Genomic DNA, 56,212 nt, shown 5'->3' on the forward strand with positions numbered 1-56,212 from the left:
TAACAATAACTTTGGCACCGTAACTTTTAACTTACCTTCTCCACCTTTGCATTAGTTTCAGTCTTAATTTGTGCTTTTCTAAATACTTTTTGTATTTATTTGTGCTTTTCTAAATGGTGCTTAATTAGCATCAGAGAGTAACAGAAGTTTCCCAGCCATCAAAGCAAACATTCACAGCTGCAGGTTTTGAGGAAATCATATTAACCTCAAAAATAAAGTCTGCTCCACTTTAACTCATATTTTATAAGAACACAGATCTATTAATAGGCATGAAAATGAAAAAAGTCACAGGAAAAGGACATCCTTGTATTCAGATTAAGAAGGCTTTTTTGGGTTAAGAGTCTTATTCAGAGTGTGAGGAAGATAAAGCCATCACCCTGTTGGTTACTCTGGGATTTGGATCTATGCTACGCTGCGTGTCCAAGTGCTGATACATGGCCAGAGCCACAAAGAGCCTCATTAGAATTTGCCAAGTGCTGAGGTTTTTATCAGGAAGCATGCAAAAATCTATCAAGTTTATCTGCCTTACCCAAGAGCCTGTGCATTTTGTACAAAGTGGTTATTCCCTGCAGTAGGGATGTTTTGAACAGCTCAGATTTCAAACATTCAGAAAGCAGTGCCCATTGATTGCTATGCTTCAGGCTACTTACACTACCACATTGGTGATGTATCTTCTTCAATTTTCCTCTCTTCCTCCAGGATAAGAATCTGAAAGGAGGTATTAGAAAAGATAATACTACAGAAATTATCATTAACACTTCCTATACAGAAGAGACCAAAAAATAATTCAAGTGAAAATACAAGCATGATGTAACAGTCTCACATAGTTTGTCAATCTCAAAAGTTGGATAAACTTTTGGCAACTCATATTATTTTCCTTGACACAATCCTCTTTTTCACTTGATTTACAAAACGTTTATATATGTGAAAATAAATATCATACAGTAATAGTGGTATGAAAATCAGTGTAAAGCAAGAGCTGAAGTACAGCATTGTACCACGAGGGTGAGACTGCTGGAGCTACTGGACTGAATTAATTCATATTTCCAGAGGACCACAGCTTGATAGGAATGTCAGTCCTTCTTTGGAATAAGCAATGACCTGAAATGCTCTTTACCCTTTTAAAACTTTGCTAGGAACCCAAGAACAAATGAACCCTAATCTCATTAGGTTGCATTAAAGACCTTCTCAAATGATGAGAGACAGAAACTGCAGAAGCTTAGATTGACCAGCATGTGCTATCATAAGAGCCAACTGCTCACATTTACAGAACGGCAGCTGCAGCAAAGCTGGCACAGGCAACTTCCAAGCAGATTAGAACAATAGCATGGGCTGGAATGCAGCTCAACCCCCAAATGGAAAGTGAGAACATATATAAAGTCCCCAGATAAATGGCAGGGACCTATTTACTTGGAATGCAACGTTTAGATGTTGCCTGCCTATACTGGGATGGGTTTTATTGTTTTCTGTTTCAATTAAAATATAAGGATTATGTACAAAGAATGCTGCCTCTACTGTCCCAGCAGAGCTCCTGTAGATCCCTGTTTAGGCCTCTAATAACTCAGCAGAAATTTCAAGTACTCAATTGATTCCTATGTTATTTTCTGTGACGCTTGGCCTTCCACAGGGACATTAGCCCATCCTCTAGTTGTCTGAGGTCATGTTTTATAATGGTAACATTCCCAGTATAGACACTAATGTCATTCTATCTCTGCTCCCCATGGCAGTTTACTAACATTAGGACTGGTTTAACAGATGAGATAACTCCTGTTCCCATGTTAAATTCAGTTTCTGAACACTCTTATTAGTGCTCTGGTAGAGGCCACAGTATCAAATATGAAAATAATTTTTAAAGACCTGATCAGCTACCATTTTAAAGCATTGCTTGCACAGGAGAAGGTCAGATTGCTCTTTTCTCCAGGTCAGAATGTGGGCATGTTTACAGAAGCCCTTAACTGTCACAGTAAGAGCACTACCCGAACTAAACTCCCTGCACATACTGAGGGTGAAGAAAAATCCACCAGAGATTTTTCTCCAAACTCTCTCTTCATTTATCATAAATTAAACACCGAAGTAGAGAGAATAATTGGGTAAACTGAGCAAAACTCATCCTAAATATGCAAGGCAACCTTAAAAATTTGACAAAACGTGGCTCAGTCATTATATCCTGGTAACAAGCTACAATAGTTGGTGCATTGCAAAATCACAAAGGTTAAAATAGAGCACTTATGTGTAAGAACCAAATACCTCACTGAACAGTAAGAAAGCAGGAATAGCAGAGCTCTGCTCTCCCCTTCCCAGCAGCATTAAGATCACAGGCTACATGACCAAGGAGAACATTAACATAAATTTCACGTCAGGACAGCATTACTGTCCACATACATATCAAGTAAAGGCTGATGTGACACCCAAAAAGAAGGGCAGCACACTGGTTAGCATTGGTTCCGAAACTCACAAGCTTTCCAACACTAACAAACAGCAGCAGAGTGTTTCCCCACCCACCCCTACGAGAAGATTGACTGTCCATATATAACCCTTCTTGTCTCTAGAAGGAAAAGACACGCAGTCTCCACATTGCTGGAAGAAAGAACCAAGACTTTTCAGAATCTTCTCCTAGACTTTTAAAATAAAGTTTATCATGCCATTTCTGCAGCCCTTGGGAAATCATGGTTTGAAGGATTGCAATCCTGCTGGCTTTATCCAGAGCATCGGTCTAGGCAGACACATGTAAGTGTTCTCACTGCCAGGCCTCACCAGTGAGTTAACCTCAGCCAGCCAATGTCATCTCCTTTCTTGATGCCTCTTTGATCTTGTATTTCTTGGCTCTCATCGGTGATGGAAAACAAGGGGTTCTTATTCAGGACATTCAGACTTGTTCCTTCACAAAGCACTTCCTGGTGGCACAGGGTTTCCATCCTGCAGATTTTCTGGCAGCATGCAGCACTGGCCTATCCCTTCAGAACAGCCCCCACCACTGTGTCAGCTGCCCCAGGCCCAGATGTAGGAACTATCTCTAGCAAGCACCTTACCAATATTACCTCCTGTCACCCTGAAAGCTCAGCTTCTGAGCTTGCTGACATGGTTTTCTAAAGACTTTCCCAGGACAGTAACTGTAAACATAGATATGTGTGCATTCTTTCTGTTACACGTCTTCTGATGGGCATTTCTTATGGCCAGTGCAGTGAGAAAGTGTTATCCTGACCATCCAATCCCTGGCCATGGTAAGAAGCCTATAAATCCTGGGAAGGAAAATAAACTCTGCTCTTTCTGCACCATACCTCAACCTGTGTCCGCGTGATCTATTGATCTTCAGCAGTAACAACCTCCCCCAGCAGTTCTTATCTCACCTCTCCTCCTCCTCAACACCATTTACAGTTCCATAGTGGGAAGGCATAGCAAGTCACTACCAGTATGTGTTTCTGCTCTAGGCTGAGTAAAAATAAGCTTTATTCCTATACTGGGATTTCAGTTCATTGAAGCCATAATTCAACCACTGCACTGCACCATCAGAGATGGTGCCAGTAGAGTAACTTCCAAATTCGCTGCTGATCTTTTCCTCCCTTTAGAGAGCAGCTGCAAATCTGGGCAAACAGTCAAGTTTTCTTCTTTTTCTGTTCAAGGATGAACAGTTTATAACGAAAGAGAAAAAGCAGAAAGAATATCTGGTATCTGCTTTTATCATCTATGGCAACACTTAAACCACCAGGTATGCTGCGTGTCCATAGTTTGCCACAATAGAACTTTCTAAACCACGTTAAATGCTATGTACCCCACTTCTTGTCAAATAGGGTGGCAGCTGACACACAGGTGAATTGATAAATGAAAAGATTGGCTTTTCACCTAAATGTTCTACAGAAGTATTATCCAGGATGCAAGAACTTTGGATGCTCATGAAGGCTGCTTAAGTACTTTAAGCATTTCTGTATCAGGATATGTAAGCAGCTAAATACTTTGATGAAGTCTGTCTCCTCATTCAAAACTGGAAATACATTATCATGAATATTTACCATGTCACGTCAGGACACAAAACCTCATCAGCTCACACACACATCTATTAGGCCAACCAGTCAGCTCGTTCTGAAGTTAGAAGCGGCATCCTTAGCTGGTCATGCTGGTCTCATGAATTTTTCAGCCCTGTGTCTCCTCTGAAACAGGCAAGCACTATTACAGGAGATCAAATCCTCCCCATACACAAAATTCAGGGGTCAAAATCCAGCAGAGCTGAATGTTACTCAGCTCTAAAGCAAAGCTTTATGAGAAATTGCTGAACCACAGTGCCTACAGAGGGGGTGTGGGGGTGGAAATATCTTGCCTCTTCCATGCAGGGACACTCAGGACACTGGATGCTATCACCTCTCCCTGCCCTTTGTAACAGCCAGGACCTGAAAGGCAGCACCTAACATGCCGAGAGGACTTAAGCTGTGCCAGGGGAGTGTGAGGCTGGACACTAGGAGGAATTTCTTCACAGAAAGTGTGATTAGGCATTGGAATGGGCTGCCCAGGGAGGTGGTGGAGTCACTGTCCCTGCAGGTGTTTAAGGAAAGACTGGATGTGGCACTCAGTGGTCTGATGGCCATAGTTCGGTCACAGCTTGGACTCGGTGATCTCAGAAGTCTTTTCCAGCCGGATTGATTCTGTGATAGATGTACTGCTGGCAACCAAAATCAGGATCTGTGTATCCACCATACCTCCATACGGAATACAGAAGGTTAAGGCTTCTTCTAGGAGGGATGGGGTCCTGCACAGAAAAGCTATAGCTAGACAGATAGGAGGCAATAGGGCATTTATGTTATGGTGGATTGCCGAGACAAAAGCCCTCAGCAGAGAGCAAGTGATGTGTAGTATTAACATATTTAGCCCGCCAGCACAGGAGGGAAATACCTATAACAACGTGACAATGAGCTTTAGAGAGGTTTCCCAGTGTATTAAAGTAGGGGCATTGCCAAGGAGAGCGGCGCTTCTCCCGCTCTCCCGCACATTCCAGGCTGCCGGAGCCTCCGCCTTCCCCGGCCCCCGCCGCCTCCTCCGCTCGGCCCCGCCCCTCCCTCCTGGCCCCGCCCCGCGCGGGGCTGGCGGCGTCCGCGGTCGCCATGGGAACGGTGCGCGTCACCGCGCCCGGCGCCGCCGATTGGCGGGAATTGTTCGAGAAGCCGGCCGAGGGCGGAAGCGGAAGCCGCACGTGGAGCCGGTGAGTGGCTGCCGCAGTTTCTGGAAACTTCGCCTCATTGTCATATTTAAAGCGGCGGAGGCGCCGCTGGGTCCCCTCCCCGTCCGCCCGCCCGCGCACGCTACGGGGACCGGCGGCCTCAGCAGCACCGGGAGCGAGCCGGGCAGAGCGGGGGCCTCCCTCTGGCGCCGGGGCCATGGCTGTGGTGGGCTTTGATTTGGGCTTCCAGAGCTGCTACATCGCAGTGGCGCGGGCCGGCGGCATCGAGACCGTCGCCAACGAGTTCAGCGACCGCTGCACGCCGTGAGTGAGGGGCGCGGGGGCGGGCGGGGGCCGGTCTGCGTCCGGCGGAGCGCCCGCCGTGGAGAAGGTGCTGGAAGTTTCGAGGTGGGGGATTCCCGCTGCGTGGGGCCAGCGCGTTCCCCGGCACTCGCCGCCTCCGTACGGGCTCCCGAGGGCTGCCGGGGGACAGGTATAGGGTGGCGGGGCCGGGCGGCAGCCCAGTGTGTGTCCCTGCGACCCACTGTGTGCCCTTCTACTCCCCTTCCCACCCCAACCCGCTATGTGCCGCTATCCCGTCACCCGCTGTGCCCCTATTCTGCCCCCCAGGTCCCCACCCGCTCCGTGGCACCCTGCCGGTCCCCACCCCCATGTCCCGGTCCCGACCCATTGTGTGTCCCTGTGCCCCGGAGCCGGGGCGCGTCCCGCGGGCACTGCCCGGGGCACGGAGCTCTGCGCGGGTCGTGGTGCGGCGGGCTGGCAGCGCCGGGAGAATCCCGTGGGGGCAGCCCGGGTTAAGTGGGACACGGGGGGAACACACTGCCGCTCATGCTGCGTAGGATGGGCTCTGCCAGCTGCTCCAGGGCAGCTGTCCTGTAGTCAGAGGTCAGGTATAGAAAGGCTCTGGCTCGAAGCAGGAGTTGAGTTGAGAAGTTAGAAGCAGCCATGCACAGACGGGTGGGGTGTAGTCCGGCTGTGAGCTCTGAATCGCGATCATCCCGTTTTGCCGTGTGGATAAGCCATTGTGAAAAGTCCTGGATTCGAGCCAGGGCTTTAAGGTGGATAAAAGACTTCCTGGAGTTTTTTTATTGCGAACTGGCCAGAATGGCACTTTGATGGAAAGACTTGGATGTTTTATCTGCGTTAGTAGAAAATGAATCCGTGACAGTTCTCAGTCGTGTTTGTTGTCCAGGACCGAGTTAATCGGCCGGTTGTTCTTTCCAGGTCGGTGGTTTCATTTGGATCCAAAAGCAGAGCTATTGGTGTTGCGGCTAAAAACCAGGTGGGTCATTTCCTGCTGCAAACTGTTGAAGTAGCTGTGGGTGTAAAGAGAGTTGGCTGGCTGCAGTTGGAGCCAGACAGCTTCAGTTTCTTGTTGAGCCTTTTATTTTAGAAATGCTGCACTGTGCTGCCATGCTTTCTTCAGAGAAATGTGGGATGTTTTTGCTAGAATGCTGCTGCTCCCTCTTTCATTAATATAATGCTTTCCAATTGAATATGTTCCTATTCTGACAAGTTAAGGTCACTGGTTTATTTTCCTAATGATTCCATACAGGATTTTCCTTGTACTCAAGTGAAAACATTTTAAATGCTGTATACAGATTCTTAAAATTAGATGTAAGGGGAGAGGATTGGCTCAGATTCTTGAAGCTATTTAGGGTCCCTTGCTACTTTTGGATTTGCTGTGAATTAAATGCCTCTGTTTTTGAAGGTGCAAGTCCTTATTTTGGGGTTGTTTGTTTTTTTTAGATGGAGGTGCTCTGAAAGATTGAATGTTTTCTTTGTTAAAGTAGCATTTTTCAGTTTAGAAGGAGACCTCAATTCCAACAAGTCTCAGAATAATGAAATGTAATGGTTAAATATATCCTTAGGTATTGTATGTTGTTACATAACTGCTGCCGGGAGATCAAGCATGCAGCCTCCGCTGGCCTGTGCATCTCTCTCATGTAGTAGAAGGACTGCAGTGGGTTTCCATGGAGAGAGCACTGAAGGAGACTTTATTCCACTGTAATAACACTCCTCTTAATTTTGAGTAGCCAAGGCAATACAAATACTTTAAATGTTAACAAGCACATGCACATTCAGTTACAGGTTAACATTTGGAGTAATGAAGTAAATACACTTTTTTTTTTTTCTCTTAAATTTAGTTTTAGCATTGCTGAGTTGACTGCTGATATTGTTACAAGCTGGAAACTAGTCTGATTCGTTTGTGAGCAAAAATGAGTTATTACTCAAAATGGGAAATTATCTGAATCCTGTGTACACTTGAGCACGTTTCAGTTGCGTTAGATTGTTCCAGTAGATGCTGTGGAAAACATGAAGTAAGCTGGGAGTGATGCAGATTCTCTCTTAGATTGCATTTACAACTGTGTATTTGCAGTGATGAACACCTGTGACTTTAGTTATCCTCAGACTAACCTGTATGATGCTGCTATATTGGGTGTTTCATGCTTGGCTCTCCTAGCAGTTGAAACTAAATATTTTTGCCAGGAAAAAGGAATGCGATACTTAAAATGATAAAAGATGATATATCGTTTATTTCTCTAGCTTAAAGTGGTCCAGTTTGTCTGATGACCTGAGATGTGAATTGTGTTTCTTTTATAAATATGGAAGTTTCCTGACATGGACTACTGAGAGTTACATTTTTGGTGTCCTGGGGTGTAGTAGCTACTTAAATCCAGGAGTACAACAATTATTTTCATTTGAAAAAAACAAACAAAAAAATCCCACAAAATAAAAAAAAAAAAAAGACATTTTGACTGGTGACCTCTACACTGTGATTTTGTGGGAGAGCTCAAATTATTCAAAGGTGCTCTCTAACATTTGAGAAACATTTGCTGCTGGAGCAAATTTTCAGAGAATTTCTGTTACCTTAGGTAAGTGTGGTAGCACTGGGGATGAGAAACAGTACATCAGTTAACAGACCATAATTCTCAACTTTCTTAATTGTGACTAAGCAGGAAGATATTAAAACATGCTACAGACCTAATGGCATACAATTACTCTAAAAATATCTGAAGATTGTTCTCTTAGAAAAGGCTTTGAGGTTAATTCTAAATTAGGCTATAAAAGCTGCCAGAGTGTTTGCGCTTCTCTGCCCACTACATGGTAATAATTCCTGCTGCTACGTTCTTCAGCCATACAGCTGTGAAATACATAGCATTCAAGTACTCTGAAGTTGTGACTATACAAATAAATGAAACCATGCTGGGAAATGATCTTGGACACATGAACCTAACTACTCAATCACATTAAAGTACTGGCATAGTTCCTGGCGTGATTTTTGGCCTGTGCTAATTTGTGCTAGTACCATTACTTGCTGAGCACTGTTTGGTGACTAGGATAAACCAAGGATGACTCTCAGCAGGGAGTCCAAGTGTGACATCTTTCTACAGACACAGCTGTCTGAAAGTTACTGTTTGTTAGTGGGAGTATGGCCTCCTTTTTTGTCAGGGAGCTTTTCTGTAGGAGAGCTCTCCTGGTTGAGTAGTTTTCTAATACAAGATAAGCTCAAATTCTTCGATTTCATGGTGGAAAATTTTACATGCAACAAAGAATTGATGCTTTTCTTTGATGGTAGTGAATGCTAGAAATACTTCTTGGTATGCTCAGCATTTGAGTTACCATGCTGTCTCTTGGTGCCTGCCTAAATCTCTATCCTGTAGATAATAACACACTTTTATTTCTCTCAAGTAAAATAGTATTAATTCTACTCAGAGATACTTGCATTATCTCTTACGCTGCTCTAGTTGTCTGTTTTCTGTTGTGCTTTGCAAGTCTGATAACGACTGTTTCTCTATTCACTTCCTTATACTGGGGAGCATGCATTGTAGTTTAGTATATACTTCAAGCTGATGTTAGCAAAAAAAGTTCCAAGTTATCTGTGCAGTGTATTCTTCTTTGGTCTAGTGCAAGAATTTGAGTTGCTGCTAGATGAATGTGAACAAGGAAGTGATGTGATTTCAGAGTAGCTCAGGGAGGAAAAAAGTAAGTATTGAAATGTATGTGGATGCTCAAACTTTGCATTTAGTAACCTGGAAAGCCCTTGTTTGCTCTGGTTTGGAGGGCCAGCTTACAAACAGAAACCACCTTCATATGTAGTTGCAGTCTTTAAACATTTGAATTATGTCTAAGTTCTGTCACCCGGTTGCAAGGTGAGTGGCTCAGTTAGCCAACACAGTCAGCAGCAGGGTGCCCCAGTGCAGTGCACAGGGGAGTTTCCCGAGCTGGGGGAATGGCACGGGGAGACAAGAGCTGCCAGAAGCCTGCAGCTCGAGTGCCAGTGGCTGATGAGACCTGGGTGGGGCCAGGAGCAGCAACAGCAGTTTCCCCCAAATATAACATAAGCCCTTAGGGGAGCACTGGTGACCAGGGTGTGGCACAGCAATGTGCAGGGGGGATACCGAGGTAGTGCCAGCCCAGGCAGGGAGCAGTGCTATCCCCTGGCAGAAAGCCACGGCCTCGCTCAGCTCCACACCCAGCACGGCTGGCACAGCTGCCCCGACAGCTCTGGCAGGAGCACGCTGCCACCCAGGTGCCACCTGCAGGGTGAGCCCTGCTCTCAGTGCCACTTCTGGGTGGCACCTGTGAGCACAGCTCTGGGAGGGTGCCCAGGTATTCTTCCACATAGTGACAGAACTCTGGCAGGACGTGAGTAGGCTGAGGACTATCAGGGGAGTGTGAGAGATTATATAGTGGAATTGCACTCTGCCTTCAGGACATGCCTGTGAGGCAGACAGGACACACAGAGGATTCCTTTCTCTCCTCTCCACCTGCTGGAAAACATTGACTTGAAGGGATAGGGAGCTATCTGTCACCAAGGTTAAATAGTCTATATCAAAACTGCTTCCCTGAAGAGGAAAAGACAGGTCATTGCCATAGGAAACTCCTTTTGGAAGGGAGCAGAAGGCCCAGTATGCTGGCTGGAACCACTTCTTAGGGAAGTCTGCTGTCTCTCTGGGGTCTAAGCTCCTACCCTGGTAGGGCCATCAGATCCATTATTGGTTTCTCAGAGTGAGGCAGCGAGGAGGTTGCACCTGGAAGTCCATGGGCAATCAGGAGAGAGAAATTGTGTTCTGTATCCTTCCAATTGCAGGAAGTGAAGGAGGAAAAGGGAAGAGCCAGCAGACCAATATCTGACCCTGATGCCACTGGCAGAATTTGGGGGCTTTGATCATGGGTCAGTTTACCTGACAGCAAGGACTGCTAGCAACAGGCAGGGTACACCTGTCTCAGAGGGGGAAAAGGATCTTTGCACAGGAACTGGCAGGGATCATTGAGAGCTTTAAACTGGATTTGGAGGAGGAAAAACATACAACCAAGTTTGCTAGAGATGAGCCTGGAGGGGTACCACAGCAGTGTTGGAGAGGGTGTTCTAGTGAGGTCCTTCACTCAGCTGCCCTGGTGGAGATGAATGGTCACATAGGCATTGGGGCTTCTCCTTTGCAAAAAAGTGGCAGGATCAATAGCCCAGCTGACGTGCATGTACATCAATGCCTGCAGCACAGGCAATAAAGGGGAGGAGCTGGACACCACTGTGCAGCAGTAAAATTCTGACACAGTTGCCATTGTAGAGATGTAGGGGGATGACTGGCACAACTGGGGTCCTACTCCTAACTGGTTAAAACTTGGCTGGATAGCCAGGCCCAGAGCATGATGGTGAATGGAATTAAATCCCACTGGCAGCTTATCACCAGTGGTGTTCCCCAAGGCTCAGTATTGGGGGCCAGCCCTATTTGATATTTCAATCAATGATCTGGAAGAGGGGATCAGGTACACCCTCAGTCAGTTTGGAGCTTAGGCCAGCTTGGACAGGAGTGTTGATCTGCTGGAGGGCAGGATGGCTCTACAGAAGGATCTGGACAGGCTGGATTGAAGGGTTGATGCCAATTGTGTGAGGTTCAATGAGTCCTGCCCTTGAGTCACAACAACCTCATATAACACTACAGGCTGAGGGCAGAGTGGCTGGGAATCTGCCTGGTGGAAAAACACTTGGGTGCCATTCAACAGTGGCTGAACATGATCTAGAGTGTCCCCAGGTGGCCAAAAGGCCAATCCTGGCCTTTATCAGCAATAGTGTGGCCAGCAGGAGCAGGGCAGGAATTGTCCCCCTTTACTCGGCACTGGTGAGGACCTCAAGTCCTGTTTGGTTTTGTGCCCCTCACTACAGGAAAGACACTGAGATGCTGGAGTGTGTCCAGAGAAGGGTGAAGGAGCTGGGAAAGGGTCTGGAGCGCAAGTCTGATGAGGAGCAGCTGAGGGAGCTGGGGGTGTTTAGACTGGAGAAGAATGTCAGGTGTGCCCTCATCACTATGTACAATAACCTAAAAGGAGCACAAGTTGCACCAGGGGAAGTTTAGATTGGCTATTAGGAACAATTTTTTTTCACCAGAATGTTTGTAAAGGTTTGTACATGGCATCCTGGGGAAGTGGTGGAGTCACTGTCCTTGGAGATATTTAAAAAGTGTGTGGATGTGGCTTTTGGGGACATTGGTGGACTTGGCTGTGTTAGGTAAATAACTGGGCTTGATCTGAAAGGCCTTTTCCAACTTAAATGATTCAATGATTGTAAATTAGTTGACTAAAAGAAGTGAGCTCTGTTGATCATGTTATTGTTCACCCAGTTGTGATGAGGTTTCGGAGATAGTTTCATAATCCTTAATAAGTAACAGTCTGGAAGTCTGTGTCTAACTTATTAATGAGCTGATAAAAAGTACCAGACAGTAATTACCAGTGTTAAATAAAACAGCTGTGACAAGGGAGAGAACGGTTGTCTAAAAACCAGACCTGTGCTTGGTGGCATACAGAGCACCACTGAACATTGCAGGCTGATTAAGAGTGGATTTCTAACTATCCTGTATTTCTTTACAGCAAATTACTCATGCCCACAACACTGTATCTAACTTCAAGAGATTCCATGGCCGTGCATTTAATGATCCTTTTGTTCAGAAGGAAAAAGAAAAGCTGAGCTATGATCTGGTTCCCATGAAGAATGGTGGAGTAGGAGTAAAGGTAAATCTGCAGTGTATCTTTCTGGGTTGTATAGCTAAATCTGAAGTCTTATATTTCAGCACCTAGTCATGAAAATAGGAGTTTCTTATAATTACCCTAAAGGTAGGTTGTTTTAATCTTTCTGCTAAGGAAGATCTCTTCTATGAATAGAAAGATTCATCTTTAAATAGTGGATGTTAACCTTCAAATTAAGGTTCATTTACAAATAATTGCTGAAATGCAAGTTTCCCTGTTGGCAAAGTGCACATCTAGCTTGAACACACTGGCAGAAAAATTGCTAAGATAATTACAAGGTCGTATGGTTTTACTTCAAAGTATGACTTTCTGTCACTTTTGTGTGGAATGCATTGCAGCAGTCTTACTAGGTGGTTTACAATTGCTGTAGAAAGTAGTTGGAACTCTTTAGAATAATTGCCATGAGTGGCAAGTGTGTCTGTAGTGGACTGCCTGGAGTCAGTTACTTGCAAAAAGGTCTTCAAACACAGCTCCTACCACACTGCAGGTGTGGTTCTTCCTTGCATTTCAAGGACTTCACTGATGTAATGTCAGCTTTTCTTAGAATAGGTGCAGTTAATAACATTGAGTCCATTTACAGAAATATGTACAATTACTGATAATGAAACCTTACTGGCATAACAGACAGCGCTGCCCTTAGCTTGAACTGGTCCCTCAAAACTTCAGTGTAGCTCAGTCCTGAACAGTGAATATATCACAGAATTACATACATTATGAGGAATCCTGGAAAAGTAGCTAAGCTTTACAAAAGAGATGCTTTTTCTTTTGCTGTTTGTGACTTGTGAGGTTAAGAGATAAATTCAGACAGAAATTACTGGTTTCCTTTAATCAGTGTGTGTAGGAGTCTTGTACTATATGAGAGTCTAGTGTTGGGAGAACACTACTACTTGGAGAACTCTCCTATTTTTCTTAGGTTGCTTGGAGAAAAAAATAGTATTTATTTCTCTTTAACTGTGGTTAAAAAGTTTTAATAATTGATTCAGTAACACTCAGTAAGACTGGGAGGTTCAGGGAACAATTTTTCTATTAAAACTGAAATGCCTGATTTTTCCCCAAATTGTACTGGCTGAATAAAAGAAGTGCTACTTTCAAGCATCAGTTGTAACATGTTGCTTTGCTTTATCATGGTCATGTATTCTATTGCATGATAAAAGTGGTGATTCAAGAATAACTTTTGCTAAGAGAACAATGAGTAAACTTTTTGCTGAGCCTTAAGTTTTTAGTTGTTTTATAGGTGAACTGCTGTTGTACAGTTCATCCTTTCCTTTCCTCATGTGTTTGAGCAGAAAAATAAAAATGCCAAGAGAAAGCAGGCAGCAAATAGTTCTGCACATTTTTTATATTTGGCATCAGTTTGAAATGGCAATTTTGCTTAATGATGTGCCACATTTTAAACTTATGTCACTTTTGGCCATTTTCTTCATCTATGGGATAGATACACTTCTTGATGTTTTAAGACGGTGAGAATGGAATTATTGCTTCTATAAACTCAAGTGGGAAATTAAATTGTAAACTGAAGTACTGCAATGGAATAATGAAGCATGTCATGAGTTGTACAGTATTAGCCAGCAGTGTATCAAAAAACATTAAATGTATGTAATTTTCCTCCAGCTAAACTAATGGAGTTATTTTACCTACTCTATCCAGGTCATGTACATGGATGAGGAGCACATCTTCAGTGTGGAACAGATTTCAGCTATGCTATTGACTAAATTAAAGGAGACTGCAGAGAGTAACCTGAAAAAGCCAGTAACAGACTGTGTTATTTCTGTAAGTAATTGTAGTGCGCAGGAACATTGTCTTTTAACTTCAGCTATCAAGGGCATTTTGTTTCTATTCAGGCAGAATAAGAAAAAGAGCTCTGCTAAGCACTTACAAAGGGATTAATCCTAACTAGCTTTAGCACTTTTGACTTAAAGAAATCCCAGGGCTGCTGCCATATTCCAGACACTGACTGTCTTCATGAACTCATTTGTTCTCTTGGAAATGTCTGAACCTTTGGACCCAAAATGTTTCTGTATCCAGGTATATACCCTTCTGGAGCAGCTTGTTTTCATGACTAAGCATATTAATTACTCATGAAAGTAAATCCTTACATTTGTGTTTTTTTCTGGAATTTAAAACAATTTGATAACAACTTTGATAAACAATTTCCTTTGTTGATTAAAATTTGCCCTCTGGCAGCTGAAAATTCTAGTTTCTGTCCTGTTTTATCTTTATCCTTTCAGCAAATTTTGTTTTGTTTTTTTCAATGTTAAGACTGCACAGAAAATAACCTCAGATCAAGAACAGTCATTCCATTACAAAGCCCCGAGTATAAAATAACACCTGCCTCTCTGTTCTCAATGACTCTGAACAAGTCTGTCTCATGTTGCATCTAGGAATATTTAGCTCTGTTATTATTAGAAATGTTGATTCTCCAGTTGAAACCTGGAAAGCTAGTTCTTCATTTGTCCCTGGTTGGGGGGTGACATCAGAAGGCACTGTCCAATGCCAGTGCTAGAGATCTCTAGAAGATTTTCAACAACATATTCCTTCAGAATTTCTTAGCACTTCTTGCCCAAAGTAAAACTATTTTTCTGCCAAAATAGATTCTCTTCATTTGTTATCCCTTATTTCTTTGCATCTCTGACATCTGTAGTATTGCTGTATGTTTTTAGTTCACTCTTTCCTGTTTTGGACAGGAGTATACCTGCTAGTTGTGATGAAAGTATTCCATGTCACTGTCTTCATAATATCCAGTTTCATATTTTGGGCCAGCATAATGTTATTAGCATTTGTATACAAATAACTCATTTGTTTCTTGCTAGTGCGTACTCATGTAAGCTAGCTAATGCTGGTTTAATTCCATCTCTGAATAGAATATTTAACATGTCAATTAAGTATGGTAGCTGCATTTTAGAGGCTTACGGTATGTGTCTTCCTCAAAGAGGAGGAAAAGATACAATTTTTTAATTAATACTTTAAAATAAATAGTGTAATGTCTCATTTTCTGGAAATAACTTTGTATTCTCGCCTACTTTCTTCAGGTTCCATCATTTTTCACAGATGCTGAAAGGAGGTCCCTTCTAGATGCAGCTCAGATTGTTGGTCTAAATTGTCTTAGATTAATGAATGACATGACAGCAGGTAAGTAGGATTAAATAACAGTTCCTGCAAGTGGCAGATGGGACAGAGCGTGCATTTAATTACTGTAAGAAAAATGACTGACTTGAAAAGGCAAATATGAGACATAAATATTTAACTTGCTGTTCTTTTTTCGTTTAAGGCCTTCTGTGTGAAGGGGTAGATGAGATCAAGCTCCATTGATCTCCCTGAGCACTTATTTAGGAGTCACTGTGTGTGCCTGCTATACTTGTTCATTTAGTGTACTGCCCAGATGCACAGTTGCAGGATTTAGACACTTTTAAAGGAAGTTCCTTGATTAAACATCAACACCTCATAACTTCCAAGGCCTTTTTTTTTTTTTCAGTATAGTCAGGGTTTTAAACAGATGCACGGCACTGCTGACTGTTTACACAGCTCTCAGACAAAACTTCCCAGCTTGGGAGATACTCACTATAAATGGAAAACTGTGTTTGGGCTTTGTTGTTAAGATGTTCTATGTTTTTGGTTACTTTGTAAGTAAAAAAAAAAAAACAAAAAACAAAACCCAAAACACCCAAAAAATGGTTAGGGACTATTTACATGACTAAAGCAGTATGTTATACTTTTCTTTACACAGATTAATGGAATAAAGCTTCCATGAAGATAGTGTATCTTGGACAGGTGTATGTCTGGATTTGTCTTGATGCTTTTGATTGTATAGCATAATATTCACAGGGGTGTGATGGCATGCCACTGGAAACTAGGGATTGTGTGGATAATATCTGACACTTCTTTTGCAGTGGCTCTGAATTACGGAATTTATAAACAAGACCTTCCAGCTCCTGAAGAGAAGCCACGGATAGTTGTGTTTGTTGATATGGGACATTCTGCATTTCAAGTATCAGCCTGTGCATTCAACAAGAGTAAACTGAAGGTAATAAGATTAAATGAAGATAAAAGGGTTTATAAGCAATTAGAATTAAATAGCCTGCCAATCTTCCTTTTTTTTTTTTTTTTTTAAATTCTGAAATAATTTAATGCATGGAAAGTGGCAACTAGTCAAAAGGTGAAGGTTTTCATCAGTGTCCTTCATTTTGTTAGAATTGCTTCAAACAGGTTGTGAATTTCTTGCAATATACAAATATAAGATATATAATACAAGTGCTATAATTTATTTTGTTTTATCTAAATGTGTGTGTAAGGATTAAAATTTTGAATACTTCAGATTGTCACTTTGTTACTTTTTTTTTTACATTTCCTCTGTGAAAGTAAAGATCAATTTTTGGCTGATGTAGTTGTGCATTGGAAGATAGGCTGACCTGTCCCCAACATTTTTTTTTTGAAGCAAGGACTTGCTGATACTGGAAGACTGCTATTCTCTTTGATTTTATTAGTGTAAAACTAAATAATTGTGTTTTTTAAACCAGGTACTTGGCACAGCATTTGACCCTTTCCTTGGTGGGAGAAACTTTGATGGAAAGCTGGTAGATTACTTTTGTGCAGAAATAAAATCAAAGTATAAACTGGATCCAAAAACCAAAGTTCGGGCTCTTCTTCGTCTGTATCAGGAATGTGAGAAACTGAAGAAACTCATGAGTTCAAATAGCACAGACATTCCCCTAAATATTGAGTGTTTCATGAATGATACTGATGTATCTGGAAAAATGAACAGGTGAGTTCTGTACAAGACAGTCATTTGCTTTGGTGGCCAATTTTTTTAAACAAGTGTTTCTTTCTACATTTGAAAGAAACTTAACACACTAAAATTAAGTCTAAGTCCCAAATAGCTGTGGCATTTTTGTAAAGCCAGAAGAGCTAAGGCTGGGAAATGTGATATTCAGCTATTTGAGTAATGTTTCAGTGCAATAAAGCATGCATGAGAAGATTGGATTCTTTTTGTAGAATGCATTCTTAAAACCATGGATTGATGCATGCAAACCAGAGAGTTGGCTGCATATTTAGACCTTCTGCATTGCATATTTTAGGTAACCTAAATCCCATACTGCTGTTAAGACAGCAACAATTTAAGCTTTGTTTCTTCTCTTCTCAGTGTAGTGTGTATATTGGTAGAGAAAAGGAGGGCAGAAACAGTGCTTATGGGTGCTGACTTGATTATGGTCCAAGTGCAAATGAAGTGTGTCTCTCTGTCTCTTGCACATGGTCACAGGCATGGCTTCATTTATTAGTTTATTAGTTCTGTAGCTACTGCTAAGAGTGGTGGGTTCTTTTTCTTTCAGTATTTAGGCAACAGTTTTTCATTTTAAAGGAAGTGTCAGTGTTTTTTTGATTTCTTATCTGTAACCTCTGCTCTGAGGCAAATACATAGCAGCTGCCCAAACAAAACCTTTATCTTATTTAACTACATTGGTAGTGGCTTAGGAAAATTTATAAGCAGCTGTTTGTGTACTGCCTTGTCTACGGTTGCCACTTTGGCCTACTCACAGGAGTTTAAGTCTCTGCAGTGTAGTTAACTAACCTAGTCAGCATCAGTTTGGAAACAAATACCAGGCAAGGTTCCTGTGGGGCATTCTTTAGTTAATTCTGTTTTTTTTCCTTAGGTCACAATTTGAGGAATTGTGTGCTGATCTGCTGCAAAGGATAGAGATGCCTCTGCTTTCATTAATGGAACAAACACAACTGAAAGTGGAAGACGTAAATGCTGTAGAGATTGTGGGAGGAGCAACCCGTATTCCTGCTGTCAAAGAGAGGATTGCTAAATTCTTTGGCAAGGATGTCAGTACAACACTGAATGCAGATGAAGCCATAGCTAGGGGCTGTGCTCTGCAGGTATAGTACTGGCAATACTTGATGAAATTAAAAGATGTATTTCTTAGTAGCATTTCTGTAAAGATCTATTCAGGCAGTTATGAAAAATTGTAGAAGTAATCTATTTGAAGTTCTCAAGGAAATATACCTGTTTGCTAGGTTTTTTCATGGGACTGTGCTATTTAAATAGTCCAGAGTACTCCTCTCTGGTGCAGTACTCTATTGAAGTACCTTATTGCAGGGTGTATTCTGTAAGCAGCCCACTCTCTTCTTCAGAAGAACACAATCTAGAGATCTTAAATGGAAAAAAAAAACTTAAGTTGTTGTCAAGCTGAAAGATATTTTTATTCAACAAGGTATGAGGAGTATGTATGGAGAGCCCAAACTACTGCAAGTTTGACTTTCCTGGTATCCAACTTGCCATCAATGTGAAACGAGCTTTATTCTGTCTCCCTCCCATTTTTACTGTTTCCAACTATATCTTACAAACAAACCACTCACTCTGTGTTCTTCCTTTTCCCCTTTAACTTGTCTTATTTCACCCTCTTCTCTTTGACAGTTTCTTTACTCCATCTCACTAACAGCTTCCCATTGCCAGCATTCAGTTGTGTTCCAGGAAAGAAGCAGGACCCTTTAGATAATCACTTCTTTTAGGGCTAAGCAGTGCAGCATTACCATTTTTTATACTCTTGCTATTTTCTTGAAGTGTTATACTCACAAGCTACAAAAGGCCTGTTAACACAGCACATAAACACTTGTGTGTGAGATTATCTCTCATAGTGCATTGAAATTGGGTATTGAAATAGTTCTGCCTAATAAAATCAATACCACTCTCACTTTTTTTGCTGTCTTGGCTAGTGGAGTGGAAGAGTAAACCAGCTTTAATGCAAGTGTTTTTGTTGTTTTTTTGTTTTTTTAGTGTGCCATTCTTTCTCCAGCGTTTAAAGTGAGAGAATTTTCTGTGACAGATGCTACACCTTTTCCAATATCTCTGCTGTGGAATACAGAAGCAGAGGACACTGAAGGGTAGGTAGCTCAGACTACCATTCTATTAAGCTTTTGACCTTCATAATTCAGGGATAATGTTCTTGCTTGCATTTAAATTAGAATCTTGGCATTCTCATATAGAAAACTCACAGGCCATGTTCCAGAGGTGGTTGAGAGGGTAGATTGTAAAGACATAGCTTGAAATTTTAACTGTAATTCCTCATTGGTAAAAATATAAGGATTGAAAAAAAGTGAGCGAAAGAGCTGCCAAGTATTTTCTTGTCTTGCACTACTTTTATTTGGTTGTCAGGATTAGGAATATAAAGCTAATGAGATCGGTGCCTGGGTTCTGATTCTACTTTGCCTTCTGGCTTTTTTTTTTACTCAAGGTGCTCCCTACACCTGTTTGAGATTCTTGATTTATTAGTAATGTTATGTACTATGGGAATATTGTGAGCTTATATGGATGCTATTTATCTGACAGAAGCAAGAATTTAACACCTAGCAAAAGTTTAAACATTTGTAAGAGTAAGTCTCTTACGACTGACATCTGTTACTAACTGTGCTGTGCCTGTGGGAAATGCAATTGCTTTCTAAGATGTAAAGAGCTCCAAGTTCAACTTGTGGAAAAATCATAATTCTAGAGGGATCTGTTCATACCTTTTTTGTTCTTTGTAGTTCAGCCTTTTTTATTTCCTGTCTGTTTTCTGTGGAGGTGCAGGGCCTAATTGTTCTGTCACTTGTGAGAGCAGCCTGTGGGTTCATGTTCTAGGTTAAAGCTCTCACTTTCTCTCATCTAGGTTTTTAGTGGAGATCTTCCACAGTTAGGAGACAAAACTTAGTTGGAAATTAGAATCAGGTTGGCATAATGGCGGACATGCTGTAGAACACAAAGTAAAGCTGGTTGTTTTTCTGTCATGTTGAGGAAAGAATAATAATCCAGTGTCAGGGTTCTCAACTGAGCCGTGGAACATAAATGAGCAAGGAATTAACAGGGCTATAATTATCCCTTTGACACTAAGGAAGGGTGCAAATTATTATTCAAAATATACTATTCCAAGCTCAAATAGTGGAATATGGCAAGTTCTCATTACAGTAGAGAACAGTAAATCCTTTTCCCATGCAGTACAGTAGTGAAATATCTTTATTGGAATTGTTCAGAAGGGCAAATGTGTCAAAACATGATGTTCCTCTAAAGAGTTCTGACCCTATATCAAAACCTTTCAGCTCAAATACACTGCTAAAAGTGATATTTTTCCCTTAATTACAGAGTTCATGAGGTCTTCAGCAGAAATCATGCAGCACCCTTCTCTAAGGTACTTACATTCTATAGGAAAGGTCCATTTGAGCTAGAAGCTTTTTATTCTGATCCTAATGGAGTCCCATATCCTGAATCAAGAATTGGTAAGTAATTGTCCTGGAAATGGTGTTGTCTCCAATAGAATGATTTGACATCAAATAGTAACTGTTTTGCAGTATGGTTATGATGTTTAGATTCAGGTTTTTGTCTCTGAAGGACTCAGAATTTTCCCATTCCTGGGGCTACTGGATTGGTATTTTTTTATTTTTCTTGCTTATAATATTACTTAGGCTAAACAAAGAAATGAGGGGAAGCAAATGAATGCCTACAACTAAAATGTGGTTATCACTACAAAAGATAGCTTTGTAACGTTTTAAATCTTCTTTTCTGCTTATCACTGAAGCAAGCTAGGAACAATTGAAAAATATGTCCTGTATATTAAAAAAAAGCATGTCTTGAATAACTACTTGTTGTTTTTTACCTATACCTTCTGGAATTGACATAATGTTGAATAACTTCTAATCAAAGCAGTCTGAAATAGTGGCAGCTACAAGACTGCAGTATTGATTTGTCTGTGTAACATTTCTAAGCAGCTCTTTCATACTTTCTGACAAATTGCAGCACTTGACAGTGTTGATGCTTATAAAGAGCTTACAACATGGCTAGTTAGAAGAAGATTGTGATGGTAAAGACATGCCAATTAAGTAATTGTTCTTGAGTTCTAAACATGCAATTAAATGTTGCATGTTTGCATACCATATATTTTGAAAAATCAGCACAATGGAGAGGGACTTATTACAAGCACAAGTAGTGACAGTACAAGGGGGGATAGCTTTAAAAACTGCAAGAGAGCAGGTTTAGATCAGATATTAGGAGCAAATTCTTTGCTCTGAGGGTGGTGAGGCACTGGAATAGGTTTCCCTGACAAGTTGTGGATGCCCCATCCTTGGAGGTATTCAAGGCCATGTTGGATGAGGCCCTGAACAACCTGGTTTAATGAGAGACAGGAGGTTTCGAGCTCGATCTTTAAGGTTGCTTCCAGCCCAGGCCATTCTATGATTCTCTGATGGTATTCTGTAGTTACAGAAACATCAGATTTCCTTTTGTGGTTAACTCTTACCATGAAGACTGATGGTGGGTTTGTCTGTTCAATTTAAAGTGGCTTTTACGAATGAGAAGCTATGTAACTGCTGTTCTGGTAAGAACAGAACCGAAGAACAGATTTGTTTCAACTCAGCTGCCAATTAATTCTTTGATCAGAACAGAGTTATTAGTATGACTAATGGGTGAAGTAGTAGTTCTAATGAGACTCGCAAAAGGGAGAACAGGTCATACAACTCCAGTATTATTGGTTGTAAAAGACGGAGGATTACATTTTACAGGCAGGTAAAAGCTTGTGTGCTTTTGATCTAGATCTGAGGCTGAAGGAATGGTGTGTGCAAATGTGTATGTTTGGTCTTGGGGAACTTGTACTTTGCAGCTAAGTGAGCAATCTGGTCTCCAGGTCACTCTTTTGATGATTGGAAATAAGGGAAAATGTCTGCTGTTAATGTCAAGGACATTGGATTCTTCATTTACTGTTGAACTAATTCTCTGTCTATAAGTTTCACAACACTTGTTTCAAATATTACAGTAGTTACAGAACAGTTAGGTTCTGCCTTGGAATAAAAGGTAATGACAGACTTGCATGGATGTTAGAAGCTGTAAGGAAAGCCTCTAGAAATAGTTTCTGTGTTGGGCAGTTACTTACATTAGAAAGGCACCATTTAATATTGGCATTAGACTAAGCCCTTCAGTAGGTTCTTCCAGCTTTCTTTCAACTAGTAACACAGATAGCACCAGTTTTGTATTTACTCTGTATTAGTGGTGTCAGGAGAACCTACTGTTTTATTTATAAGGTGAAGTTGCCTGAAAAGCAGTGTACTTTGGTTTCGCTGGGTTTTTTTTTCCTGGTAGCACTGATTTAATTTGAGGGACTGTGAGGTTAGCACAGAGGTGTCATCAAATATTTAGAAAACAGATTGTCTATGAAAAAGGGAGATGTCTTTCTGGCTCTGTAATATTACCTACTTAATTCCACTGTGTGAGTTTTGATTCTTTTGGTTTTAGGTAGGTATGTTATCCAGAATGTGGCAGCCCAGAAAGACGGAGAGAAGTCTAAAGTCAAAGTGAAAGTCCGTGTCAATACTCATGGCATTTTCAGTGTGTCCACTGCATCTATGGTAGAACCAGTTAAAAGTGAAGAGTGTGAAGATGTCAGTGTTGAAACTGAAGTGGAAGCTCAGGACCAGAGGCCTATTGAAAACTTCAGTGATGTAAGTTGGCCTTTCTTGTGTGTGAATGTCCTTCCTGATTGATGAGTGTTCTGCTGTTCCATACTCTGGAAGAAAAATACCTTCCTCTAAGGAAGCAAAAGAAGATTAATTTTAAGATGTGTGTAGCTGTCAGGAAATGCCTTTACAAGAACAGGAGACATTTGTGGTATCTTGGAAGTGTGGATTTCAAAATCAGTTATTGTGTGAAGTGCCAAACAGCAGCAGGTCGGTGTTTGAGGGTGGGGTTGCTTACAGCTGCCGTAGTTATCCAACTGTTCCAAGCAGGAAAACTAGATTTGGATTGTTAATCATCCATATACTTTGTGTTGAAAGGATTTGTATGTAATCCTTTGTATCAGTAAAGTTTTTTGAAACTTTCTGTGAAAGGGAAAGCCAAGTTGTTTTTGACAGCACTGAAGGAGAGGGGAACACTGGGGAATAGTGCACATTGTTATAGTCTACTTCATGTTTTAATAGTTTTCTGAGGGGGAAAAACTTAAACATTATGATTCAATAAATTAAAAGCCCCTTTTTGTAAGACAAAGTGGTAGCATGTGCACACACACACACAAGTATTGTGCAGCAAGCCTGGCACTGGTAACATTTTCATGAAGTCCTTCTGAACTTGCACCTAGTCTGTATCTCCATAGCTGAAGCGTGTGTTTTTCTGCGTGTGCACAAAATGCTTTGTAGGGCACTTTGTACCGTATGTGCGTCAGAAGTGAAGTGCCCTATAGTTAAATGCAAGTGCACATGCCTTCTACATCCTTTGTGCCTGGGCTTTCATTTCAGAAAAATATCCAGCAAGAGAACAGTGAGGCTGGAACACAGTCCCAGGTACAAACTGATGGTCAGCAAACGTCACAGTCTCCCCCTTCATCAGAACCTCCCTCTGAAGAAAACAAAATCCCAGATGTCAAGAAAGTGAGTGACCCTTTAACTCTGTTGAAAATGTTATGCTATATGATGGCTTTTAAAATGGTAACATATTTCAGGAAAAGTAAGGAACTTGGTGTTGGAGCCTTTTTCATTTTCACATCTTTACTATAGTGAAAAGTAATGTCTGTATCTTGTAATGGTTTTTGTACAGAGTTTGCAAAAGGATTCCTGCAAGAAGCCTTTCTTTACCTGTCTTCTTGCAGTGTTGTGCAACTAGTTTATTTGGGTTGCAGACATTTCAATTTAAGCAGCAATTAGAGGCCAAGCTTATTAGGCCTGCTGAGGGAAGCTGGGATTAGGAATTAGTAAACCTTAAAGGAAATATTCAGTGTGAAGCATTTGTTTGCATGTTATTGCTAGTGATTTGGTTTTTTCATCTGTATGAGATGAAAAATGCTTTGGGTTAAAATCTTAACTACTATCAGCATCATTAGTTACAGATGGACACTTCTGGAAAATCTGCAAACACACCATGTATCTGAGCAATGTCCTTGCTGTAGCTCTGTGCTTACTGTCTGGGAAACAGACTGTAAGGACACTAGGATAGGAGATGGAATCCCCAAAAAGAAAGTGCCTCATGAGTATATTTTGAAGATTTTAAAAGAACATGGAAAAACCTTTGTGTGTTCTTCCTCTGAATGTATCTTTCATTATAGCAGTACTATATCAGAAAGAAGTCAGGAAAATTATCTTATTTTTCTTCTTTCTAACTCAGACAAATGAGAAGAAAGGTGATCAGCCCCCAGAAGCTAAAAAACCCAAGATAAAAGTGAAGAATGTGGAACTACCCATTGAAGCTAACTTGGTTTGGCAGTTAGGAAAAGATCTCCTCAATATGTATATTGAAACAGAGGTGAGTTAGTGTGGTTTAGACTGCTTTCTTGTGTGCAGTTGTTAACCATTCACCTGCTTCTAAAGGCAACCTCTGTTCTTGTACTGTCACCCTGGAGCTCAGTTAACAATCAGCTAACATACTGTGTGCCTTCTAACACGTAATTGACAAATATTTATCAGAAAGATTGAAGTGTTCTTTATAGCAATTAGTATCAGAGCACTGATCCATGGAATGACATCACAGATTAATTTAAACTGTTGTAATCCAGAGAAGTGCAACCCATTTCTTCAGATGAGCCCACTGCATAATAATGAGAATTTCAACAGTTAGATGAGCCAAGGCCTCTGGGAGATTTTACGGGAGCTGTACTTCATAGAATGAATGCTGTTTGGACATTGTTATTTTTTAATTAAAATATTTTCTGTGGTATACAGGGAAAGATGATTATGCAAGATAAACTGGAGAAAGAAAGAAATGATGCAAAGAATGCAGTGGAGGAATATGTATATGAGTTCAGGGACAAGTTGTCTGGACCATATGAAAAGTTTGTTTGTGAAAAGGTAGGTTATGGTTTCAGGAACTTTTCTGAAAGTGATGATACCAAATATCTGTTTTGTATACCTTGGTTAAGCTTTCCCAAAGCCACCCTGGATATAACTGCAAAACCAGAACTTCATTTGAATGATGGCGGTGACTAATCCAGAATTATGTTTAGGCATATCAAATACACATCTCTGAAAACAGGTTTTGTCACAAATGGAGTAAAGTTTTGCTTCCAATTGAAGCTGGTGACTGGAAGGGGTACCTGTATTGCTTTATGTGTAACCAAAACCGTGAATTAGAGTTGTATCCCAAGCATTGGCCTAATCAAGGACAAAAGTCTATAAATGCTGCCTTTGTTGTAGATGTAGATTCTCAGTCTTGAAGCTGTCATGGTTTAAGTAACTTAATTAGGCAAAAGTTGCGGTGGAAGTTAAATTTTTGTTCAGGAGGCAAAGGATTAATGTGTATATTTACCTCTGTTGTGTTAATTCAAGGCAAACATGGTTGATGGGTGTGTATTTTGATGTTTGATGTGTTGAATTATATTGACATGCAGGATCTGCAGGGGTTCTCTGCTCTCCTAGCAGAGACAGAAGGCTGGCTGTATGAAGAGGGTGAGGATGAAGCAAAGCAGGTGTATGTAGAAAAATTGGAGGATTTAAAGGTAGGCCTGTTAATATGCCCAAAAAAAGCAAGATTTCCAAAACATTGTGCTGACCAGCAGTAATGAATGTTAATGAATCATATAAACACATAGAAATTGCTTTTTCTAGAAATTGGGTACTCCAATTGAAATGCGTTATCAAGAAGCAGAGGAACGACCAAGGCTATTACAAGAATTGGGACACAGGCTCCAATACTATGCTACAATAGCTGGGGAATTCAGGAATAAAGTAAGTGGCCTTTTTTTTTTAACCACAGTGCTTCAGTGAGGCTCGTTGGCTGGAGGGGCTTCAAATGCACTGTCAGATGAGCTGTGATCTACTTTATATAGGTCACAAATTTAACACCAGAAATGTTTCCCAGTACTCAAAAAATCTCACACAGTGTCATATCTTCAGTTGCTTGATACTTCTGGATGTTTTCAGGCTGAAGAGGGTGTTCTGATAAAGAGTTTAGACTTGTGATCTGATTGACCTTTAAAAAACTGATCTGACTGTGTTTTAGAAATGTGCTCCTCTTCCGGCTCTTTCAGGGACAAGAATTATTGTATGGTGAGAAGCATTAGTGTAAAACGTAGCTGCAGATAAAGTAAAAACCACAATTTTATTATATGTGGGGTTTTGGTGCTTGGTTTTTTGTGTGCTTTTTGTTGTTGGGGTTTTTTTCCCCCATTGGTATTTGTAGATTTTATTCTTGACAAGCATTCCTGTCTGAGAATTTGCTCCTTGGATTTCAACTTAAAGAATTTTAACAGGACAGCTCACAACACTCAGACTAATTCAATCTGAGACTTAGCATCAAAAACAATTATGTCCTCACAGCTATACATTACAAAATTAAATAAAATCATCAGTAGTGTTATACATGAAATAACTAGCATCATTGTAAGTAGTATATTTAAAACTTGGTTTTATATAAGAATTCTAAATATGGATTCATTGGTTATGTTGCTGGGCAGGTCCTTCTCCTGATAGTAGTTAATTGTGTAACTGTGGCATTGTAGGGAATGCTAAAGTTGAAAACTCTGATCCTTCTGTACCTCAGAATGTCAATGTCTAAACTGCATTGGGCACAGGTAGCCCTTGCAGAATGGGAAGGAATTTTTTTTTGTATCAGCTTTGTTAAGAATGTTACATTTTATTGCATGACCTTTTTGTGAAGCCTTTATGCCCTCTGTGAACCAGATTTCTTGTTCATTTGGGTAAAGGAAGCTTTATATTGCCATCTGTATGTCCTTTGTCTCTTGCTATAATGGATCTCCCTTGTGGCTACTCTCTATTTATTTTGACCATTGGAAGATATTTACAAGTTATAAATCATTGAGATAGACTTGTTGGCATAACTTGATTACATTGTCAACACTTGACATTATTAACTAATACAACATGTTTGTATTTGGACAGGATGAGAAGTACATCCATATTGATGAGATGGAAATGATGAAAGTAGAGAAGTGTGTTAGTGAAGTGGTAGAGTGGATGAATAATGCTGTAAGTGCACAGGCTAAGAAGAGCTTAGATCAGGATCCAGCTGTGCATTCAAGTGAAATTAAGGCAAAGCTACAGGTAAGTACCATAAGAAACTATCTTTAGAGGTTGATGCTAAAAGTAGACTGGTACCTGTGCTTTTTGTCTTCCCCAGTTTGATCTTGCTGCTATAGTGTTCTTGAAAGCTACGGAGTGTGGAAAGGAGGCAATCCAGTAGAAAGCAGAGGAGCTCCTATGCACGGTATACAACCTGTGGAGCACCCTGATGTTTTGTCTTTCAGTCACCTTGAAAACTCAGGTTGTTTACCAGTGTTTTCCTGAGAGACAAAGTAGTATTGAAAAAAAAAATGTAAAATCCAAAATACCTAGTTGTACTTTGCCCACAGAATGTCAGAAAGTATACCAATTAACTTATTTTAGGGTACAAATAAGTACTTGTCAGTTTGGACTCAGGGAAATGAATGCAGAAGCCAATTTCAAGCAGTCTTTTGGACACAGGACTTTTCACACTGATGAAGCTGGTGGCTTCTTTATATATACATATAGATAGATATATATATATAATCTGCCCACATCTTTTCCATTTTTTTTAGGAGTTAAACAATGTCTGTGAGCCTGTTGTGACACAACCAAAACCAAAAGTTGACTCTCCTAAGGAGGAAAACCCATTAAGTGAACAGAGTGATTATAAAACTGAAGACATGGGAGAAGATGACAAAAATTCTGAAATGCCTCAGCAAAATGGTGAATGTCATCCAAGTGATCAAAACACCATTAACATGGACCTGGACTAAGCCACTGCACTTGCAGCAATTTCATCCCATGACAGAAGATGTTTTGGCTGTCATATGTGATGGGGGTGGGAATGCATTGTTTTGGAAACTATTTATATTTTTTTTCTTAAGACTTGTCTGGGATGTGTTATGTTGTGGGAGGAAGAATAGTAATAGTGTTGGTCATGACTATCCTAAAAGGAAAATTGCCTTGGTAACTTTCAGATTCCTGTGGAATTGTGAGTTCATACTAAGCTTCTGTGCAGTATTTAACCATTTGCATCACTAAAGATGAAAAGAAGCTCTTGCTTTGAAATGTACTGCTCCTTTAAAAGGTTGTAATCGAAACACTCGTAGGCATTTGTAGATGCCAAGGTAGTTTTCTTTTGTCTGGACATCTAATTGGGTATGTCAGAAAAAGCCAGTGTCCGTCCCCTTCATAAGGACTTTGCAGAAGAAATCCTTCTGTCCTGAGGTTTTTGATTGTTGCAGTCCAAAGTACTTATCAGGTAATGAGATGGTGAAATGTGTTAGTAGCATGCAGAAACGCTTACGTTTCATCTCTTGCGAAACAATACATTTTTCATGTGGGGTACATAAAATGAAGGAAATGCTAATTCTGTTAGTGTTATTGTGAAGCTTTTTAATGAGCTTTGAAATAAAGTTCATTTTACTGCTATCTCCTGACCTCTTGAGTTTAACTGTTTTCAGTATTTCTGCTCCAAGTGTTGCCCTCCTCACAGCTTGGCAGGCCATTGCTTTGCGTTCCTGTGCAGGAGTCATGAACACACTTAAAACTCTCACACTTGGCACAGATCCAGTTGTACAGTGAGATAAATGTAATTCAGCCCCTTAATGAGTTATGCCTCTTTCTTTTCTTTGGCTCAAGGGTTGTACACACCTGAAAGAACCTGGAAACTTCACAGATGGTAGAGCATAGGACAGTGTTTGTAACTGATGCCTATATAATTTGGGTTACACGGTGCTCATGTGGCTTGAGTTACAAGATAGCAGTATAACCTGGTGTATCTATATAACCTGATAACAATATAAGCTGAATCATAGCTTTTTGTACCTATATAACCTGAATAATAATTTTTATACCTCTATAACCTGATATTAATAGCTTTCTATACCATGTAATAGCTAGTGTATGGTTAACTAGTTGCTTAATGCTGAATAGACAAAAAGGAAGGAAAAAACTCTCCAGATAGATGGCTTTAGAGGTAGATAAGTGTAGTACTAATGAGAAATTGGCAAATATAAAGCCAATTAGCAGCAAAACAGAATTTAGGCCGGTTAAGACCAGACAGACCAAGGAACACTGTAACTGTGCATACTCCAAAGACAAAGTTGAAAAGTTCAGATGCGAAGATGACCTTGGAAGCCTTCATCAAAGACGCCTGAATTGGGGAGGCACTAATGCAGTGTGAAAGAACTATCTAATAACCATGAGATCATACCATGTCAATTAGTTCTGGCACTGAATGTGATGATGTTGCAGTGACACGGTGATATTAAGCAGTACTTACTGTATAGATACAACACAGCACTTCACAAAGTGAAGTGGGTGAGTCAGGTGGAGACATCCCCCTCACCACCAGCTCTGCAAGAAACAATACCAGCTCTATAAACACCGGTCTGTGGGGATTTATTTCCAGCCTAGCTTTCAGGCATTAGAACACAGAACCCTATAACTTAGAAATTGTAATCCATGGTTCAGAGTCGGATGTTAAAACTTGGTTGCGTAGTTAGGTCAGGCTCTGCTTTTTTATTACAGACCAAGCTGAAATAATGATACTTTCAGCCCATTCAAGTTGCTCTGGTTAGACCTTGGTAAAGGTTTTAAAAACTAAGAATTTCTATCAAGTAAATCTCTGTAGTAGTCTGTTGGAGAAGATTTTTTTGCATGCTTGGTGCATGGGAGGATGCTCTGTGTTAAACATTAAATTACTGGGGAATATTAGGCACCTGAGATGCTGTGGGAAGAATTTTTCTTGGAAGCATAATCTGAAGAGTGTTAACTCTGCTGATGCATGGAAGCACAGATCCTATATATAAATATGTGGCACCAGATGCTTAAAGAGCAGTATCACGAAATGAATGTGTCTTGGTATGTTTTTTTAATAAGTGTTTATTGTGGCTACAGCAGTATTTTGTCTGGAACAACAGAACCTAATGGAGAAAAGAAATTGGTGCCACTGGAGCTACTAAAGAGGGAGTACAGATTAGAGGACTGGTGCTTCCTAGGGCCAGCTAATCCTATCCAAGGCAAGTATTTTTCTTCTGGTTGGTGTATTTATCATCACCCTTCCATGAGTCTTCTCATAGACAGGGGCAGGAGCTCTAACGCAGTGTGTGTAGCTTCCCACAGTAGTACCCAGTTTTCTAACTGGGTTATCAAAATACAAATCATTGTTACTAGCTGCTTTGAGCTGCCTGTTCTTCGCTTCTGCTGATCCATTGGACAATAGTGTACAGCTAGCAGCAACAGGAATATTTTGATTTCCTTTTCCTAGTGCTAAGGGATAGGAAATCAGACCAAACTTCAAAACCATGTCTAAGGTTGTCTAAGGAGAAGTATTTCTGTGTTGGTACCAGTAGAGTGGTTTCATCAAGGGTCAACTTTGATTAACAGACTACTGCTTGCTTATGTTATTGCTGAAATAGTAATAGGTTTATATTGCAAAATCAGTAAAGATGCCTTAGGAGAACGCTTAGCTTAATCAGTGGAAAAATTTGTAGAGTCATTTGAAGTATGATTCTGTCAGAAGAACTAGTCTTGAATCTACAAAAAGCAGCTTTTCTGGTCCTGATGGATTGCCATGTATTCAGTTACCTTTATAGAAGGTACTGAATTTTCTCTCTAATCTTCCTCTAATGAACCTTCATAAAAAGTCTGCCCTGGGAACAGATGAATCTGGGCTGGATTTTTTTTTTTCACAGGCTTCTGCATTGTTAACTATTTCATACCAGTTAATGGTGTGGCAAGTGATGAATCCCTTATGATTAAGCAGCTTACTTAAATCTTTACAGTGCTTGTGCTTTACCCTGAGGGGGTGAGAAGGAAAAAAGGAATAGATCAGTAATACAACTTCACCTTCTCTCCCTTTTCCCCAGTTTAATGACTTTGCTTTCTAATTTACCTTTTACCAGACATATGTGGAAGTCCTCTGTGCCAGTTTCACTTTGATCACACTATCAGTGACAGGGAGGTGAGGAGGTTGAGGAGGGCAGTTCTCTTTGAGCTGCAACACACCACAAAAACACACAGCACCACAAGACAGAGATTAGTGGCCAGTTTAATCTTACTGGTATAAGGGTGTGGATGGCCTTAGTGTTTCACTGACTAAACACTGCTTTTGGAAGGAGAGAAAAAGATAACTTGATTCCTCTAAAGCAAGCTTTTGCAATTCTTCATAAAGGATTTTTGATGCTGTGTATTGTTGCATTCCCATATAATGTGTTTCTCAAAATTCCCACTTCTACCCAAGTCTTTACAACTGTTTTGCTATAGTGGCATTACTAATAGGGGAGAATTTATATCAGTATTCAATGTGGTTTTATTTTTGAGGCACAACTTTTCTCAAGCTGTGTCCTGAGATTCTTGAAAGTCCTTTGACATATCATAGAAAAGTGTCTTATAAATACATTTATTTATTATTCAGAAAATCTGTGAAGTATACAAAAAACCCAAGTGCCCCACTAAAAGTGTTTAAGGTCATATTAAGGGAAAACACTCAAAATGGACCTAATCAGGTTGTCTTTTTGGATCATTATTAACCTTACTTACATATGTAAGTATTCCTTAACCACATTTATCTTCCCAAAATAACTCCGTCTTTAAAGTTTGTAAACTCACAACACACATCAGATTGCATAAAATTTACTCTGTCCAATTCTGAGACTAAGGCCTTAGTAAAAATTATGCAAAATACATGGGACTTGTCATAGCTGTTGTATTTTCCTTTGCCATTTTTTTTCCTGAAAGCTTTAGTGGAATGAAGAATTGTGACATTATGCACAGAACCACAAAAATGATACGGACAAAACAAGTACTAAAAAAGGGTAAAATCCTAAAATCTATGTATTTTATAACCTCTTTCACATAGGTTTGATGTAGCATGTTTTGGCAAACTACCTCTACAGACTGGCTACTTCTGAAGTCTAAATGATACATTTTAATTCTTGGTCAGGTACCTTTCTGCTCAGCGAAATATTCCTTTTCTTATTTACTGCTCCCATTTTGTAATAGGTTTGACTTTCCCTGAGGGTGTGTGTATTGCAAATGATGGAGCCCAAATAAGATAATTTCTCTGGAATACCAAATATATTTGTATCATTTATGATGAAGTTCTCATTTATCAGGTTGGCTCTTCATTCATGTGAATTAGGAGTACTGGTAAACTCGGCAGGTGAAGTTACTGAACCGGCAGGTGAGTTGATAAATTTGAGTGGAGTTTTTAATTTTCTTGTTACAGCTGAGTATCTGATTGTCAGGGTCTCTACTGCTCTGGTACAGATAACGTTTGTGTTCCATGCATATATTTATGCGTTGTGTCTCCCTGTGATTAAGCCACAGCAGAGCTCCTTGAAATATATTCCAAAAAGAGAGATGTGTTAGTTTATTCCATGAACCTTGATCAATTCCCCCAAACTGGTATTGATTTCAACGAATGTTAATTTGACTTGTGCACAGCTGACTTTCAAAAGTGGTGAAGGAGACAAAACTGAATGGAACAAAACAGAACTTTAGCATAAAATTTCCATGTTTTGTTATCATTAAAAAGGCACAGCAGGCATAATAAAGCCTCTTAACACTTTAGATTTTGGGTTGTCTTATAAACTAGCTTATAGTTATCCTAGCTAAAGCAAGCAAAAATTTTTGTCCTTGTATTTCCTCAGAATGGAAATGCATAGAAAAAATATAAAAAACCCAAAGGCACCCCCTGGGGAATGAAGAAACCTCATCCTGTCACCTGTAGGCCCTAGTGATTTAAAATACAGATGAAGACCTAAAGCAGAAGAGACATGAGGAAAGTATAGGGCTAAACACTAAGTGCAGTCCATGAATGTAAGCCATATGGGCTCACGCACCCATGGCTCCTGCAGGAGGGTGGTTGGGAAAGGCCACGCTGGCTTCCTGCAGGTTTTCCTTCCCTGTGCACCTGCTATGTGCCACTTGCTTAGCCCTTAGCATTACTTACCCCTGCGTTCTCCAGGCAGACTCCAGAGATGAGCTGTGCCATCCAAAGGCAGGGACAGCAGCACTCTGTCTTTGCACATCAACTCAGATCTAACAAAGCAGAGGCAGAGTGGCACAGAGAGATCCACAGGTGCCTACCAGGAGCCCTGTGACAGCATCACTGCCTTGTGCTGCCTGCTGTTAGGTCAGGGCTGAGATTCCCCTGCTGCCAGGGAAGTGGTAGTTAAATAACCTAATCATATTGTCATTGAAAAGCAGCTGTCTACAGGCCTGTGTGTTTTTGGATATTTCCAGCCCAAACAGAGCTATGGAAGACCATACCTACACAGTAACTGTTCACATGTGCTTGCCTGAGATTCCTTTCTACAGCAAAATAGGGAATGACTTTGTAACACCCCCTACAATTCCCTGCCATACACAAATAGAGGCCAGTAGAGAAGAGTGTGTCGATGAATGGCATCTCAAAGAGGCCACACTTTGTGCAGGGCCAAGCCCAAGGCCTGACAAGTGAAAACTGAGTAAGGGCTTCAGTAATGCTGTTTCAATGCAACAAAATGTTAAAACGGTTTTCATGAAGTGCATGAAGCAGCCCCACATGGGTAAACAGCTCCCACTAAACTGCAAGGATGTGAGTGTCATGGGATGCTATGCCAAATTCCTTGCTGAGTTTATGCTCAGTCCTTACCTCCCACTGCATTCAAAGTAGGTTAGTCAGCGTTTAGCCAATGGACCATTAAATTGCTTTACTTGAAATGCTACACAGGGGCAAATTTTGCTATGCTGTAAACAAGCTACTGCAATAGCAAGGACAGATTTGTGAGAATGAACAAGAGGAGAAAAGAGGTTAATGTGGGGGACAAGAAGGGATTTTGATTTGTTTGGTGTATTGTTATACAGGGCAGGACATTGCTCATTTAAATCCTTATTTTCTCTTACCGTGTTTGCTCAAATGTGCACACATACATACAACCCCTCAAAGAGTTTATCTGCACTGGATCAAGATGCACCACATACATTGTGGTGGCTGCTGCTCTGAATTCCCAAGGATGTGATACTTGGTGCTGTCAGCATGCTCACATCCGTGGCCATCAGTCACACAGAGAGGCTGAGCTCAGACTGAGATGGACATCCAGGCTGGTTGTGTGATTAATCAGCAATTTACAGTCTGTGGTAGCACAGGCTGTTTAATGGACATACACTGCATCATGTGGAAGCCTGTATCAAAACCCAGAATGGCTGGATGCATGTCAGCAGCAATTTTTCAGAGAGAAAATGCTTTTTCTCCTTCCTTTCACGTGTGGTTTGTCTGGAGTTGTACACACGGTGCCAAGCTTGGCTCTACGTGGTGTACACACACTGAGAGATGTGGAGCCAAGCAGGCTCCAGAAATAGAAGAAAGCTGCAGGAGAACAAATGACGATGGCAAAACCATTTCTTAGTAATGGCAGGATGTGAGTCTGTTGGAAGGGGAACACACAGGGCCTGAAATTAGAGTTAGAAGCAGTGATTCCAAACCTTCCTTCACTGATCATCATGCTTACAAGGTGCTTATTTACTAGAGCTCCCTAGAACACTGCCTTTTTCAGTTTTACCATTCACCTCAAGTATTCTCTGGGTGTCTTCTAAGAAATTACTATTTTCATTCAAAACCTTAATAAAAATTTTAAAAAAGGAAGAGATTGATAAAATATCCATATTTAATGAAACAGACCTCAACCTTAAAACAGCTAAAAAAGGTTAGAGCAAGTCTGGTTATCAGGGAAAAATCAGAGCTCTCTTGGATCATTGTGTCATGGGAGGGCCAGAGGTACTGCAGATTTTGCCCCACAGGAGAGGTGTGTTGCACTGCCATGAAATGAGGAGATTTGTTTCAAGATGATGCAAAATCAATAATCTGCATCTACATGTTCATGCATTGAAAGCAGAGGGAGAGAGAAAAATAGTTATCACTGCAAACTGAGAAACAACTCAGTTTTCAAGAAATACATAAGCATAGTCATTTATAAAAAAACAACAAACCACCACATAACAGCACAGAGCTGTAACACATGCTGGGATATGGGCAACATCCCAGTATTAATTGCTACCTTGAGGCCCACTGGAAATGAGACTTGCTGCTCCAAACCCCAGCCCAGCCATGGAAGCCTGTAAAAATAATGCTTGGGTATCACTTGTGACTGCAGCTTGTAGAGCAATAGGAATTAAAAAAACCTGTTGTCCACTGCAAGCCTGATTAAGTGTGAAAAGAGTTAAGAATTACTCAACTTGCAGAATTCAGAATTACTTTTCTTTAACAAATGATGTTAAATGAATAAAACACATCATGTTGACACAGCAAGATGTCCCCATTACAGTGTTGAAGGTAAAGTAATAAATCTTTTTCTGTAGCAAGTGGTAATGCACCGATAAGCACTTCTGAGAGCTCCCTTCACAGCCACACAAGGCCACTGCTGGCATCAGGTATCACCACTGACAGCTTTCAATAAGGCTAATCAAAGAAAACTGGAAAGATTTTACACCAGTAAACCTGAGTCCACTGAAATGCAAAACAGTCTTCTGAATGATGGGTTTTACTAAGATTTCACTTCAGGGAAAAACCTTTGTGAAGTCCAGAAAGCCTTTAAAAGAGTCTGGTTTTCAGAACAAAGACTGGTTTGTTTTCCTTTAGAAATACACTGCAGAATTGCTTGGTAAGATAAATATGGGGCAGAAGCAACCCAGTAAAAATCAAACCCAACCATTTTGATCTATCTTAAATACTTTTCTTGATGTTTGTTTTGCAGAGATTGTTGGAAGCTGGGTGTAATTTATTGTTTTCCCAGGCAGCACTTGCCTTTTCTGCCAGCACAATCAGTAGGAAGAGCAGCATTAATTTCGTGGCCATTGCAGCTGGAAGTCAAGATCCAAACGACAGCAACAAAGTGAAGCAAGGAGAGTGAGTGGACAGTGGCTATCAAACAGGATATCGCCTTTCTTGCCATGTGCTGGATGGAAGCAGAGAAGAACAAAAAAGAAATTATGTTGGTCCTACTGTTTCATTCTTTGGCAGGTTCTTGGCCTTGGTCAGACCATACACATAAACCTGACCCTGCCCCAAGCTTGGTGGTACCTGATTTTCTCCTCCCATCTCAGTTCACAATCATACAGTTTTAACTGCCTGGCCCTTCCCAAGTTTTAATTATTTCTGTCTCTTAATTATTTTCCTCCTAGACCTTACAAAAGGCAGTGACTGAGGATCATGCAATGCTAAGATTAAATTAATATCTTAACATGAAAATCCCATTTGCCTGAATTAAATAAAAACCAAGGTTTTATCTGTTGTGCCATGCTGCCTTACCCTATGCAATAACTTTCTTCTCTAAATAAAACACTTGAAATACTGACCCATTTGTTCTGCCGAAGAGCTGAGATTTCTGAGCATGAATGGATCTCATCTGCCAAATCCTGGCCCAAAGAGACCAACAAGGAAGAGGTTGGTTTGGCCTCCACCAGAAGAGTTTTGTCCTCCTTGGCCTCTGATACATGCTCCTTGCTTGGGGAACAGGAAGGTCCACCCTATGCAGGCAACGTGGCCCTAACAACAAAAGGAGATGGGCAGAAAATGTGAAATCCACTTCAGAGATGATAATTTTCTGCTATCTCTCCCCCTGTTTTGGATAAAATAGTCTGCTTTTGCTTTTAAGAGAGAGTGAGCAAGAAGAATATCCCAGAATAGCCAGTAACTTACTGCAAGATCCCCTCCCCTTCAGTCCCATTTCCGACATTGCCCAATTTGTTGAAGCCAACATATTTGGTTTCAACAAGTGACCAAACAGTCAAAACCTCTTTTGTGGTCAGTGGCTGCTGATGCCTCCCTGGGAGCTCCTCAAGGAATCCTGGACCTCATTAGGAAAGAGCAGACCCTTCATATCAGCACAAGTAACAAATGTTTCCTCTCTGCCTCCTAAACCCATTGCCATCAGTTTGGCTACCCAACAAAAGGTAGCTGGATGCTTCTCTCACCACTGGCAAATGCAGTTTTGCACAGGTTTAATTTCTTAATGAATGGTCCACGATTCTGCATTCAGAGGACAATAAAACCTCATGGTGTTTCTGCAAAGATGGAGACACAACCGGTTCTCTGGGCTGATTAATCAAGCTGACATCAACAAAATTGCTTCCATGTTCCAAAGTCAGCCCACAGCCAAGCAACTGGGTGGCTTCTCAGTGGGGCAGAGAGGGCAGATGGACAGTGTAACACCACTTACCCTGGGGAAAGATCCCTGAGGCTTTGTCTGTCTTGGGCACAGTTTTGGTTTCCAGCCCAAAAAGCCAGTTCTACTGGCAGTAGTGATTTTTGGTCTATTTTATTTTTGATTGGGTTTTCATTTAAAACAATTTCACATTATTTCATGCTAATATATCATGTCTTTCTTCCTATTTGGAAAGCACACATTTATTCCTACCCAACAGCCACAATACACCCAGGAAAATATTCAGGACATGGCAACGTACTTTTCTGAAATTAGAAAGGGATGTGGTATTTACATGTTGTTGATTCAAGCACTCAAACATGAGGACATTTACCCACTGGTCTCTAAAGGGATGGAATAGTAAATAGTAAATAGTGATACCACTCTGGGCTATGCAAGACTAAATAGCACCAGTTTACCTGTCTTTACCTGTCTTTAAAGGAAAACAGAAAAAAGAAACAAAGGAAGTTTGAATTTTGAAAAGTAGCACAAACTCCACTTAAGTTTATAGAAACATAGAAATGTTAAGGTTGGAAGAGACCTCTAAGATCATTGAGTCCAACTGTTAGCCCAGCAACACCACTGTGTTCAGTGCTAACCACTGAAATATATCCCCAAATGCCACATCTACCCATTTTTTTAACATTTTCAGGGATAGTGGTTCCACCACTTCCCTGAGCAGCCTGTTCCAATGCCTGACCACTCTTTCAGTGAAGAAATGTTTCCTGATATCCAACCTGAAACTCCCCATGTGCAATTTGAGGGCATTTCCTCTTGTCCTGTCACTTCTTACGTAGGAGAAGACGCTGACTCCCACCAGCCCACACCCTCCTTTCAGGCAGTTGCAGAGAGTAGTAAGGTCTTCCTTGAGCCTCCTTTTCTCCAAGCTAAACACCCCCAGCTCCCTCAGCAGGTCCCCATAAGCCTTGTGCTCCAGACCCTTCCCCAGCTCTGTTGCCTTTTCTTGGATGTGCTCCAGCACCTCAATGTCCTTCTTATAGTGAGGGGGCCAGAACAGAACACAAGAATTGAGGTGTGGATCCACTGTGCCAAGTGTAGAGGGACCATCCCTGCCCTGCTCCTGCTGGCCACACCATTGTTGATCCAGGCCAGGATGCCATTGGCATTCTCGGCCACCTGGGCACAGCTGGCTCATGTCCAGCTGATGTTGACCAGCATCCCCAGGTCCTTTTCCACCAGGCAGATTCTGAGCCACTGCCCCCAACCTGTACCACTGTCTGGGGTTGTTGTGAACCAAGCACAGGACCTGGCACTTGGTCTCACTGAATGTCACACTATTGGCCTCAGCCTGTCCAGATCCCTTTGCAGAGCCTTCCTGCCCCTTAGCTGATCAACACTCCTGCCCAGCTTGGTGTTGTCTGCAAACTTACTTCCCACCCTGGTCCCCATCTTTGAGCCCTGTTTTGTTTTCTGTTGAACAGCACAGACAATTTAATTTTTTCGAGCTGTGTCTGACTTGCACACACTCTGTGGGTGGGCAGAGCCAGCCATGGACAGCCTCAGCCTGCTCGGACAGGCTGGGCAGCTCCCTCTGCTTGCACCACAGCTCTGCTTGGGTGTACTTCTGTTCTTTTCTTTCCAGAAGCCATAGTACACATTTCTTTCTGAGGCATATAAATCTGACTAATCCCTCAGGAATGTCTCAGGGGAGGAACCTCCCACAGAAAGGCACAGTTACTTACAGTACAAACTCCCACCAGATGCATCTGACCCTGGGACAAGACTTACACAATGTCAGGGAAAACTTTACTTGCTCCTGTTCACCTCTTCATAGGTGCAGTCACAGATCTCATCACACTTTCCTTCTGCAAGAAAAAGCAAAGCCCAAACCACTCTCATTTATGTCCTTCTAATGATTTTGAGTTTTCCAGAAATTCACAAGCTGCTTGCCCCTCTTTAGAGCACTCAGACGGTGCCAGTTGTTGTAATCCCCTCTCTTCAGGCCTCCATCTCTGCCTCCTGCAGCCAGCATAGCACAGGACTCAAACACAGCCTTCTCTGCTGCAGGCACCAGCAACAGTGCTGACGGAAGTGCAACCAATATAAAAAGAAATGTAGCTTCACCCGCTGCTATCAAGTCAAACAGGTGATTCCTGCCTCTCTGTGAGCATCAGGGAGCTCAAATAACTGCTTTCTTATTTCAAAATCCCATACTTCAGATGTCTTTAAATAAAATTTAAAAATAAATTAAAGAAAGTTTGGACTTTGAAAGGTAGTTCAAAGCTTCTGCTGAAATTCTCACTCCTTATCCCCACTTCCCTCCCATGGCTTTCTTTTCTGTTGAACATCATGGAAAAGGTGTGTCCTTATGTCACCTTTGCTCAGATCTCTGGTCCCTAACCAATACTACAGTGCTGGCCAGAGGGTGAGTAGGAACTTGGATCTCTTTGTCTAGAGGCTACTTTTAAGCAGGCACTGCTGGGTGGACAGCTGCCCAGACCCAGGCTGCATCTCCCTGGACACTGGTGGCTGTCACAGGAGAGGACAACTTTCACATAATTTGCAAGACCTGCTCTGTGAGTGTGCTCAGTGGTGTTGCTAGTTCTAACTCCAAGTCCAGTGATTTTCCACGGTCCCTCCTACAGAAACTGCTCCTATTTTTGTGGGAGCTGCTCAGATGCTTCAGAGGAAGGCTGGGAGTCAAGTCATCTGAGGCCACCTTGCAGGGATGTAAGAGCCTAGCGAGCAGCATGCCAAACCCTCTATCTTACTGGCAGTCCTCCAGAGTTAATCCAGTGGAAACTGCTGTGGCAGTATCCAGCACAGCTGCTTATTGCCACTTGAGTCATTCCCCCCAGGGAAAACCCACAGCAGGCTCTGGACCCACACAGCGCAGTGGGAGTGGGAGCAGCATAAATAACAAAGTCATGTTCCTGGGGGCAGCTGCTGAGAAGATGCCTGGGATGTGCAGTGAGAGAGCGGGTGTTAAATAAGCACAGCCTGTGCCCCCCACGCTCCCGAGGGAGGGGGGGAGAGAAGCAGAGAGGGAGGGAGGGACTGCAGACCAAGCTGTACGTGCCCCAAGGAAGACAGGAATATGTGTAGCTGCTCAGCATCAGTTTCCTAATACATTAAGCAAACAGGAGAAAGAAAGAACAGGTTTTCAGTGTCTCTGAAAACCGAGATAAGGGCAATGAGGCTTTTAGTCCTTGCAAGCGATGTGGTTCTTATCTGCCCCAAATATGGCACTCCTGCTGTCATTTTTGAGTTGTGCTCTCACAAGCCTCACACCCGCCCAGCTACAGGCTTCGGGGGAAAACCACAATGCAAAAACACCCTCTCCCACCCCTTGTCCCCAGCTGCCCCTTTCCCTCACTTTCAGGAAGTGAAAAGCAAATGTAACACAAAAGGGTTTCATGCCAGGTGCTTGAAAAGAAGCACAGAGCTCATCCCTGCTTGTCCTTGTGCAAGCTGAAAACCAGCAGCTCTGGAAGTCCACAGAGAAAAGAGAACGGAGAAAAGCTCAGCCTGCCTGGGGAGGGAGGTGGGAAGTGGAGCAAGAAACATTCTGTTCTTTGGAGCATTTACAAAATAAAACTGCAATGATGGCTTCAAATCCAGCATCTCCCAGTTCCTAAGTATGTGACTTCAGATCCATCAATGCTCATCTACTGCCAGCAATGGGCATGTGCTTACTTTTCACAGATTGTATATGAGTTACACATTCAGATATTAGACAATTTCAGAAAATCTGCATAGAAAGAAACAGATTATTGTAGCTTTTTCAGTCCTCAACAGTGGACATATACAATATTTTATATGATCATTCCATAACTATATGATTTTAACATCTTCAGATGGGTGAAGGTAAAAGATGGGTGCTGTACGGCTTCTGAACATGCCTGTACATTGGCTGAAGTTTAGATAAGAACAGCTTCATGTTTGACAGTTCTTATGCAAACCTGTGAGTTTCTTACCACTCCATGTCAAATGTAACAGTCCCAAGTCTCTCAACACCTGTGTTTCAGAGAGTGAAGTTGTGAGGCTTTCCTCAGGAAGGCTTAGCCAGCGGGAGCAGCCCATCTGAAGAAGGCAGAGGTACTGCAACTGTCTGCCTGAAGAAAGCAGCTCTTCCTGCTGATGAATATTGTTCCGTGGCTTCCCTGTGCCCCATCTCCCCTACAAACCCCAAATCACTCTGACTGGGACCCAGCAGTAACCTGGGTTTGCAGGTGCCTTGCAGCAGTGCTGCAGGACCCTGCACAGAGCTGAAAGCCCTGTGCACCTGGGGGACACCCGTGTGGGAAAAAAAAATGCTGTGGGATTGAAAGTTTAGGGATGAAGAAGAGCTCCAGACAAGCTCTCACCGGAAAGAAATTGTGCTTCTGCAAAGCATTTTTTTATAGGAGTGGTTTTACCCGGGGGTTTGTATGAGCAGAGGAATTGCTGTGCTGAGGGCAGTGAGCTGCTGTGCTGTGCTCTGGGGTGCCTGGCCATGTCTGAAGCAGGGCAACAGAGCCCTGAGCCCAGTGAGCACAGACACCAGCGACTCTTCCCCTGCACTGGCAGCCAGGACACCACAGCTCTGCCCCCAGCTCTGTGCTGGCACACCACAGCCCCTGGCCCGGCGAGTCAGGCACTGCCCAGGGCCCTGTCCCGTCACAAGCATGCCTTACTGAACACAAGTGCTTCTACTTCCCTGGGGGTTCTAAATGTGGTCTGGTCCCGTACAGCTCTCCTTGGAGGAGCTCTCTCAGCCAGCCTAAAGGCAGCCCCCCTAATCTCCTTCACCTGCAGCTCAGCGTGAGGACTACCAATGGTGCCCTGGAAAAGCCTGGAAACCTCCCTGAGCACAGCCAGGCAGCTGCAGGGGCCCGAGCTCCTGCAGTACCAATCTCCTTTTGTGAATTCAGCAGTGTGATCCTGAGTCACTACACATTCCTCTTTTTTAATTTTAGAAGCAGTTAACTCCTCTCTGTTTTATTACCTCGATGTATTCCTCCTCTCATACCCACAGGATTTCAGTTACTGGATTTCCCATCATCTGGCACAAAACTCTTCTGCTCTTCCCTAAACTCTGTGTGACCACAGACCCAGCTTCCTGGCTCTTTTTTTACCTTTCCTTGAACTTCTTCCATTTCTTTGGTGACTCTTTTCCTAAGAAGCAAGGTGGACTGAATGCAGCTTTGCTGGTATGTCTGCACATGCAGAACAGACACAAACTTGCCTTCTGCCAGCAACCCAGCATCTCTGGGCAAGGGGGAGCAGATGGAGACACTGTAGGGACCAAACATTTCTAGAGAAAAATTAGAAATTAAGAGAAAAACAAGCAAGTCTCTTATCTCATGCCAAAACCAAAATTGTTTTCCTACTACAGAGAAAGAGAGGAAAGAGGAGCTCAGGACAGCTGGAAAGCAGCACCACAGATGGAGCTGAGGGCCTCTCTTCCCCTGTAGCCTGGAAGTTGCACAGAGGCAGATACAGTATGTCTCCAACTTGCTGCTACCAACAGGATTCCAGAAAACACTGCCACACAGCAGAGTAATTACCTATTAATAACTTCATAACCTTGAATTAGGCACATTCTTGTGGGTGGTGAGCAAGTGTACTGTGCATAATTTGTTTTGTAAATAATAATAATAATAATAATAATAATAATAATAATAATAATAATAATAATAATAATAATAATAATAATAATGTTACTATTATCCTTTCCTTTTCTGTTCTCTTAATTTTTTATCACCTCAGCCCATGAATTTTACTTTTTTTCCTCACCCCTATCCCACTGGAGGGGCTGTGAGGGCGAATGTGTAAGTGGCCATATGGCATTTAGCTTCCTGCCAAGTTGAACCTTGGCATCAGGAAAATGAACTTTGAGACTGAAAGCAATGGGTGTTCATGGTCAGATCATGAAGTAAAAGTGTAGTTGTGATTGTGTCAGCGTTCACCTCTATAGAAAACTTTACGTGTACCTGCTGCCTGGTAAAAGGAAACCATAGACAATCAGCCTTGTCTCCAGTTACCACATTTAGGCTGAAAAAAAACCCATAAACTTCTTGACATTTATTGGTTTTGGAATGTAAATGGAGCATTAACCTTGTGCACATTGTGCTGCACTAACAATAATATTTGAGTAACTCACAGGGTTGCTGTTAAGTAACAGCTGTAGTCTGCTTTGAGTTTACTGAAGGGAAGGTACTATTCTTGCATATTATTACAAGAAGAGATTTGGGGTATCAAAACAGCACCATTTTTTTGTGCTGAGTGCATGGGGATGGAATGGCAGAGGGGCCTGAATTGGGAAGGGAAAGATTCCAGAGGTTTTGGGTTTACCATGCTCCTCATGAAAACCTTGATTTTTAGGAGGCGTTTCTCATGTGGTTAATCAGCAAAGAGGGTCTCTGAGTACATGAAACATAAGGACAGTAGCATCATCATAATTGTTGTTCTGGATGACAGTAAAGGATAGCTTAAGGGAAAAAAATATAAGAACTATTGTACCAGCAGTTAATTTGCACTATTTCCAACAATTCAGCTAAGCCTAGAGAAAATAAATATATGGGTTTAAAGATGGTTGCTATAGAAACCAGAGGAGATTTTATAGTTGCTTATGAGAGTAAAGAAGGTTCTGATTGATAAGACAATCACATTCAAATAGTCACTATGGAAACCCAAGGTGACCTGGAGGAAACGTGATTCCTTTCCTTTTGTTCCTGTGGGCAGATGAAGACAGCCTGGCTGGGGGAAGCTCTGGGCTGAGTGATAAAGAGCACCACTGCAAGGCAGCACCGAGCTCACCGTGGTGCTAGAGGTGCTCAGTGCTTCATATTGCAAAGCTCTGTGAGCATTGACCTCTGTATCTGTGAAATAAATTCATTTACTTACCTGTAAACAGTGGATTTTTTTTCTCTCATTGAAATCAATAAGAAGTCTCCAAATGATTTCTTTGTGGACAAAGCAAATTTGAGAGACCTTTCCATGCCTCCAGTGCATCAAAGTAAAGAAGGCCATTTTCACACCTATGGAGCTCAGTGCTCAGGAGCTGCCTCTGCTTTGCTGAAGTGGGGCCACAGAGCTGCTGAGCTCTTTTTGCCTTTGCTAACAGTGCCTTCTCCCAGAAGTAGGACAGAAAAAAACCTGATTATGCAAGCCTTTTTCTTGTGGATTGGTTATTCAAGGGCCAAGGTGGGACATAAACCAAAAATTGAGCAGTAGCTTTACAGCACCTCAGTAAACACTTGTCATTTGCTTTCAATATGCATTTTTTCAGACAGTGATAGAATGTTAGATTACAGGGCAGGTGCTCAGCACTCCTGGAAAACTAAAGTTTTCCCAAAAGTTTGTTTTTGTTAATGCCATGGATATCAGTTCCAAGTATTTGAAATACACCAGTTCCTCAGTAAGGATTCACAATGAGCCAGACCCTGCCTGGTTCCTCTGCCCAAGCCTCACCACATTCTTCTCCTGTATTATTTAGAAAATCCTTGATTCACATTACCCACATTTGATCAAATCATAAAGATATTAATCATGAGAGATTTTTATCTTTTATCTTTATTATTGGCAGTGAGGTAAAAAGAACTAGCTGTCAACCTCAGGAAAACATCAATATTTCTGTAATTTCACTAAGTTTCCAGTGCAAACATGCAGATAGGGAGGAAAAAAGTCATTTGGAGAAAACCTGAGGACTGAAGGAGTAAAGCACTGAGCAGCACAGCTTCCCTGAAGCTCTCACTCTCCTGGGTTAGCTGCCAAATCTGGTAAAATTGGTAAGGAAATTCATCCAGCCCAGCTGCCAGGTTGCTGAGTTTTCTAATAAGCTTTTATGGGTTTGGAAATTGCCCTCTGATGTAGAAAGCCTAGCTGTGTTTGTGCATCTGGTAATCCATAATGAAAAAGAAAATAAAAAGAGAATACCTCTTCAGCTTCCATCATCAAATGAAAAGTTTAAACCTAAGGCTGCTCCTAGATATGCAGATAACACTGACAGACACTGTTCTGGGGCTGGATGCAGGGAGAAATACTTGGACATACATTATCTTGAAAGAAATTCCTGCTGGTTCTAAAGATAAGTAAATTTGTTACCTATTACTAAAGCTGCTGACTAGTGGCTGAAAATAGAAATTACTGCTTTAATGTAGACATAATTATTCAGCTACAAGGAAGAGGATGAGATTAATATTGAATAAAAGATGCTCACAGAAAGATGCAGTCTGCCAGGTAAGTTCCTGTATTGATTTGTGTCCACAGAAAGGAAATACATAGGTAAACAAAATGTACAAGTTAAGCTCTTTGCACAGAAGAAATGAGTGTGAATGTGCAATTGAGCCTTTTATCTTCAGCACTGCTGCTCACACTCTCCATCACCACATGACAGAGCACCTCTGGTTTTGGGGTTTTTTTAAACCATGTAACTCAATCTCTATGCACCTTTGAGCAGATATAAGTCACACTGGGAGAGAGAGCAGCTATGACTGTTCAGGGTTATTCAGGGTGTAAATTTCTCCCAAAGCACACATGGGAACACGACTTTCTACACCCATCAGTGAGGATAGATAGTGCTTCTTTACCAGTGCTGGGGATGGGTTGGGAAGATGCCTTTCTGAGAGCTTATTACCCTTCTTCTCTGGGCTGAAGAGGTCTCAGAGCCTTGCAAATCATCCCAACTTGAACTGGCTCCCCTGGGCTCCAGCTACTCCATACCAGAGGCATAACCTGTCCCTTATAGCCTGCTTCTGCAAGCTCCACTTTAAAACCCATCCGAGGAGATAGTTTGACTTGCTCCCTTCTTCACTCTTTCCAATTATAAAGAGAAAAACCTCACAACAACAACACAAGCTGCACCAATTATTGTGATAGCAGCAAAGCATCATTTTGAGAAAACAGTTTGTGGAAACATCCAAAATTGTAGGGAGTTGAAATTCTAAAGCTCTCAACATTGTGGGATGTGTTTTGCTTTCAGAACCCAATCCTTCATCTCTCTGAAAAGTGACAAGTAGCTGTGAGCCTTATTGCTGTTCCCTGGTAAATACCATAAACTGACAGATAAAGCAGGGTTTCTCCAAGAAATGTGCAAAGGCAGTAAGCACCATCTGCTGGCTTCAGCTTGAAAGAGAAAAACAGGAGTTTTTCATCCAGTTGCATGTCTCTTCCGCTCTTCTGCCTCTAGTTTTAGGGCAAACTCAAAGAAACTGATCCAACAACATCAAAAAACCTAACCAGGGTTGGTATACCTAACCAGAGCAAGACTGCCCAGGGAACATCAGTAATGCTGCAGACAGAGCAAGCTAAGATAGGATAAGGAGAATAAAGTTCAGTTAAGTGAAAATTCACAGTAACTTTGTCAGCATTCAAACTGAGCATCATTAAAGGCCTTTTCACCTGGCTTTGCATTGTATTTTAAATACAAATGCTTACCCCTGCAGAGAATATGAGCCAAATATTGACACAGCTTTAAAAAAAGAAGCAGCCAGGAAATGTTTTGCAAGAAAATCATGTATGCAGACTCATTTTGCACCTTCAGTCCCAGATCTCAAATAAGGATGTGGGGATTTGGCACAAATAGAGTGGAGCAGCATTTTGCACATGGTTATTTCACATTGCAGATGTTTGTTACCAAAGGACCAATGACTAAGACAGTAAGAGCTGAAGTTTCGCCACTGTTTTGGCAAAACTTCTCAGCAATTTGCAAAAATTGAACCCAGAGCACAAATAAAAGTAAAAATATATGAGGACTGTTGATTTCCAAATAACCAACAGAGCCTTTTGCATTCAGAGCAAGACAGAAGATGCCACACTTCTGGTTAATTCACAGGAGGGCCAAGTCCTACAGTGCTGGGGCCCAAGACCCTGGCACATCCCTGGCAGTGAGCATGCAGAGTCCCTGGGCTGGACCTGAGTGGCAGTGGTGCCCCTCTGGTGTGAGGTGCCTTGTCCCCTGCCATGAGGGGTGCACATGCCAACCAGGCAGCAGCTTGGGAGAGATGAAGGGCATCTGTGTGTATCAGAGGGGTGTTCCCCACTCCATCTCTCCCCAGGGATTTGTGCTGGGAAGCACTGATGGAGGAAGGCTTGCTCAGGTGCACCAGACCAGGCTTTCTCCCGCCTTGCTCAGCCTGAGCGCTGTACCGCTTGTTCTGGCAGGCAGGGGTAACAGGAGCAAGACACCTATTTTGTTGGCTCTAATAAAGGGATAATTCTTCCTTAGAAGATGCTTCAATTAACATTTAAATCTGTGTCCTCAGGCCACATCTGCAATATGAAAACATTGAGTTTCGGTTGTTTTAATTCTACTCTAGCTTTTGACTACAAGATGAAGCATGGTGAGTAATCCTATCCTGACTCGGTTTGTCCTGACATGGAAAGTGGTGGCAGTGGCTGTCCTCTGCTTGCACAGCAGGAAACTTTAGGAGATGACTTAACTCTCTGCATTGCTGCGGTCAATTCAATGATCTCTGCAACATTGTTGCTCTCTGGTTTGATTAAAATGAATATCTCAAAGTTCCTTGTATCTACAACCTCCGACTTGTTGAGGACAATATGAGTGACAGGTATTTGAGGTTTCTCTTAGCACAACACCCTCGAGCCTCTCACTTTAGTCTTTAATCCCCAAATTAGAGAGTTAATGGTGAATGTTGAATACATTCATGTGACCAAAGTCCTCTGAGAATGCCTTACTGAAATCATGAGCCATTTAGTTCAGAGTTAATCCCAGCACTCAGGACATCTAATGCATCATTAAATACAGCTTAACCATACCAGTATCTTTAAGCACTATTTGTCAGCAAAATCCAGCTTCATTAAAGTCTCTGCTAAAGCATCTTCATTACTCCCCGACTGTAGCTCCACCACAATGTGTTCATGCATTGCGAGGTTTATTGCTTTATCGTCCCTCTAACCCAATCTTTTGTTTGGCAAGGGTCCTACCCTTACACTTGTTTACAAACAAATAACGCTAAGCTTCCCAGGAGCTTAATTGCTTCTCTTTGCAATACTACATCTTAATATGGGTGGTTATTTGTAGGTACTTATCATGTCTCCTCATAGTACCTGGTAATAAACTGTGAAACACCATGTGCAAAATTAGCTGGAACATGGCTTGTTAATTATAAAAGGTGTCATAAAGTACACGTTTCATTTAACAAAATGATTAGTTATAAATATTTTATTGCAACAGCAGGCTGTTTGGTATACCACACAGTAGTTAACAGGGACGTTTTCTTGTATTGGGTCCAACCTTGATTTTTGTCATTTAAAAGGAAACCCACTTACCCAGTGGTGTCCTCAGGCAAATGGCCTCCAACTCCTGCTGCACAAGGCAAAATGCCTTTCTTTCGGAGAGGTAACACATTTTCCTCCATCCCCAGTGTAAAGCAGAGAATGGCTAGGCATGGGGAAACTGGTATTGTCAATCAGTGTCACCACCCATTTGTACTGAACATGTCTTGGTGCCAAATATTTTGGGGGCAGGCCCTCAAAAGGCATTAGTTACATTTCACATTCACTCACATCAAGGGCAGGATGTACCCATACGCTACCATTTATGTCTGACTTCAAGGTCAATAAACACCCAAGCACATAATGTGGGTAGAGTGATAAAATTAAGACTGTAATGAAGAGAGACAAAGTGACCTATTTAACGATACAGCTTCGTACATCCAGCAGCATGTTGTGGAGGAACATCACATAAGACTTGAATTGATATCAAGGCCAGGGGGATCCAGCAGTGCAAGCACGAACCACTTGCTCTATTCCCAGAAGGAATTTGTTGTACTGTGAAACAGTGAGATTCAACACCCACTTTGGCTTCTCCTTGACAGTCTTCTAAAAAAGCACAGGAGGAGTTGCCACCCCCACGCTCCATGAGCAGATACGGTGCTGCTGCCACATCAGGTCTCTGTGTGTGGCTGTCCTCTCATGCCACCCAGGGGACACCCCGGACACCTTCCAGAGAGGGAAGGCAAACAGTATGTGACCCTCACTGGGCTGAGTGCAGCATAGCAGCAACCTGTTGAGTACAATGGAGAATGAAGAGACACCAAACCCACCTGGGATCAGCATCCTGCTCAGCAATTATGGCACAGACAAATCAGTTATTCTACAACCCTTCCACAAGCAGTGGAACAACCCTTTCTGGCAGTGGGGCCTTGCCTCAGGTCTTCACAACATACGGCTGCATTTGGGAGTGTCGTGGTAAGGCTCCTGTGGTTTTTACAAGAGTGTCCAGCAAGTGATTATTGCTGCACAGGGAAAAGAGCAGAGACAGTGATATGGCTCATGCCTTTGGGCCAGTTTGAGCAGGATCAAGAAATTAGGGTAATTTTTCACATATATTGCTCAATTTGTATAAAACACAAACAAACTCTCGCCTAAAATAGAATGAAAAATTGAATATTACAGGAGAATTTTAATGTGAAATTTGAATCTCAAGTAATACTTCCTCTCTTTAATATACTGCAAACCTTTACTAAAATCTTATTTATCAACTTCTGAGTCTGCAATTCTTATTCCTGTTTTTGCTTGAAAGATTTGTCCTCCAAGTGAGAAAAAACAAATTATAAGACCCCAAAGCTGTCACACATGCACAATCACACACACTGAATTTTTCCTGTTGCAATGCAGACTTTTCCAAGAAAAGTTTTTCAGCTTGCCTATGACTCTGAAAAGTGTGTATGATACAACTTTGAGACACACATTATGTGAAGAGTAATTGAATTAAAATGCTTTATTTTCACAGCAGATTTTTACTCAGCTGGAAATAACATGGTTTCACAGTCTTTGTCTTCATGTTGATTTCTGGACAAGCATCAGAATTTTAGGAATACTTTTTTTTTTCCCCCAAATATGGATCAGATTAGAGTTCATTTTACATTAAAATGTCATATCTCTCCTGACAAAGCAAATATGAATGTAGCCCAATTTTCTTTAATACTGTTTGCAGAGTTATCCTATAGTTTTTACTTAAGGCAAACACCTCACCCTCCCACATTCTATAACCATTAACAAGTAGCCACTCTGGACACAGAGAGAAAATGTATGTTTAAAATATAGCATTTCCATATTTTTAAATTGCTAATATTCTGGGTTTCAGAGTATTCTGGGAAATTCAGTGTCTACCACAATTTATGGCAGTTGAAGGATCTCCTGTCCTCTGATTAGGTCCACAGAACAGAGTTATGCTTTAGCAAAAAACAGTTCTGTTTTCAGGCCTTTAAAAATTGTAGTTCATGGACAGTGCTATGTGGACTCGTGCACTTCTTTATTATCCACTTGAACTTTTCCATAGGCTTTGACCTATAGTCTTTTTTTTCTAGCTCCTGGGAGTGGAAGACACATTTCTGAGAAAGGTTATTTTGGGTTTGCTAAAGGATCATTCATAACTGAGCGTAGTAATATGAGCTTGCACTTCTGAACAATTCCCTCTAGAAGTACAATCATTTTATTAAATCCATTATGAATTCATTATTCCAGTAGTTGATAAATTCCAGCTTTGTAGTATCTTAGGATCTTGGGAAGGATCTTCTCACCTGACTCCAGCAGATCATGGCAACCAGGTCTAATTCCCTTCTTCTTTTAGCCTGAGTATATTATTAAATAAAATGAAAACACCTTTAGCTACTTATTAGACATCTGGATACAGTGATATAATTATTGTTTAATTATGAAGGAAAACAAAAGCCAGGAAAAAGCCCAAGGATTTTTTCTGCACTACAGAAAAAATATTGGTAGTTTCAGGCTCCTTAGAAATGCATTGCTGAGAAAAGCATAGTTTGCAGCTTGTGGAAAGTCTGTGTAAGTGTGGTAAAGTGCTTTAAAGGTGTCATGGATCAGGTTAGGTTATGGATCTTGTGCGCACAAGAGTGGGACAATTTTTTCTGGAGACCCAGAAAAGCTCCTCCTGGGATTTGTGTGGTGAAGAACAGCTTTTGAGCAGTGGTTGGCAGGATAGACATGTCCCCAAGCACCTGGAAGTGCAGAGCAGTGCTCCCACTGCAGCGCTCACACCTCTTCGAGATGTGCAAATGTCCCTGCCAGGATACTCTAACCTGAAAGTGGCCACATTTTTCCACTCTTCTGCCACCTCTGAAGCTTGCTTTCTGATTTGGGCTGATTTTCTTCCTTCTTGCATATCTTGTCCGCCTTCTGAGTCTTCCTCCGCCCTGGCTCCTTGGGCTTGCTCCTTTCCCTCATCTGTCCATTCTACTTTTTCCCCTTTCAGGTCCTCATTTCCACTCTTTTATCCTTCCTGAGGCTCAGCCTGTTGCAGAGTCCAGTCCACAGAGCAATTTTCATGGAAAAAGTGGAGAAATTGGGTGTGCACTGCATCCTTTTCCCCCAGTCTGTCCTCTGCCCAGGCTGTGTCACCTCCTCAGGCAGCCCTTGTCTCCTCCTTCCTTTGCTGTCTCTCGTGGCCATCAGGACAGACTGAGCCATGACTCCATGTGCCAATTTTGAGAGGTATGATCATGTCAGGTCATCCAGAAACCAGGGCTGTCTATTATTTAAAGGGTCACAGTACTATCCCCAGGACTCCACAGCAAGCAATTTGCCAAACTAAAACCTTGCTCTTTTAATTTTTGCCGAAAGTCCCATGCTGGATCAGCATCCCGAGCTGGGGCATAGCTGGGGGCACAGGCAGAGGCTGCAATCACCCCTGCTCCCCCCATCCCCAGCCATGTAGGAATCTCCCAGCACAGCTCCAGCTTTTCATCTCCAAACAGTAGCAGGGAAAGGGATGTATTTAGCTACCTAATTACAAACAGTTTGGAAGGTGAGAAAAGGAATAGCACTGCCTCTTTTACAGTATTGCAGCCTGCTTTGTGTAGGCTGCCCAACATACACCTGCCTTTCTAGGCAAGTGCCAAGCTTCCTCCTCCAACAGAAAGGAACTTTCCCTTTTGACAGCTGTTGTCTCCTTCCCTCCTTGGCACACTCTGGGCATTTGTTCTCATGCTCTAATAGAGAGCACTTTGTTTTGCTGGCAAACAAACCTGAAATACAGAATTCAGCCTCTGAAATTCTTCAAGAGTAATGTTTTGTCCAAAGTTGCAACGTAACAGAGGAAAGCAAGTGTTGAAGACAAAAGTCACCCATGGTGCTGTTAGTCACACTCACAGTGACTCTGTGCAGTACATTGCCCCAGGGGTTAGTGCTTCTAGAAGGAGCAGCTCTGGATTAATCAGCAGACACTTATTTTCCTCTTAGATTATTTTCTTAAAGAAATTTACTGTATTTATGCAAGCAAGATCCCATTTATACATACTCCCAAAATAAGACAATGAGGATACAACACTTTGAAGGAAGCATCCTATATTTAATCCGCTGCTGTCTTCTCATTTCAAGCTGAGTGTCTCCTGATAGCTGCTGGGAGCTCACTACACTCACAGAAGCTCAGAGTGGGGCAGGCTGGAAGGGACCACAGAGGGTCATCTGGTCCAGCCTCGCTGCTCAAGCAGGCCCATCCTGGAGCACATGGCACAGGATTGCATCCAGATGGTTCTCAAATATCTCCAGTGAGGGAGAATCCACAGCCCCTCTGGGCAATCTGTTCCAGTGCTCGGTCGCTCTTTAATATGTGGACAGATCCTAATAAAATCAAATATGATTATAGAGAAGCAAAATATTTTCTGTACCTTTGCAGTCACACAAGGAAAGTGCTTTTGTCTATTTTCCCCTCCCTTTTTTCAGATCAGGGAGACATGGCAATTTGCTGCAAGTGTTCTATGCACTGTTATTCATTCAGGAGAATGACAAACAAAAATTTCAAATTTCCACCTAGCTGCTTTCATCAATAATTTACTGCACAAATAAGCTCTTTGAGCAGTAGTAATTAACAAGACCTGAGATGGTAAGTGTTGAGGCAGAGCAGCACTTTTCTTCATTATCAGCACACACACTGCAGGTGGCATCAGCAGGGATCAATCCAGAGCCACGCTGCCACATCAGTAACCTTGTACAGAGAGCCTAGACCAGGATCCAACTGCTGGAGCAGGAATTGGGTAAGTCCTGCAGGAGAGGCAGCAGGATGAAAGCAGCAAAAGGGCTGTCCACAGCAGATATTTTTGTATTCTGCACAGGAAACCTTTGGGAAGGGATTTGAGGAGAGCAGGAAGTGAGAGAGGCAATACTGAAAGTAATGGAAATTTGGTCAGCTCCCTTCCCCTTACAAAGGTAGTCCTGACAGGATTCTACAGGCATCTCCAAGTGACTGCAAAGCCCAGCCCTGACAGCTCCAGCTGCTGCTCCTGTTAGTGGTATCTCTATCTACCCTGCAGCAGAAGGTCTCAGCCAGACTTGACTTTAACTTTCTTTTAAGGTTATATTCATCCCAGCCTTGGCTCCTTCTCTTGCTGATGCCCTGAGGTAGAGTTGCTGCCTGGCCCCTTTACCTCTCTTTCTTGCACACTCTGACTGCATCAAAGCCAGTTGTTGAGCAGGCAGGGCCCCCCACCAGCAGCAGCAATGCCTATTCATGCAGCCATTGTAATAGAAGCATGCAATACTTAAAGTTTATATTAAGAATTTTGCCTCACGAGTAACAGGCAGATTAAAATTCTAATTCTGTGCTCAAATACCAATGTCTGCTGCTATTCTTTCTCCCTCTCACCCCATCCTGCTTTCTTGAAAGTGAATAAATAATTGGCTGAAGAAAGAGATGGCATTTCTTAATTCAAAGAGATTTGGCTTGTAGAAATCTACTATTCATGTCATGCATGCTCAGGTCCTGTATCCAGCCTCAGCATTGCCGTTCCCCAAGAAGCAGCTCGTGTCACTGTGTCCTCTCAGAAACCCTGCCTGACTCAGAAGACAAAGCAGCCAACATTCATGGACAGAAATTTAGTAGCTTCTCCTATGCCTGTCTAGTTGCATCTGCTGCCAGAAGAATCACATCCTCAGTAGCTTTTCTCTTCTTCAGACAATCCTGTAGGCTCCAGCATCCCAGCTTCTCTTTCTCAGCGTTACCTCTGGCCCATCCACATTCCTTTGTTTTCTCCACCATCCCTCAAGGCTGAGCTCAGCCTCACCTCAGCTCTGCACTTGGTGGGCTCGCTGTTGGCTTGTGGCCTGACTGACACAGGCAAGTGTCTGGGAATGGCTTGCCTGAGCAGCAACCCCCGTCTTGGGAAGCTCAATACTGTGAAAATGAGAGGTTTGATCCCTCTGTCAGATCAGAGCTGATCATTGCAGAGCAAATACCTAGGACTATGTGGAGTTTGAATTTCAGAGCCATTTGGATGTGTTTTTGGCTTATGCTCCATCTTCCATCTGAACAGCCAACCATGTAATTCAGCATGCCAAACCCATGGTTTTTTCACACATTACTAGCAATTAGGTTCTCCCAAACTGCCTGTGACAGCTCTGTGTCTGGCTGTCTGGCTCCTCTTTGCCAAGTCCTATTCACCAAGGAGACATTTAGGAGCTCAGGCATGCACAGTGCAGCATTCATCACACATTTCCTTTCCAGAAGTTCTTTTCAGGCTTGAAGTGAGGCTGAGTACTTGCACTCTCTGATGCATTTACCATGAGAGACAATCCACAGGAGCATGCAGTAACAAGACAAAGGAGAGTGGTTTTAAACTGAAAGAGAGCAGGTTCAGATTAGCTATTAGGAAGAAATTATTTACTGTGGGGGTAGTGAGGCACCAGAACAGATTTCCCAGAGAAGCTGTAGATGCCCCATTCCTGGAAGTGTTTAAGGTCGGGCTAGATGGAGTTCTGAGCAATCTGATCTAGTATAAAGTGTCCCTGCCCATGACAGGGGGTTGGAACTAGATGAATTTTAAGGCCCCTCCCCAACAATTCACTAAGCTTGTTTTATTTGTATCCCCTCCTTTATCACATTACATAGATTTTCTTGTACTCATGTATTTGCTATGTACCTATTGCATACACTTCTGGTGTAGACTCCCATGGTGTAGCTTATCATTTCCCGGGTTTATGGAGTCACTAGCTCAGTGGGAATCTGCTCCACACTCAGGGCTCCCACCTGTCACAGCAGTTACTATCAACAGGAACATGTTAATAGTGAAAGCAAAAGAATGATGCCCTGCTTGATGTTTTTCCAGCATGTACTCTATCTGCATCTATGAAAAACACAGGTGGAAACTAAATTAGGGGAAGAAGAGAACTGCGATATAAAACACAATCCTGAAAAATTCATTTTCAGGTGACAGCAATGCTCATGCTGTGAGATTGCAGAAAAGAATTGGTTTTGCCAGAAGAGGAGTCTGTGATTTCTAAAATGTTAGTAATCAAACACACTGTGTAGCTGAGAACAATATGCATGTAGCTCCAATCCCTATAATCAAAAAACAGCTTGTCTCATCCAGGCTCCAGCATGCAGAAAAAGAAAACCCAAAACATCCCTGATACACACTTGAGCAAAGATTACAACTAGCAGCACATTAACAATCCCTGCCTCCTGTAAATCATGCCCATGAGCATCCTTACAAAACTGTTTGATGGAGCTGTGGACCATATCCCAGGTCATATGTGAGGCCATCCTGTAGCACAATGTCACAGCTGGTCAGCACAGCTTGAATCAGTGAGGAGTGCCTGGTTCATGCATTACAGGGATTTTTTTGTTATCTTTTGCAGCCACAGAGTGAGAATTATTTCTCCTAACACACCAGCAGTGGGGGAGGAGGCGGAGGAAGGCTGTACGTGACTGCCACATTGAGTTGTTAGCATGAAATTCATGCATAAGGTTACAAGCAAGCCAAAAATCCTGGAGTCCTAAGCTGTTGTCACATAGGCTGAAATTTGTGTCGTGTCCACACAGAAGCTGGGTACCAGAGACTGCTGTAAGCACAACTGAGTGGTACCAGCAGCTTTATTTTGGCTTTGACAGTCTGTATTGCTCCACTGCCTGAGGTGTGACAAAGAGCTTACAAAATAAAAACACGGCAAGACAGTAGGGACA

The 56,212-nt window shown here is 41.9% G+C and overlaps 1 protein-coding gene across 4 annotated transcripts; it reads left to right on the forward strand.

Annotated features, from left to right (window-relative positions):
- The first annotated feature begins 5,193 nt into the window (after window positions 1-5,193).
- Window positions 5,194-28,575, forward strand: HSPH1 (heat shock protein family H (Hsp110) member 1). 4 transcript variants are annotated; one of them, XM_015640345.3, is made up of 18 exons: window positions 5,195-5,470; window positions 6,392-6,449; window positions 12,038-12,178; window positions 13,841-13,963; window positions 15,223-15,322; window positions 16,081-16,214; window positions 16,708-16,952; window positions 17,839-18,067; window positions 18,966-19,072; window positions 20,304-20,437; window positions 22,443-22,648; window positions 23,441-23,572; window positions 24,303-24,440; window positions 24,857-24,982; window positions 25,522-25,629; window positions 25,739-25,858; window positions 27,032-27,193; window positions 27,709-28,326. In XM_015640345.3, exons 1-18 carry the CDS (start codon window positions 5,364-5,366, stop codon window positions 27,907-27,909), a joined length of 2,571 nt encoding a protein of 856 aa, XP_015495831.1. In that variant the 5' UTR covers window positions 5,195-5,363; the 3' UTR covers window positions 27,910-28,326. The 4 variants fall into 4 exon arrangements, with proteins under 4 accessions (XP_015495848.1, XP_015495831.1, XP_015495840.1 ...); XM_015640343.3 differs by lacking the exon at window positions 5,195-5,470 and adding an exon at window positions 6,001-6,225 and having other exon boundaries at window positions 27,709-28,575; XM_015640362.2 differs by lacking the exon at window positions 23,441-23,572 and having other exon boundaries at window positions 5,194-5,470; window positions 27,709-28,575.
- The last annotated feature ends 27,637 nt before the right edge of the window (window positions 28,576-56,212 follow it).

This window comes from Parus major, chromosome 1 (assembly GCF_001522545.3).
Source record: "Parus major isolate Abel chromosome 1, Parus_major1.1, whole genome shotgun sequence".
In the NCBI taxonomy this organism is placed as follows: Eukaryota; Metazoa; Chordata; class Aves; order Passeriformes; family Paridae; genus Parus; species Parus major.

Coding starts and splice junctions, on each gene's coding strand:
- HSPH1 (XM_015640343.3), top strand. CDS start 6,113: ATGCACAGACGGGTGGGGTGTAGTCCGGCTGTGAGCTCTGAATCGCGA. Junction 19,073..20,303: donor GAAGCAGAGGACACTGAAGG/GTAGGTAGCTCA, acceptor CCTTAATTACAG/AGTTCATGAGGTCTTCAGCA. Junction 20,438..22,442: donor ATATCCTGAATCAAGAATTG/GTAAGTAATTGT, acceptor TTTTGGTTTTAG/GTAGGTATGTTATCCAGAAT.